The sequence below is a fragment of the Acomys russatus genome, chromosome 21 (assembly GCF_903995435.1).
Source record: "Acomys russatus chromosome 21, mAcoRus1.1, whole genome shotgun sequence".
In the NCBI taxonomy this organism is placed as follows: domain Eukaryota; kingdom Metazoa; phylum Chordata; class Mammalia; order Rodentia; family Muridae; genus Acomys; species Acomys russatus.
In genome coordinates this window covers 33,687,310-33,759,398 of record NC_067157.1, presented here as the reverse complement: position 1 = coordinate 33,759,398, position 72,089 = coordinate 33,687,310, and the positions used below count along the sequence as shown (strand labels likewise).

The 72,089-nt window shown below is 42.9% G+C and overlaps 1 protein-coding gene and 1 pseudogene across 1 annotated transcript; both read left to right on the top strand.

Moving 5' to 3' along the window:
• The first annotated feature begins 15,695 nt into the window (after positions 1 to 15,695).
• On the top strand, positions 15,696 to 19,993 carry LOC127204973 (ribosome production factor 2 homolog; annotated as a pseudogene).
• A 10,706-nt stretch (positions 19,994 to 30,699) lies between these two features.
• Positions 30,700 to 71,354, top strand: Il20ra (interleukin 20 receptor subunit alpha). The gene is made up of 7 exons (XM_051164086.1): positions 30,700 to 30,793; positions 54,020 to 54,155; positions 59,532 to 59,710; positions 61,671 to 61,846; positions 62,507 to 62,651; positions 67,722 to 67,861; positions 70,207 to 71,354. The coding sequence occupies exons 1-7, from the start codon at positions 30,700 to 30,702 to the stop codon at positions 70,969 to 70,971; spliced, it is 1,635 nt and encodes a 544-aa protein (XP_051020043.1). The 3' UTR covers positions 70,972 to 71,354.
• Positions 71,355 to 72,089: the final 735 nt, after the last annotated feature.

Genomic DNA, 72,089 nt, shown 5'->3' with positions numbered 1-72,089 from the left:
GATCCTGCACATCATGGGTTTACATTATAATTCATAACAGTAGCAGATTTATAGTTATTAAGTAGCAGCAAAATAATTTTATGGTTGGGGTCACCACAACATGAGGAACTGTATTAAAGGGTCACAGTGTTAGGAAGGTTGAGAACCACTGACCTAGAGCATCTCATCTTTAAAGGCTGATGGTGGAATTATGGACACAGAAGCTGCCACCGACAGTGGTGGAACACATAGTTTTACTTCCTGGAACTCCATCAAAGTGCCCACACCAAACCTAGATTGTGGCCTTTCCTCAATCTACAACACCATGTGCAATATATAGAAATACATAACTATGTCATTATTTTAACGTTTCTTTTTATTTTTATTTTATGAGTATGGGTGTATTCTCTGTGTCTGTGTCTATCTCTATGCATCACTTGCATGCAGGCCTGTGGAGGCCAGAAAGGGGTGCTGGATCCCTTGGGGCCTGAGTTTCAAGTTGGTTATGAGTCACAATGTAGATGGTGGGAATTGAGCCTGGGTTCTGTGCAACAGCAGCCAGTGCTGTTAATCACTGAGCTATCTCTCCAGCATGATTTTCACTTTTTAAAAAGTACTCGGAAATAAAAGAAAATAAATATTTCTAAGAGACTGAAAACAATTAATAAATCACTTCTTTAAAAGTGGAGAGGCTCGGTGTATAGCTAAGAGGTAGAGAACTTGCCGTGTGTGTGTGTGTGTGTGTGTGTGTGTGTGTGTGTGTGTGTGTGTGTGTGTGTGTTTTAGAGGTAGTAAATGGTGAGGCAGTTCTATCACTAATGATAAAAGGAGCCCAGCCCAGGCTCTTCTGGATGTGTACCGCCTGTGAAACACTGAACTCTAAGCCAGCTCCAGCCCTACCACAATAGGAAAAAAAAAAAAACTGAATAAAAGTTCATTTTACAAATTCCTTAACAAACTTTGGCAATAGCAATAAAATGATGTCAACACATGGCCAGTTTTCAAGTACACAGCACAATTAACATTTAAAGAGGCTAAGGGAACAGCATCTTTATAAATATCCATTTTCTACAACAATGGATGACCTATCTGAACATCCTGTTTGTTTTCTGCATGAGTGGTCCTGCAGCAGTGTCCAGGACCATGGCTGCTGGTCAGTGCTTGTGTTTCTCTGTAGCGCACATGGCCACCACTGGGCATCATCATGACAGCCATGCGTTCATCGCTGGCCACTGAGTCATCACTTTTGACAAAGCATTGAGAGGTGGAGGAAGATGTGACTCATTTATTTCTTCTTTTCAGCCAAGCATCACCCCAAGTCTTCCCGCACACATTTCGAGATGCTGCTAGCTGATGTCTTCAATTCATGTGGCACATTCATGTGGCATAGTACCATTAGTGAAGTTCCTGCCCTTTATTAGCTTGTCTCACCATCCACCAGCTGGTAAGGTGACATTACGCTTTCCTTACTGATGAATAGGGACTGATACCCTGAGATTGACTTGCCTTAGTCTCCTTAGCTGAGGACACACGGTCTAAGACCTTCAATGGGTCCTAAAATCACAAATAGTACCAAACTCCCTGTATAAATCATACCCTTCCCCTAAACCATATATACCATAAAAAATTTAAGTTGGACATACAAAGAAATGAAAGATAATTATCAATAAAATAGAAAAAAAAATTTTTTTTTTGGTTTTTCAAGACAGGGTTTCTCTGTGTAGCCTTGGCCATCCTGGACTCACTTTGTAGACCAGGCTGGCCTCGGACTCACAGCGATCCACCTGCCTCTGCCTCCCGAGTGCTGGGATTAAAGGCGTGCGCCACCACGCCCGGCAAAATAGAAAAATTATAACAAGGTAGTATAAGTCACATAAATCTCTCTCCCTCTCTCTCTCACTCTCCGCCCCCTCCCCCCTCTTTCCTCCTCCGTCCCCTCTATTATCTTGTCTCATTCTGTTTTCAACTTGTAACTCCAAGGAAGCATTTTCTAGCATCTCTTTAGAATATTCCAGCTGCCAGCATCACTACTCTTGCTTCGGGTGCATCCTTAGCTAAAATAAAGGCCCTGAGACGCTACGACGGTCAACCCAGAACCAAAGTGACTATCAGTTGGTAGTATATATTATACAGACACATTTAACAAAGAGGTGGCCTTGAACTCAGAGATACTCTCCTGCCTCTGCCTCCCAAGTGGTATTAAAGGCGTAATACATGTGCTGCCATGCCCAGCCCGTATTCCAAAAGTAAGGAGATATTCAACCCACATAGGAAGCTAGTTTTCCTGGCTCAGTGGGCAGAGTACAAATGAAAAGACTGCTCCTCGTATGCAGTATCTATCAGTACATACAGTTAAATGGATATCTGGCTTCCTTTACATCTTAAATTTAAATAAATTATACATCGATTATAGGTCTAGGAGAGAGGAATAAAGCAGAAAAGGGAGGGAGGGTGGGAATAGGAAGATAAGAGCAAGGGGATTACAATTGGGAAATAATGTGAAATAATAACAATAATAATAATAATAATAATAATAATAATAATAATAATAATAAAATTTTAAAAATCAATACTCTGCTATACTTGCAGATAGAGCCCTAGCATAGCTGTCCTTTGAGAGACTCTACTCAGTAGTGGATTTAAGCAATGCAGAGACTCACAGCCAAACATTGGACAGAGCAGAGGAGCCTTGTAGATAAGTGGGGGAAGGATAGAAGGACCCACAGAGGACAAGAACTGCACAAAAAGACCAACAGAGTCAACTAACCTGGCCTGGCTGGAGTCAGATGGGCATATGGTGACTGAAGTACCAACCAAGGACCATGAATGGACTGGACCTACGTCCCCTACACATATGTAGCCTCTAGGCAGCTCAGTCCTCATATGGGTCCCCTCATAAGGGGAAAGGGGACTATCTTGGACATGGACTCTGTTGCTTGATGTTCAGTCACTTCCCTCTGGTGGGAGGCAACCTTGCCGGGCCTCAGTGGAGGAGGATGTGCTCAGTCCTGATATAACTTGATGTGCTTAGGTTGGGTTGGTGGTGCAGTGCTCCCCTTTTCTGAGAAATATGGGAGGGGGCACATGGAAAAGAGGGAGGGAGGGTGGGGCCAGGAGGAGAGGAGGGAGGGGGCTACCATGAAAATGTAAAGTGAATAAAAGGCAAGAGTTATGAATTGTAAAAATATGTATTTTATATCTTATGTGCATGAGTGTTTTGCTTGCATCTACGTATGTGCACTATGTGCATGTCTGGTCCCTTCAGAGGTCAGAAAAATGTGTTGTATAATCTGGAATTATAGTTACAGCCTTAGATGGATAGTTGAGAGCCACCATGCAGGTCCTGGAAACAGAGGCAGGTCCTCTACAAAAGCAACAAGTGCTCTTAGCTAATGAGCCAACTCTCCTGTATTGATAGATATATTTTTAAAGAAAGAAAAGGAAAAAAAAAATCTCTTTTAAGAAATCAGGAAATCTAACCTGGGAATTAAAGGAATGATCTGATATGGTCTATGCCCACTTCTCTTGGCCTAGCTGTTTACCAGTGCTCTATAATAACTTATTAACCTGCTGTGCTTCGTGGCCAATGATTTTAGAGCATTCACAAAGATTAATTACACTGGAGCTTAGCAACAGGTAGAGACCCAACACATGACTCATTAAACTCATCAGTGTGAAAGGATTTGTCTGTTGTGGGGGAGGCACTCTAGAGAGGTCACTCAAGAGCCAGGAAAAGAATTGAACTTAGAGTAAATAGATTTACATTTCTTTATAAAAAACATAATTGCAGATTCTCTTTTGGTAGCATTTAAAAATGGTTTTATGGTGCTGGAGATATGCCTCAGTGGCCAAGTGTGCTTGGGTGCTCTTCCAGTGGACTCAAGTTTGATTCTCAGCACCTAAGTAAAGCAGATCACAACTGACTGCAACTGCAGCTCCATGGCATCCAACACACACACACACACAAAGAGAAAGAGAGAGAGAGAGAGAGAGAGAGAGAGAGAGAGAATCCTAAAGCCTATCCCTCATAACTCTACAGTCTCAGAAATCCTTCCCTTTACAGCATGGACTTGGAACCCCTTTTAAACTGAAGTTCTATCAATGTGAAATACACCTCCAGCTCCTAAAGATATTTTGTTGTTGTTATTGTTGTTGCTTATTGTTTAGTTAACAAGTAAAGGGTGACTTTGAAAGTAGATTTGTGAACCTAGTTTCGGAAAGAAAAGTAATAAATTTAAAAATCTTTAGATATGGGGCTGGAGAGAAGGCTCAGAGGTTAAGAGCACTGACTGCTCTTCCAGAGGTCCTAAGTTCAGTTCCCAGCAGCCACATGGTGGCTCACAATCATCTAAAATGTGCTCCAATGCCCTCTTCTGGCTTGCAGGTGTACATGCAGGCAGAATACTGTATATATAATAATACATAAATAAATCTTTTAAAACTTTAGATATAAGTATAAGAATAATGCTACATATGTCCTTAACATCTATCACAAATTATGATAACAAAATAGACATGGAATCCCAAAGTATGTGAAACAACATTATGAAATCCTCTTCCAAAGGTCCTGAGTTCAGCTCCCAGCAGCCACATGGTGGCTCACAACCATCTATAATAAGATCTGGTGCCCTCTTCTGGCGTGCAGGTGTACATGCGGGTAGAACACAACAAATAGAACATAATAAATAAATTATGGGTAGAACATAATAAATAAATAAATCTTTTTTTTCTTAAAGTCCCACTGAACAAAGCAGCCAGGGCCATCAGGAAATTGGTGTTAAAATGGACAGAAAAGAACCTCTGTAGGCCATTTCAGACTGGCCCATGTGTTTTTACAAAGTTATGAAATCACACAGCATTCTGTCACATTCTACTTCTGTTCATCTCTAGTGAATCTACATCTTTCCCAGGACGTTCATTCCCTGCAAAAGAAGACTAGGAATACTGCAAGCTCAAGTCAAAGCAAACTAGAAATAAAGGAATTTTCCACAGAACCTGGAGGACTGAAAGAACAGCATTTGAATAGTTCTATTGTTACATAATTGATCCCAAAAGAACCAGTAATTCCTCTTTATTGGGGAGTGGAGGCAAATGGACCAGGGTCTAAGGTTGTTCTCGGCTGTATAGTGAATTTGAAGCCAGCTTGGCTTAGAGACAGTCAGAAGAGGCCATCTTCACCATGCGGCTGTAAAATCATAGTGATCGACGACTCTCAACGACTTTGCCTTTGTGAATTCACCCATGTGTGGCCTATGGTAACACCTCAGTCCCCAGTCACTATTTTCTCTGCCAGTCTACATTTTAAAAAGTGGTTTTGCTGTCCTCCATTGAAAATAGCAAGTGGTCTACGTTTCCCAAAACTTCTTTCCAAGAAATAATAGTCCCATGAAATGCTATTTTTTAAAAAAAAAGGAGATTCATAGATTCATTCTCAAATAAATTTGAGTAAACTGCTTAGCATTCTTGCCTTGAGGATTCACAGTGGACTGAGTTTTAAATTTTCTGAGCCGTCTGGTGGTAGAGAAATTCATTTAATTGTGGGTTGTGGGGAGGTTTTTGTGTGTTGTTTTTAGGTAACATTTGCTAACATCTGATGAATTAGGGCTTATAGAGACCGTCTACAAATAAACTTACAGGAAGAGAAATCAGTTGAAAGTTCATGGCTAACCATGGGAGCATGAAAAGATTTAGTATAGGGTAAAATGTCAACTATTTCAGTATTTTCAATATTTCGTGTTGATTGCTATCCTAGGTTTATTTCATCTTTGAGGTGATCCTCCATCATCAAGGGAAACCAAGGTAGGATCATGGAGGCAAGAGCTGAAGCAGAGATCATGAAAGAACGCTGGTTCCATACTCGCTCCTCTGATTTGCTCAGCCTTCTTTCTTATAGAGCTCAGGACCGGAAGTGGCACCCCCCAAGTAGGCGGGCCCCTCTCACATCCATCATTAATCAAGGAAGTGCTCTCAGACACACCCACTGGCCAATCGGATGGGGACAAACTCCCAGCTGAGGCTCCTGAATGAACCGAGCAAAAGACCCATCCAAGTGTTAATTCCAATGATGTGAGGAGAAAGACCACCAAGCCAAATCACCCTGGCCAGATAAATTAAAACAAGCAATTAACTAATGCAAGCTTTTCTTTGTGTACACCGTCTACCTTCCCCTAAGGCGGGGTTCAAGAGGTCAGTATTGGACATGAGGAAGAAAAGGATTTTTTTTATAGCTTACAGATAGAGGGTTTCCAAATGGGGCATTCGGCAGGCAAAATGGGAGTGGGGGTGGTTTACCGGAGCAAACCATAAACATAACAAGTTAGTCATAGTTACCTCCTGAAATAAAGGCATGTTTACAAGGTGGCCATAATAACCTTTGAAACAGTGGCATGGTGGCCATCCCTGCAACAGGCAATACACAACCATTTGTAGTTAAGGTTACAGTGGAAGCATAGCCCAATCCTCAAGAAACAGAGGTTTAATCATCAACAGGAATGGACCTAGTTTGTCTTTACTGTAAGATGGAAGCAGGGTGGTTTATTACAAGCTATGGTTGAGGAGATGATTTTATTATAGATATGAGGAAGAATACAACCAGAGGCATCTGGAAGAGTCCAGAGTAGAGAAAGTAGCAGACGGAACATGGCCAGTAGCCTGAGCTGGGCCATGGGGAGGGGGGTGAGAGAGCAATAGCAAGAGAGGAAGAGAAGATAGAAGGGGCCAAGAGAAACCCCCACAACCAAGAGTGGGGGGCCAAGAAAGTGCATGACCAAAATAGCAGGGTTGGATAGAAATCAGAAGCTAGGAGAAGGGAAGTCCATGAGGCAGAGGAGATTGGGAAACGGGGCAGCATGAGAAGAGCTAAGAAGAGCCCAGCTGCCAGCACAGGGCTCCGAGAAAGCCTAGAGCCAGCAAGAGCTTTGTATCCTAAACAGGCATCACAGTTGACCATTTGTCCTGAGTTTGTTTTGAACCTGATAGTTCCTTCTTCACACCTGACTAATTTGTGTCAATTTTACAAAAACAAAACAAAACAAAAATCATTCTCCTTTAATTTTCTTTTGTCACCTCAGCATGGAAATAAGCGAGAGTGGTTCTAGGGGGAAAAAATAGACTAAAAACATAAAAGGTGATTTTTCAAAAAAAATATTGGCTTGGGAGGTATATAATGATTTGAGAACTAAATAACAGTGTCCTAACTATAACTAGTTCCCCCATGGCATCATGTTTATTCCAACACCACAGGCACTTGTTGGAAATGGCCAGCAATGGATAGAAGAGAAGAGGAGAGAGGATGGGGAGGGTGAGGACCCAAGGGAAGAGGTGATGAAGGGAGGGAGAGAATGGGTGGGAGAAAGTTGATTGGTATATGTTTTTTTTCTGACAATAGTAAAACTGTGAAAAATATTTCAATTAAGAAAATCCTGATGCAAACTGGCCTTTCTCCATTTCCCTTTCTTATTCTCCCGGCATCTAGGAGTCAGGAGTCATGGGCTTGCCACCACTGCAGTCTCGAGCTCTGTGTAAAACAAAGCGCCTTCCTGAGTTTCATTAGAGAACATCCTGTGTCTGTTTGCTCACTCTTGTGTCTCAGAGACGAGCACATGGCCAGTGAGTAACAGATGCCAAGAAAACTTTGACAAAGAAGAGAGGAATGAAATTTTAGCTCTGGGATCTTGTCTTTCAGGGACCCATGGTTTAAAGTTATAATCTGTGACCGCAAGAAACAGGAACTGCCGAAAAGGCATTAAATCACAATGGTATTTTCATTTTCTCTGTATTCTAATCTCTCTTGGAAATAGAATAGATTTTTCTTTTTTTTTAGAAATGTGCAACTCCATCTAAATTTTATACTTGGATGAAGTCATGTGCTCATATGGGACCATTTGGGGAAAAGAATGAGGTGAGAGAAGTCAAAATGTATTCTTTACATGCAACTGAAAGGGTCATATTTGAGCATGAGGGAGGATGGCCCAGTATGGGAATTGGGTTCTCTTGCCTTCCACTGTCCCCTTTTTCCTACCAATAAAACCATAGGCCAATAGCAGGTGATCTGATATACATACATATATATGTATATATGTACATATATGCACATATATGTATATGTGTACATATATTTATATGTGTATGTATATGTGTATATATATCTAATATACATACATATAGAGAGACATATACGGAGACATATATAAATGTATGTGCACACACACATATCCAACAATGATTTTTGCAAAATCTGGAACTGAAATGAAGCAGAGGCCATGACAAGATACAAGGTTGCCAGCACCCCAGTGTTGTTAACTCACTGGCATGCACTGAGACCACTGGTACTGTTCACAGGGCAAGACGGTGAAGGACACATCTGAGCAAACATCTTCTAACTCTGATCAGTAGGAAGCCAACAAAGTCATGCAAATTTTTTTCATTATTATGCTGGGAGGGCGTTAAAAAAAAATTGTGCTGCTTCAACAAAATGGAAGAGGATTCAGGTACTCTCATAATTCTTTCCTGAGCCTAGATTTGAGCAGAGCCATTATATTTGATTGTAATTCCTGCCCATAAGCAGATGGGCAGGCAGTATACCAGGAATGATAATAATCTATAGAGTGTTCCTAAGACATGAGTTAGTGCTTTCAGACCCATAAAGCTCGGGGTTTTTATGGAGATGAACCATATTATAGGCCCACGTGCAAGCACACGCTCATCAAATCACCTCAGCCGAATCAGCAGCTCAGATCGTTTGTACCTCTCAACCTTCTGGAATGGACCTGGGAGATGCATCCTGAAGCCGTTTCTCCTGTCTAAGGATTCAAGTCAGATATATAAAAATGTAGTCCTTGCTGGAAAGTAAACTCTAGACACGGAGAATACTGCACTACCATTAGCAAGCGATTGTAGACTGGAATGGTTGTCCCTGGCTACAGTTTCGGGGACTCTACTGGGGGGGATTCTCAATGAGAAGGGAGGGATAGATAAAGAAGTTCACCATAGAAAACTTCTGATTAACCACCACTAACTGAGATGGAAAGAAGGCGGGGCTTAGTATCAAAAGAGCTGGGTGTGAATTGTGGCTCAGACACCGCTACTTATGTTAGTCATATAATCCTGGCACTCTATGAAAATAACAGACACAGGTATTATGAAGTAAAGAGAGATCAAGTGCAGCATCTAGTAGTCCCATTAGTTTGGGCCTCTGGTGAGTAACACACCATCGTAAGAGAAACAGCACATGGAGCTAGCGCTCGCATCTCAAATCAGGATACTTACAGAGACTGAGAAGCCCTCATCCCATGGCCCCAGTTCAAGAGCATGCCTCTAGGGACCTAAAGACCTCCCACTGAGCCCAACATCCCAAAGATTCTTAGTAACACCCAATGCTGCCTGTACAAATAGATGCTTCAGGGACACTCATCCAAAACTCTAGCAACAGGTAATAGCATCAAGAAGTTGTTCAGCCTTTCACCCTCAGATCTTTACCCTTAAAATGTAGGAAAAGCTACCTAGCATGGCTACAGAACAGGCCCCAGGAAGCACCTGGAATCATATAGCCAAAAAACACCATTTACTTTTCTTAATTAATTAATTAATTAATTAAACCACAGCCAATGTTGACTGCTTATAATTAATCATGATGATGATGATGATGATAACAACAACATGAGAGGAACATGTCCTACTTTCAAAGCTGGCTAACATGGAGATTCTTAACTGATCTGACAACAACACATGACATGAACATAAATAATCTTTGACTCATTAGAAAACTGGGGCTCAAAAAAAAAAAAAAGAAAAGAAAAGAAAACTGGGCCTCATTTTAGACCCCAGGCTCTTTTACCAATAGTCCTGTGCTGACTCCAGTAATCTGAATTGTGAGGAAGCTGGAATCAGAAGGAATAAAGTCAAAGCCCTGAGCAGATTCTAAGTCAAAATATAATACTCTGAATTTCTCAAGGTACCACTGATTATAGTGATCAGGTGACCTTATTCCATGGTGTACTACAGAACTGAGACCATAGGAAACTACAAATATATACCTCATTAAAAATTATAGGCTACATAATATAAGGGCTGATGAATTTAAGATGCCCAAGACATTATTGTTTAATTTTTATTTTGTTTTAAATTGTGAATGTGTGTGTGTGTGTGTGTGTGTGTGTGTGTGTGTGTGTGTGTGTGTGTGTGTGTGTGTGTGAATGCTGATGCCCCCAGAGGCCAGAAGAGGAAGTAGAGTTCCTTCGACTCTATAGCGTAGGTGGTTGTGACCTGTTGACATGGGTGTGGGAATCAAACTCAGTTCCTCTGGAAGAGCAGCAAGCTCTCCTAACCTTCAAACCATCTGGTCAGTCCCTTAAAAAAACAAAAAAGCAAACAAACAAACAAAACAAAACAAAACAAAACCCACCTCATCCTTGTAATTCTCAATAATTGTGCTTGCTTGTCCTTCTGAACTAAATTAAAAAAAAAACTTTTTGAAATAAAAAAAATGAGTCTTGTTATCAATTATTGCTGGCAGAAACCTATTGCTGACACATAGATACCTAAGATTTTTATTTACGGTTCTTTCTATTGAAAAGCTATTGTTGAGCAGGAAATGTATACCAGTTAGAAATGTCACCTAAAGCATAGCAAAATAATTCACAGTGTGGTGAAGTCATACTAGAAAAGCAGTTTTTCATTCTTTTTTTTTTTTTTAATATAGTTTTATTTTCACCCAAAAGTGCATACTCATGGTCACTTCTGGGAGTCTTCGTCTAAAAAGAAACCTTTAGAACATTTTTATTAAGTTATAAATAAAAAGGTGGGGCAAAGAGATAAAATTAAGGATCTCAACAAATTTCAGAAGAGATCAAGAAGCAAGGGCATGTTTGGGAAGAGGGTGAGCTTTCTTCAGACTGCCTGGTGCTCTTGTTTTCCCACAGCCAATGTCTTGACTGCTTCTGGGTGTGTCCTTCTCACTGACTAGGGGGTGCAGGTCAGCCACTCAGTACCCTCTGGCATAACTGGGACAGCTCTGAGAGACCAACTCTGCCCAGATCTCCCAGCACCTAAGTAGGATCAGCCCCAACTTCTGCAAGAAATCCCCATTCAGCCTCTGTGCTGCAGTGACCCGCCTCAGCCCATTGCTGATGTTCGGGAAATCACCGCCCATAAGTGCATCAGAATTGTTTGGGGGAATGCAACCAAAGACACTTGGCTTCAGACATGGTCTTGGTGGGTCCTTTTTATTGGCATCTTAAAGATAGATTATTTGCTGGCCAGTCTCGAAGATGGCATGTGAGAACTGAAAGCACAGTGTGACAGGGGGAACAAAAAGTGTCAAGCTCTTTTTAGCCGTGGGACTGCAACAAAAACAAATGTGCTGTTCGGGGCATCAGAGAAGTGTCATGGGGCACAAGAGTCCTAAGAACTGTACAAGGGAAACCTGATTCATGCAGGGCTCTGTCTTCACTGCAGAAGTGACTAGAGTTCAAACTGGCTTGTGTACGAAAGGGGAGAGGAAGTGAGAGTTGTTACAGAAGAGCCTTCCAGTCAGAGGAAGCATCGCTTACCAAAGCCCTGATGCAGAAAACTTCCAGGCAGTTAGAGGAAGTGCAGTCTGGGTAGTGACTCTCCTGGGAGTAGAAACAAAATAAGTGGTGCCTAATGATGCTGCAGGAGCAGAGCGGCAGCGTCCAAGTGTGACAGGATTGCGGGAGGGGGTGGGGTGTACCTTAAGAGCAATGACAAAACCGCTGAAGCCGAGAAGCTCCTGTGTGAGATTTGTCTTTAAAGCAAACCTCTCTTTGGCACTGTTTGCAAGCAGCCTTCAGGCAGCTTCCTCGCGGCAGTTATAGGACTTGATTCAAAGGTGTGAAAATGTCAGGAAGCGGTCTCTGTGGAGAGAGTTATGACGTAAGCCACTCTCTCGGCGTGGGAAAGTCAGGTCCACCTCCATATACCGATACCTACAAAGCAACCTGTGCCCTTTGGCTTAAGATCTCAACACAGAAATACTTCAGTCCTTCAGTAACGGGTACTTTTTGTATTACGTCCCTGCACAACCCCAGCCCCTACCAGCGCCTGGGACTTAGAAAACAGCATCTGACAAATGCTTGTTGTCATGGTGAATAACAGAGTAAATGCATTCTCAAGGAGGCGCTGCACAGGGGCTGCGGCAAACTGCTACCCACTTGTTCACACCTTGATGCAAATGATGATTAAGCACATAGGCTCAAAGAAGCGATCCAGAGCATTCAGGCCTATTTGGCTGTAGACCATAGGCTCAAAGACTGTGGAATAGGCATAGGCGGTGGAGGAAGAGGCCAAAGCAACTTGTATCACTATGGTAGATAGGAAGGAGCACTCTTAGGACACGCATGTAGGTGGAAAGCCTCCAAGAACTGGTGCCAGGGCTGTTTCTGGTTCAAGCTCTGCTGTCGAAAACTTTGTGCCCATTTCACACTGGTCACTGACCCTCGTTTTGCACTTCCTGTTCTGTTTTTGCAAGGAAAGGATCTGGGTGTTTTATTTGCATGCAAGCCAGGCCAGCTGAGAAACTAAAATGAGTTGCAGTCCTCGATTCTAGCCATAAATCTGTAGGTGAGCCTGCCACCTCTTGACTGACCAGTGTCCTAGCAGCTGTAACCCATCTAAGTGCCATGACTGTGCTGAGCTTGAATCTGAAAGCCCCACCATCTCTTCTCAACCACTCTAAGCTGCCGAGAATCAAAAGTCAGTTTGATGTAGGGACTGCAAGCGATCCCACAGTGAGAGGGCCCGCACAGGTGAGCTGCCCTCTGTCCTGGCTTCATATGAGGAGACTGCACGTTCATGAGCAAAATCCTGGATGGACAACCAGACTTGAGAGCATGAGAGATGACTGATGTCCGGTGGCCAGTGGGTCACATTTCTGTGGTGCTGGGCTTTGCCCCAGAAACTGGCTTCTGCCTTTGTCCTTGTGAGCAGGGAAAAGGATGTTCCAGGAAGATTATGATTTCAGATCAGATTCAGCTGATGATGCCTCCCTGCCCATATTCCCCAGCAGCTCACACTTTTAGTATAAGCTCTCTCTTCTCTCTAGAGTTATCATGCTTTTAAATGCATCACAGAGTGTAACAAATGGAAGCTAGAGAGATGGCTCAGTGATTGAGAGCACTTGCTGTTTTGAAGAGGATCTGAGCACCTCATAGAGGCACACGACCTGTAACTGCCATTCCAGGGCATTCAAAGTCCTTTTCTGATCCCTTCGGGCACCAGGCACACACTCGGTGCACATATGTACATGCAACAATTGTATACATAAAGTAATTTTTATGAGGCTGATCTTCTGGAGAACCCACGTGGGATGAACCACAGTTTATAACTCCAGTTCCAGGGTGTCTGGCTCCCTCTCCTGGCCTTTTTGGACACTATAGACACATGGTGAATGGACATAAATGCAGGAGAAATATCCATACACATCAAATTAAAACAAATGAACATTCTGAAATAAATGTTTTAAAGACTTCCAAAAATGTAATGAAGGTTGATATTCAACAGTTTAGAAATGTAAAACCCCAAATTACATTTCTTTATAATTTTCTTTTTTTACTGTTTGTTTTTGTTTTTTCTTTTTAAAAATTTTATTGTATTAATTTATTCATATTACATCTCAATGGTTATCCCCTCCCTTGTATCCTCCCATTCCTCCCTCCCTCCCATTTTCCCCTTACTCCCCTCCCCTATGACTGTGACTGAGGGGGACTTTCTCCCCCTTTATATGCTCATAGGGTATCAAGTCTCTTCTTGGTAGCCTGCTATCTTTCCTGAGTGCCACCAGGTCTCCCCATTCAGGGGACGTGGTCAAATATGAGGCACCAGAGTATGTGTGAAAGTCAGACCCCACTCTCCACTCAACTGTGGAGAATGTCCTGTCCATTGGCTAGATCTGGGTAGAATGGCAAAGTTGAAGGATCCAGAGGATCCTAGAAACCTACAAGAAGAAAATTATGATAGGCAGATTTGGGCCCAGGGGTCCCCCCCAACTATGGCACCAGCCAAGGACAATACAAGCCGTAAACTTCTTTATAATTTTCAAAGCAAGGTCTATCATTCAACCAATGTTTACTGCACAGCTACAAAAAAAGTAGGAATATTTACAGTATTATAGGTTGCATTCTTATTAGGAAAGAAAGGATGTAATGTACACAAACAGGTACGCATGCATGCAAACACAAACATATTGACAAGTTGTGGCAAAAAGCTAAAAAGAAAAATGGAATATGTCAAGGTCACAGAGTCTGACCAGCGTCTAGAGCTGTTTTGAGTATATGACTAGTCAAAAGACCCTTTAGGAATACTTGAACAGAAACTAGAGTCAGGTGAGGCTCAGATGGCAGAAGAGCATCCAGAGACCAAAGTAAAGATGACTGTGGCGCAGAATGGAGATCCCAGAGAAAACTGAAAATAATTATTCCTGACAACAATTTTAATTCTGCCTTCGGTTAAGGACAAAAGGTGCTACAGGAAGTGGGGTCATTAATGATGGCCAGTGTCTGGATTAGGAATTCAGCTCAAGAGTAAAACAACAGTATGGCCCAATAACCGAACAGCTTGCTACAGTGACCAAAGAGACTTAATCCGAAGTGCAGACTGCGACTCTGCTGAGCGCCCCACTCCAAGCACATTTTACAGAAGCAAGGCAGGCACCTGATTCTTCTTCCTTTGTCAGGCACGGGCATTCTACACACACGCACGTGCGCACGCACGCACGCACGCGCACACACACACACACACACATGCTCACATGTGCACACATATGATTCACAGTCACTGTACATTAATATTTAGTTATAGAAAAGGGGTGAAATGTTCCTGTTTTCCTTTTTTTTTCTCCTCACAACTTACAGACAGTAAATTCCACATACCTTACGGGTACACTGTGTCCAGATTTTGCAATGATATGACCAACTATCACCCCAAAGATATACAACACCCCATCTTGTCAGGAGTCTCTTTCAGGCTCCCTTTCCTTTTCCCCCTAAGGTGACCAGTATTCTAACTTCTGTCACTGTATACCTATATAGCCTGTACTCTGAACTCCTTATACATTCTCTCATACCATATATAATATATATATATTTATATATGTACACACATATCTGGTGTATGACTTGGGTTTTTTCTTAATATTCCATCTGTGAAATGTTATATGTGTCAATAATTTACTTTTCTTTACTATTTAGTACTCCACAATATGAATATGCCACAGTTTACTTTGTTCATGGGCTTTGGATTGTTTCTCATTTGGTCGTTTTCTGTGTCAGGCAGCAGAGCCTGGACTCTCTTGGGGCATAGCTGTCTTACTGTGTTTCCCATCGTGGGACTGGTCCAAGCACTGTTTGCTTCCAGAGAAGAACAGAGGACCCCTGGGACCAAAGGTTCCACTCCTCTCTCAGGAGCAGCTTAGAGTGACCAAGGCCCGTGCATTAGGCTAGGCTCCCAGGCTCCACTCAGTGAGATGAAAATGAGTTTTTCACTGGGTGTTACAGTTAGCTCTTTTAAAATGAGATTTCTGGTACCAGACAGCAGTGGAAACTTAGGAGTTCCATAAGCCTATGACGATACCACAGCGTTACAGCCCTTTGGTTAAACCGCCTTATTAATGGTAGGGATGTGGGCGAAAGCCCGAACCCACTGAAGGCAGTTTCAACAGGATGCAGGTCAAGGGCTGCCCAGGCACTTCCCCATGCCAGTGAATGGAGCAGCAGAAGCTTGAGCAGGCCAGCAGCACATGGCAGACTGATGGGCAGCCAAGCCCGGGTAGTCCAGAAGCTGGAGAGCTGAAGGCATGGGGAGAGGGGCGGGGTTCGGTGTTGAATTCTTCAGGGAGCCCTTTCTTCCCCAGAATAAATGGCGAATCTCACATGGTCATGGTGGAGGAATGGAGTGAGAAGGTAAGCCTATATTATAAACCCTGGGCAGTGGAAGGGGTCTTGAGGGTGAATGTGTTTGGTTCTCTGGGGCTAGAGATGCCAGATACCTGATTTACATGCAACAAAACAGCTCTATCATAGGAGGGGGAAAGCAGTACTTAATTATCCTATGGGTGGGGGAAGAGCTCTAGGTATGGTCAAAGGTTATTGGTTGAGAGCCAAGACACCAAGACATCTCATTAGCATAGGGTGGGTATCTCCTGGATACCCAGGTGCTTGCTGAACCATTTCTTATCAAGAAAGTCATCAGAGAAATGCAAATCAAAACGACTCTGAGATTCCATCTTACACTCATCAGAATGACTAAGATAAAAAATTCAAGTGCACATGTTGTCAAGGATGTGGAGAACGAGGAACACTCCTTCATTGCTGGTGGGAATGCAAACTAATACAACCACTTTGGAAATCTATCTGGTGCTATCTCAGAAAAATGGGAATATGGCTTCCTCAAGACCCAGCTATTCTACTCTTTGGAATATACCCAGAAGATGCTCCAGCACACAACAGGGACATATGCTCTACTATGTTCATAGCAGCCTTATTCATAATAGCCAGAACATGGAAACAGCCTAAGTGTCCCCCAGTAGAAGATTGGATAAAGAAACTGTAGGACATTTACACTATGGAATACTACTCAGCTATTAAACACAAGAAATTTCTGAAATTTGTGGACAAATGGATTGAACTAGAAATGATCATAATGAGTGAGTTAACCCAGAAGCAGAAAGACTCAAATGGTATGTACTCACTTATATCTGGACACTAGCCCAAGGGACATGTCCCATGAAAATCTTTACTTATCAGGAGGAGTGAGATAGAGGAGAGGACATCCTATTGGGACTCTAGGTGAGAGAAGTATGGGAGAATGGGGAAATAAAAGGATCCAGAGGGTCCTAGAAACCTACAAGAAAAACATTATGAAGGGCGGATCTGGGCCCAGGGGTTTTGCTCAAACTATGGCACCAGCCAAGGACAATACGTGCAGTAAATTTCAAACCCCAACCCAGATCTAGCCAATGGACAGGACATTCTCCACAGTTGAGTAGAGAGTGGAGACTGACTTCCACACGAACTCTGGTGCCCCATATTTGACCACATCCCCTGGATGGGGAGGCCTGGTGGCACTCAGAAAAAAGATAGCAAGCTACCAAGAAGAGACTTGGTACCTCATGAGCATATACGGGGGAGAAGGTCCCCCACAGTCACAGTCATAGGGGAGGGGAGTAGGGGGAAAGTGGGAGGGAGGGAGGGAGGGAGGGAGGGAGGGAGGAGGAATGGGAGGATAGAAGGGATGGGATAACAATTTAGATGTAAGCCCCAAATCAAACACTTTCTTTCATAACTTTTCTTTGCCATGCTGTTTTGTCACAGCAAAAGAAAAGTTACTAAGTGGAGTGGTTCTCTCTTTCTGGGTTACCTATAGGAGACTAACATTCCTTACTTGTTGGGCGTGCACGTTGCAAATACCTTCTCCTGGCCTCTACTTGTTCCTTGACTTCCTTCTGAGTCTTTTTCTACAACTGTGTCAGGTTTTAATTCTAATGACATCTATTTTTGCCAGCCTGCAGCTTTACAGTAAGCCATGGTACCCTGATGCTGGTTACCCAGTTTTGTTCTTCTTCAATGTTATTTTGGTGACTGTAGGCTGCTTTTGAAATCAAAAGCTCGCAAATGATTTACTAATCCCAAATGGTTTGCTAACCAACCATTTCAAGACTCTTTAAATAGTAACCCCTTACATTTCTTAGATGATGGATGGTGGCACATCTGAGAGAAAGCCCGGCTATGCCTGGATTTGAACCAAAGCAGATAACTAATGTTGTGTTCTGTTTTGCCAAACCAGAATAAAAGAATCTTCAGGGTTTCCCCACACACACTGGCTCACTAGCTAATTAGCACGCCTGGCAAATACAAGCACCAGCTGAATTAATTTGCCAACAGTTGTTATTCTGAAAGATTCTCTCTCTCCCTCTCTCCCCCCCCTCTCTCTCACTCTTTCCTTCCTTTCTTCTTTTCTTCCTTCCTTTCTTTTTTCTTCTCTTACTCCTTCCTTCCTTTCTTCCATCATTTCTTCCTATTTTTCTTCCTTCCCTCCATCCTTCCTTCCTTTTTGCACTGTGATTGGTGGTGACTCAAGTGCCTCTCCTTGCCATTTATAAACCCTTCCAGAGCTGTCTTTGTTGATAGAAAAGCTGTTTCCCTTATGCACAACAGTTCTCAACCTCAGCAAGTAAAAGAAATGACAAAAACAGCATTAAAAAACAAAAACAAAAACAAAAAACAAAAAACCTTTGTTGAAAATATCTGTGTAGTTAAGTAAGTAACATTTCCCAGTGCCTGGGATATGTAGAATATGCATGTGTGTATCCAGAATATATATAGCATGCAGCATACATTTACATAATACAAGTCAAATATGATGTGCATATATTCTTATCTTTTAAACTCTTTCAGAGTCTTTTCATGAGCAGAAATTCTTACTTTTAACACTGTCAAACTTGCTCATCTTTTTGTTTCTATGGAGTCGTTATGTTTAAGACACAGTGTCTGATCCCAAGGTCTGAGGCATTCTACCATATGGTCTCCTCAAATTGTCCTGGCCCTCACCTTCACACTTGGCCCTTGGAGTGCTTTGTTGGGGCTGCTATAATGGCCTACAGAGTCTGTCCCATGTCCCCCTCTTACTTTCTTATGGTTTAGTTGCAATCTTCAGCAGTCCTTAGCTTGAAGACAGACCCAGTCGTACCCCAATGTCCATGTGGCATTCTCTCTGTGTCTGTCTCTGTCCCAGTGTCTCCTCCATAAGGCCACAGTCACACTGGGTTAGGGCCCCACACACCCCAGCATGGTCTCATTCTAAGACAACTGACCCTGTCTATAACACCCCACTTCCAAACCACATCCCATTTTGGGCCACTGGCAGTTAAGGCTTCAAAACAAGAATTAGAGGAAGGGTGGTGCAGTAGTACACGCCTGTAATCCCAGCACTCAGGGAGGCAGAGGCAAGTGGATAGCTCTAAGTTTGAGGCCAGTCTGGTCTACAAAGTGAATCCAGGCTGGCCAAGGCTACACAGAGAAACTCTGTTTTGAAAAACCAAAAAATAGGGCTTTGCAGAAGTGAACGGCACATGTGCATTTGCTAGTGGTCCTAGAGCCACGGATGCTTTGGATACAGTTATAAGGCCTAAAACAGAAAGGGCCAAGTGATTCCTTGAGAAGAAAGAACCAAAAATCAATGAAAACAGTAGGAATCCCTTGCTGATTAAAGTGGAAAATGCAAGTGCAACCATGACACAAGTACTCAGGGATGTGTGTGCACTGAAGGAACCATATGGAGTCTATATAAAAAGAAAAATAGTACAAGGCCATTTGAGGATTGGACATCATTGGAGTTCTTTTCAAAGAAGTCAGACTGTTCTTAACTCATGTGTGGCTCCGATAGCAAGAAGAAGCCAAATAATCTAGTAATAGGTCATATGTAAGACTTACCATGTGCTGGATATGATTGCACTAAGGATTGAGAAATTTGTGTCTTTAAAAGATATTAAGGCTAGTAAGTTCCCTGAGGAAACAAAACCAATGTTGCTATTTGCTGGTGATGATTTTGATGTTACAGAAGACCACAAAAGATTTTTTTTTTTTTTAATCTTATTGATTTCTTCAGAGGCCCCATAGTACCAAATGTCCGACTGGCTGGATTAGAACATGTTCTTCACTTCACTGCACCAAATAAGAAAGTTTACTTTGGAAGCTATGAGATGCTGTTGAAGAAACACCATGAATCGAACTGGGAGAGATGGGCCCATTGCTGTACACTTAGTATCAAACGGCCTTTACAAATTGTCTATGAGAATGCCTGAAGTTCTCAAGCCAAGGAAGAGAAAGAATATCTCTTGAGACATTTTTGGTACAATGTTTGGAAAGATTCATACACAGAAGCCAGACCTAAGCAAACTACAAACCAGGAAGATGGAGGGGCTGAAGAAGAGACCTGTGGAGAACAGAACAGAACAGAAGATCAGGTGGGAAAATAAAAATCAAAGAGAATTAAGAAAAATTAGTGGAACCTAACTGACAAGCGCTCTCTTGTGGTTGTTTACTAAAGAGGATAGTTCTAAAAATGAAAACAAAAAATAATAATTGATGATGATGATGATATAAAATTTAAAATCCAATCCATAATGACTCATTAATCTTTACAAATTAATTTTTGTTTGAGGAGGGAAATAAAGTAATGACTCAATATTCCCAGAGCCATTCATTGCAGACTCTTTCCCCACTCACTGAAACACCCTCTGACTACTTATCAAGTGCTGTTAATGTGAAACTGTATGTCCTGTTTTACTGGTCTTGTTTGTATGTGTCAAGAAAAGGGGGGGAAAAAAGAAGGGGGAAAATCTTCAAACTTTTAAAAAATGTCTTATTATTGGGCCTTTGCACTGACATTCCAGTTTTAGAATCACCGCCAGATTTTTGCCAAAACACCTGTCACATTTTTAGAAATTGCATGTATGGCTTAATTGTGAGAGACTTGGAACCCTCAATCCATAGCCATGGGCCGTTCATGGTGGAATTGCCTGATACAGGCAGCTTTTATACTCTTTGGAAAGGTGCTTTACAGTTTCTAATGCTTATTACTGAGGACGAGTGTGCAACTGCTCCCTGAACATTGAACTCAAACCTAGAAGCTGCAGGTGCTCGCGCTTGTATTTGGAGCATGCAGACATATCGGTGTATTCTCACCATCTTTACATGACAGTCATGGCTCCTATGAGTGAGGACATGTCTCTAATTCTTGGCGGTGGATGTAAGAACAATGCACTTCACTGTGATAGTTTCATGTATATATGCACATATCACAATATATGTTGTGTTTTGTTCCTTCTTTTCCCTGGTTATCCTCCCTCCAGTCATCTCTACCTTATTGTTTCTAGTTCTTTTACCTTAATTTCTTTTTCTTGCCTTACTACAATGGCCAGAGCATCTAGCACCCTACTGAATTCAGAAGGAATGAGAGGCAACACATCTGCTCGGGTCCTGGCTTTACCGAAGTGTTTCGGTATCTTACCATTGACTGTACACTGATTATGGTATGCTTGTTGGTAAGAACCTCGGTATCAGGCCAGGGAACTCCTTCCGTCCTTGAGTCATGGCTGTTCCTGCTCTTCTGACGTATCGAGACAGTCATCTGTGGAGAGTGTCCTGTCCATTGGGTAGATCTGGGTAGGGGTTCGAAGTTTACTGCATGTATTGTCCTTGGCTGGTGCCATAGTTTGAGCAGGAGGTGCCCCTCAGTCACAGTCATAGGGGAGGGGAGTAAGGGGAAAATGGGAGGGAGGGAGGAATGGGAGGATACAAGGGATGGGATAACAATTGAGATGTAATATGAATAAATTAATAAAATATATTCTAAAAAAAAGACAGTCATCTGAAGGTTCACCTTCATGTTTGTACTGAATTACAATGATTGGTTTTTCCTAACATTAAAACAAATTTGATTTTAGGGAAATAAAACTTGGTTATTTGTAATAGGTGATAAATTGTTTTCCTCGCTATGATGTTTTTGGTGGTGATTTTATATAACTCGCATGCTATGAGACTCATCCATGCATGACTGAGTTTCAGCATTCTTTCTAGGTTGAGCAACCACCACAATCAATCTGGGAACATTGTCCTCACTCCAGAAAGAAATTCTGGACCCATTAGTCAGGGCCAAATCCTCAATTTCCCTCCACTGACTCCAGATCCTACAAGTAGTCTATTTTCTGACCCTATAAATCGTCCGATTGTGGGCAATTTATATGAATGGACATACATACTATGGGTGCCCGTTTGTGGCTGCCTCTTTCACTTAGCGGGTTTCTAAGGTTCATTCATTCACATGTCCATGTAGAGTTCTTTTTTCCCAAGGGATGGTATGTTGCAAGGGTATGCCATATTTTATTTATCTGTTCATCAGTTGATGGTAATGCAGGTTATCTCCAAACTTTGGCTATTATGTATAATTCTACTACAAACATTTTGGTACAGTACTTATATAGACATTTGCTTTTATTTCTCCTTATTATATTCCTAGTGTTGGGACTTTTTGGATCATATCATGGTTAAACATTTGGAGAACTAACTGTTTGCTAAAGAGGTCATACCATTGTATATATTCCACAGAAATGTGTAAGAGATTTGATTTCTCTAAGTCTTTATCACTGCTTATTAATGTGTGTCTTTTCCACTACATTTTGAGCAGTATCTCACATATTTGAACATTCTCCTGAGGACTAGAGATATTAAGAATCTTTTCATGTCCTTATTCCTCAACTATATATGTTCCTTGTTTGTAAACTATCCTTAGACCTTTGCCATCTTTATTGATTTGTTTAATTATTATTGAGTTATAAGAGTTTGCTATATTTTAGATACAAGTTCCTTATTAGACACACAGTTTCTAAGTATTTTCTCCCATTCTCTTAGAGTCTCCTTGATGTGTTAATGTGCTCTGAAGAAGAAAAAAAAAAGGCTCTTAATTTGATAATGTTTATCTTATTCATCCTTTTCTCTGTTGTTTATGTTTGATGTCATATTAAGAAACTATTCTCAAATCAAAAATTGTATTAGCATGTTTTCTTATCAAAGTTTTATCTCAGAGCTCAGATTAAGCCTCTGACTCATTCTGATTGAATGTTTATTTGTGTACTAAGGTAGAGTACAGTTTCATCTCATGACTGCTAGGTTTACAGTGGTCCCACACCATTTGTTGAAAATACTCTTATTTTCCAACATTGAATTGCCATCAGTGTTGAAAGCAGTGGACCATTAATTGTTTTTAGTAGACTCTCATGTACGTGTCAATCAATCCAACACTATCTTGTATACTATCCCTTTTTAGTAAGTTTTGAAATCAGGAAATATAAATTCTCTTTGATTTTCATTTTTAAGATATTTTGGCTATTCTGAGTTACTTAAATTTTTACATGAAATGACAAGATTAACTTGTCAACTTCTACAAATATGCAAGTTGGTATTGTGTTAGTGATTATAACGAGCCTGCAGTTTGAATAGTGGTTTCCTTAGGGTGGAAGGGGAAAGGACCCAGAAAGAGACTCCTGAGAGGCTTGACTGGTCTCTGTCTTGCAGTGGGGCAATAGCTAATCCTGTAATTGCAAAAATTAAAGGCACTGTATCTTTAAGATATGAGGACTTTACTGTATGTAAGCTGTGCATCAATAAGGAGAAAAGAAAAAAGAAATCAGGCACCTCTCACCCTTCTTCATGACTAAGTAGTAATAGTCTAGACAAGAGAGACGGCTCAGAAGTTAAGAGCTCACTCTGCTCTTTTACACACCCTAGATTCAGTTTGCAGCACCTACATGGTTGCTTACAACTGTGTGTAACCCCAGTTCTAGGGAGTCTGATGGCTTTTTCTGACTTTCAAGAGCACTGCTTGTACATGATGCACAGACATACATGCAGGTAAAACACTCATACGCATAAAATTAAAAAATAAAGTGCTAAAGTAAAGTAGATGCCAATACACAGTGAATGTGAAGTGTGTGTGTGTGTGTGTGTGTGTGTGTGTGTGTGTGTGTGTGTGTGTGTGTGTGCATGATATTTTAAAATGTCCTTACCTGTCACAGGGAGAAAGGTGGGATGTCTGCCTTGCTCTATTAAATGTGCTCAAGAAGAAGCACTGAGTTGCACTCTGCACTTCTGACTTCCATTGGCTCACTGTAGTAAATTGCTGTGAGTAGTGTTCCTTAGTTTTTAGCCTGCACCATGTTACTTTGGGTCTGAATTCCCAGTAAAATGACTGCCATCATTCACTTTCCTGCTCTCTGCCACAGCTCCCTCCCACCCCACATTTAACTAAAAAATAGAATTAAAATTGTAAAGCAGGCAAGAAACATTGTGCTGCCTTCCCACCTTTTCTATCTACACAGTACAAAAACCAAAACGGCAACAAAGAAGGCCAGAGTACAGCTCGGTAGCAGAGTCCCTAAGTTTGAATCCCAGCATCACAGACAAGGAAAGGGTTTTATCACTACAAAAGTGGTATAAAAACACAGAGATAGACCAATAAGAATGATACAAATCCAGAACTGTTGGTTTCATGTGTCTTTAGTAGATACATACCATATGTATCCATTTTCATGAATCATTGTAGCCATGTGTCATCTGTGTCAGTTTTCATATATCATTAGTAGCCATGTATCTCATGTATCAGTAGACATGTGTAAATGTATCAGTTTTCATAGATCGTCATTAGTAAACATGTGTAAATGCATCAGTTTTCATGGATCGTCATTAGTAAACATGTATAAATGTATCAGTTTTCATGGATCGTCATTAGTAAACATGTATAAATGTGTCAGTTTTCATGGATCACTAGTAGCCATGTATCATATGTGTCAGTTTTCATATATCATTAGTAGACATGTGTAAATGTATCAGTTTTCATAGATCGTCATTAGTAAACATGTATAAATGTATCAGTTTTCATGGATCGTCATTAGTAAACATGTATAAATGTATCAGTTTTCATGGATCTTCTATACATGATGTATCATCTGTAGAAGCCCCAAACGATGAGCAAACTTGAGGGGAATTCTAGAAGCTACACGCTGCTTAGGTGTTACTCTCCTTCTATGAGAAGGAAAGAAACCTTCTTTGATATAAACAAATTTTTGACAAATTCAATTAATCCCTCCAGGTAGGAAAAGGGAGAGCACCTCAATGTACTGAAAAGATGTACTAAAACATCAAAACAATTTAATATGGAAAGTCTTTTTAACAATGGAATAGAAATATGTTCAATTTTTTTAATCTTTCTTTACCTATGCTTACAAGAACTCGCCAAATATTATAAATCAAATTTGTAAAAAGCTAAAAATAATCCAGGAAAAACTATCTTTAATCTTGAGATATGCAAGATTTTTCAGCTGGAATATACTGTCCCGTCCTGCAGAACATATTAAACCAGGGCTCCACCAGAAAGAGAGGGGGTGAATGGAGAGAAACAGGACGGAGACACACAGGGAGGTGAGGCCAAGACAATGACCAATCAAGGCCCCCCTTTAATCTCAGGGAGTACAGGCTTATATGCAAGTTACAGCAGGTCTCTTGTTACAGGTCCCCTCCCCTAATCTCTCAGGCAGGCTGAAAAGAAATCATTCCCTGGAAAAGCTCTCCTTTGTCTCTCAGCGGGAGGTAATCCAAACGTCCAGGTTCAGCAAAGCTCCCCTAGCAACACAAAGGATTCTCCCAGCAGGTTCTGCGACTCAGTGCGCAGGGGAAGGTGACTCAGTGAGTCACAGTGCTGGAATAGCCCAGCAGCTTGGTTGTGCACACCTTTAATCCCAGGACTCAGGAGACAGAGACAGGTGGCTCACTGTGAGTTTGAGGCCAGCCTAGTCTACAAAGCCAGTCCAGGACAGCCAAAATAACTTAGAGGAAACCCTGTCTCGAAAAACAAAAACAAAAAGAAAAAGAAAAACAGAAATATGGCTCCCGATATAACACAATGATAACGTAACACAAATTGAACGTTTTGAAAATTAAAAACTTTTGCTCTTAACAGTAATTAAAACAGCATGGTACTGGCACAGCAATAGGCTGGTGGATCAATGGAATCGAATTGAAGGCCCAGAGATGAATCCACACACATTTGCTCACTTGATTTTTGACAAAGAAGCCAAATCTATTCAATGGAAAAACGATAGCATCTTCAACAAATTGTGCTGGTCTAGCTGGATGTCTACATGTAGAAAAATGCAACTAGACCCCTATTTGTCACCATGCACAAAACTCAAGTACAAATGGATTAAAGACCTCAACATAAAATCAGAGACATTAAATTGGTTAGAGGAAAAAGTGGGGAAGAGCCTGGAACACATTGGTACAGGAGACAACTTCCTGAACAGAACACCAACAGCCCAGGCCTTAAGGTCAACAATTAATAAATGGAACCTCATGAGGCTGAGAAGCTTTTGTAGGGCAGGAAACACTGTCAACAGAACAAAGAGACAGCCTACAGGCTGGGAAAAGATCTTCACCAACCCTTCATCTGACAAAGGTCTAATATCCAAAATATATAAAGAACTCAAGAAATTAAACACCACCAAACCAAATAACCCAATTGAGAAGTGGGGCTTGGAACTAAACAGAGAATTCTCAACAGAGGAATATCAAATGGCTGAGAAACACTTAAAAGAAATGCTCGGCCTCCTTAGTCATCAGAGAAATGCAAATCAAAACGACACTGAGATTCCATCTTACACACATCAGAATGGCTAAGATCAAAAACTCAAGTGACACCACATGTTGGCGAGGATGTGGAGAGAGAGGAACACTCCTTCATTGCTTGTGGGAATGCAAACTAGTACAGCCACTTTGGAAATCTATCTGGAGCTTTCTCAGAAAACTGGGAATAGGGCTTCCTCAAGACCCAGCTATTCCACTCCTTGGAATATACCCAGAAAATGCTCTACCAAACAACAGGGACATATGTTCAACCATGTTCATAGCTGCCTTATTCATAATAGCCAGAACATGGAAACAGCCTAAGTGTCCCTCAGTAGAAGAATGAATAAAGAAACTGTGGTACATTCACACTATGGAATACTACTCAGCTATTAAAAACAAGGAATTCCTGAAATTTGTGGACAAATGAATTCAACTAGAAATGATCATAATGAGTGAGTTCACCCAGAAGCAAAAAGAGACAAATGGTATATACTCACTTATATCGAGACACTAGCCCAAGTGGTATGTCCCATGAAAGACTTTACTTACCAGGAAAGTGGGTCAGAGGGGAGGACATCCATTGGGACTTTAGGTGAGAGACGCATGGGAGAATGGGGAAATAGAAGGATCCAGAGGGTCCGGGAAACTTGCAAGAAAAATGTTATGACGAGTGGATCTGGGTCCTGGGGTCCTTCCTGCTCAAACTATGGCACCAGCCAAGGAAAATATAGCCAGTAAACTTTGAACCCCTACCCAGACCTACCCGATGGACAGGACATTCTCTACCGTTGAGTGGTGAGTGAGGTCTGACTTTCATACAAACTCTGGGGCCCATTTCTGACCACGTCCCCTTGATAGGGAGGCCTGGTGGCACTCAGAGGAAGGAGAACAGGTCACCAAGAAGAGACTCGATACCCTATGAGCATATACAGGGGGAGGAGGTCCCCCTCAGTCACAGACATAGGGGAGGGGAGTAGGGGGGAAGCAGGAGGGAGGGAGGAATGGGAGGATACAAGGGAATGGGATAACAATTGAGATGTAATATGAATAAATTAATAAAAATAAAAAATTAAAAAACTTTTGCTCTTGCAGATATCGATGTAAAAATAAAGACAAATCATACACTGGGGAAACCACCGTGACATGCACCTGGCAAAGTATCTGAATGTGGAGTAGACACAGATCGATGGTTAGCAGGAAATGGATGCATTACGTTAGAGCATACTAAAATAGCATCAGGCAATCAATGCTCCATATTTTCATGATCCTAGACAGTTTGTCTTTCTAAACAAAGGAAATAAGCCTGCCATAGGTTATCTGCTTTTCAGCACACTCATTTCCATCTCATGCCCTAAGGTGTTAGACTTGGCACCAACTGTTTCCATTCTGAGGGTTAATAAAAATTATCTCCTCCATAGCCAAATGTTTACATTCCACAGAGACACTTTACCCTTCACCTTCTTAGGAGAATTAGTTCAATTTCTAAAGAATTTATTCACATTGAAGAAGGAGGTTTATTTCTTTCTCTGAGAAGGAAAGAGTAGCAGCTAAGCAGTGTGTAGCTTCTAGACTCGCCCCCCCCCATCACACTGCTCCAAGCTCGCTCATCATTTGGAGCTTCTCCCACCCTGTGTGATGTGATGGCCCCGTTTGTTTCATTATCTCAGAAGAGAAAGAAGAATAGGATGGGTGCGGGAATGGATGTTGCTATTGCTGTTCGCAGCAACTCACAGTTATCTTTAGGGTAAAAGGAAGAATAAACATAGGTATTACATTTTATAGAATGCTAGCCACGGTAGCACACACTTGTGATCCCAGCACTTGAAGCAGAGCACCCAGCATTTAAGAGCAGCTTAGTACACTATGAGTTCAAGGTTAGCATGAGCATACAGTGAGACCTTGTCTCAGAAAAGAAAAGAAAGTTATAGAAGCTGAAAAGAGCAACACATCTCAGCAGTCCAAATGATTGGGAAGCTGACACAGGAGGAACATAAATTGGAGACCAGCAAGACTCTTATAAATAGGGAAAAAAAAAAAAAAAAAAAACCTTACGAAACACTCTAACAATAAAAAGAAGATAAAATTGTGAATGAATAAAAAGGCATTCTAATTAATGAATAGGTTTGTCTATGGCCAATATTCTGTTCCATTAATCTATTTATCTATTATTGTGTTAATATACAATACTTTGTCTTTTTGTCAGCAGAACAATTCCTTTCACCTTGTTCTCATTTAAGTATGTTACTCTTCACATTTGCATATAAATTTGAGGATCATTTACCAGTTCCTACAAAGCGGAAATTAGTTTTTTATTTTAAACTAAAATATAAGATAGATAATATACATAAAACACACTGATTTCAATATTATCCCACACAGATGTGGTCACAAACCAACCCAATCTAGACAAATCCTGATTGAGACTCTCTTCCCAGTTTGTGTCAAATCAACAGAGATAGGCATCATGCCTGGGAAATGTTTAGAACTCAAAGTAAAATAGTAAAATGTGTATGGGGTGTGTGTGTGTATGTGTGTGTGTGTGTGTGTGTGTGTGAGAGAGAGAGAGAGAGAGAGAGAGAGGGAGAGAGAGAGAGAGAGAGTTGTTAGTGCTTGGAGGTGGGAGTTGTGGGGTTCTACTAACTAGTTCATGGTTTGTTTGGGTTTTGTTTTGTTTTTTTTTTTTTTTAGCAGAAACTCTTAGTCCATTAGGCTCTATAATCTAACATTTTAATGTGATAAATGCTGACAAAGGTGTTGTATTGTGGGTAAGTCGAAGAAAACACCTTTGTGATTGTGTTCATCCACAGATCTTTGGAGGACACACTGGAGTTTATTTAGCCTGAGAAGGACAAGGACTGAGTTACCTGGAATTAGCAGATGGCGCTACAGCGCCAGCCCACAGATGCTAAGAAAGAGCCCTAAGGTGAACTTTGAGTGACAAGTTAAAACAAGATATGAAATTCTCTATTTCAGTGCACACGAAGCATCAGCCTTCCTGGGGAACTTGAGCAGTCTGCTGCTGGGAAAAGATAACTCCTTACAAGTGAACCTTGGATTAGCCACCCACAAGTACTCCTAACAGAGGACCACTGGACAGGGCAGGATCTGGTATCTCTCAACCTCTAGACTTGAAAGGTAGAGTGCAGATTATCTCCCAAGAAATAACAGAGTTTAAGTTAAGAGAGGGACAGGTATATGTCTGCTTGAGCCATCCCCTTTAAGGCTATGGATGAGTCATATTTAAACAGGAATTCATACAAGTCCTAACATTGCTACAAAATACTACTAGCATAGAGTCCTTCTTACAATTGTCAGGAATGGCATGACGTATGAATTAGTAAGATCCCAGTGTGTGGGGGAAAGGTGCGAAACACAACGGTTATCTTAACAGGTAGAGGTCAAAGAAGCGAAAGCTGAAAAAAGAAGACTGAGATGGAAACTGAGCTACTGACTGCAACTTCCACTCCTCGGGCTGTAAAAACAAAAGGACATAAGGGCTACGTAGTAGGTAAATAAAATTCACAAAGTGGAGACTCGTGTCCGTGAGAATTGGGTCTGGCCAAAGAGGCAGATTCGTCCAGTACACGAAGAAGCTGGAAGCTAGGACCGATGGCTTCTGTCCTACAAAGACATGGAGAGATTTACTAAGAGAACAGCAGTGCCCCCTACCGGTGGAAACTAGAGGCGCAACTGACAAATTGGACCAGCTTTAACCCTCCAGAAGCCATCAAGTGACTACCCAGCTTTAAGACACCCCAGAACTTGTTGCTTCTCTAACTACCTCCCTCACAAAAAGGGGGTTTGTGAGTTGGTTTTGTTTTGTTTTGTTTCGGTTATTGAGACTCCTTTCTTCTTAAAGGGTCCTTTTTAGGGTCATTTTTCTTTATTTGTGCATTTGCAACAGGAGTCAATGGAGGATAGAGAGAACATGCCTGAAGGAAATGGTTAACTTGTTTTCGCGCTGTGCTTAATATTTACAACTACCTAGAAAGGGCCGTCCGTGGGGGGGGGGGGGGAATCTGTTTGCAGATTTTTCTCATACGGTTTCCATGTTTTCCTTCCTCTCTCAGTTGGGGGACAGCCTCTTGGGCTTGGGAGACTTCGGGACATTTCTTGGGTTTTGAGGTTGCCCCCTCGCCTCCCCCCCCCCCCGCTCGTCCTCTCCCCGCTTTTCTGTAAAATGCAAAGACAACTGACTTCATGTGGGGGTTGGGGGAGCAGACGGTGAAAGGAAATCCCGAATAGGTAAGGCAGGATGTCCAAGAATATGCTGAGAAATATGTGTCCATTTCACTCTTCCAGCGTCTTCTTCCGGGATGAAATCTGACATTTCAAGAGATGGATAAGAGTGCTCTGTGCCGGGGTGAGCCTTTACCCGCGCTGACCTCCGTCGGACCTTGAAGTCTCTGGACTGAAACCCGGAAAGCCGCCCTCGGGGGACACCCTGCGAGGGTATCCGGGTGTGCGCGGCGGACTCTGGGCTCCATAGCCCCCAGGCCCGCAGTTGGAGAGGAAACCTGGCTGACTGCCCATGCGCGCTCCCGGGACCCCAGCCCCAGGCCGCCCGGCCCTGTCCTGGATGCTGCCCCTGCTGCTACTGCTGCTGGTCGTTTCGGGACGAGCAGGTAGGAGGGTCAGGCCGCTGGGGCGGGGGAGCTACGTGGCAGGAGTCTGAAAGGACATGCCCCAGGGTCCAAGCTGGGGCTGGGGGTACAGGGGTCGTGGTAGCCTTCCTCAGTGGTCCAAAGCTTGTACCTAGAGGCCAGTGACAGTGGCGTCGAGGGGGGCAGCTCGCACTAACACCGTTGCAGGTCCAAGACTCCTAGAATTGCTCCTGGGAGGTCAGGTCCGAGCTTGGAAAAGCAGAAGACCCGCTCCAAAGGAGTAACCACATCCCGTTTTCCTGGCAATCGTGACACCTATGTATATGTGCTCTGATTGTTAAAGAAATAACAAAACCGTGTTAAGACATAAAGCACTTAGAGTTTTCTCTGTTGTTTTTTTTTAAAGTTTAAACCTGGAATTCAGAAAGACAGACTGGTTCGCTAAAAAATAATCTCTCTCTCTCTCTCTCTCTCTCTCTCTCTCTCTCTCTCTCTCTCTCTCTCTTTCTCCCTCTCTCTCTCTCTCTCTCCCCCCTCCCCGATATAAAAACATACTCTTTAAAAAGCAAGATCTCTCATATGCTACCCCATAAGTTTTTTAAAAACAACAGCCACAGGCTTCTCAAAATATCGATTATAATTACATAAAATTGATTCAGGCACCTGTGCTCTTTAGCCTGGAACTGAACAGCGAGTGGGGAAAGTTGCCCAGGAGACTGCAATCAGAGAAAACACAGAGCTCGGTACGTTTTCCGTGGCAGGAAGTAATGTGTGCTGGCCTTAGAGCGATTGCTGATACAAATTGTCTTTTCTAATTTCTAAATTTATGAAAATGTATGATTGTATCTTGATAATCCCAGATAAGCCAAATGTGAACATCACCAATACGAATTTGTTTTTCGTTTTTAAAGCACGGTTTAAGTTTATTTCAAAAGGTTTTGGCAGAGATTTAAGTCAGGCATCAATGAAATCACACACACACACACGAAATATTAAGGGAAGATTCCACATACAGTGCGTGCAATAGAGCCAGCACACTTAATTTATTTGGTTTTATTCAGAGCAATATTCAGAGATATTAGAAGGCAGGAATATTCCTAACAAAAGCAAAATTTTCAAACAAACACACACACACACACACACGCGCGCGCGCTTTTGATCCATGAGACCCCACACTTCACGTGGGACCATCCTCCACAGATACTGTGTCAGGGCTAGCAGGAAAACCAGTTAGAAGGGGCTGGAGAGATGGCTCAGTGGTTAAGAGTGCCGCCTGTTCTTCCAAAGGTCCTGAGTTCAATTCCCAGAAACCACATGGTGGTTCACAACCATCTATAATGTGATCTAATGCCCTCTTCTGGTGTGCAAGTGTATATGAAGGCAGAGCACTGTATACATAATAATAAATAAATAAATCTTTAAAAAAGAAAAGAAGGTTGTGTTAGTTGCTTAGATACCATCCCTACACTTAATCATTTAACCGACAGATAATCTTCATGTCTGCAGAAATGTGGACTTTTAAGAGTTATATGGACATTGCCACACGGGGGTAAATAGTACTTTTAACTTTTTGGAACTTTTTTTTTTTGTACAAAAATTTAGAGTTACACAAGACAGTGTTGGCAGGATCCGGCTATATGCCAGAGCACCCAAGGGAAACACATAGCACATGTAGCACCAACACTGTCATTGACTCCTACTGTTCTCTGAGCAGAGGTTTTAGCAGGTAGTTTATCCCAGTGGCCTGTAAACCTGGGCCCTATAGATCATTCCTGCATCTTCATTGCTCTGTAACATTTTTCTATCTATATCCATAAAGACAAGGAACTACGATCAACATTACATAAACAGATAATTTAGGCCCATAAGAAAGTGAAAAACAATGAATTCCTAGGACAATATGCCTCTGTTCAATATCCCTCAAAAGCTCCCATTGCTTTTGGAATTTTCTAAATCCTGTACTGTTCTGTGCAACCTGCTCCCACCTCTCTCTCCCTCTCTCTCTCTCTCTCTCTCCCTCTCTCTCTCTCTCTCTCTCTCTCTCTCTCTCTCTCTCTCTCTCTCCCCAGCCTTACTTTAATTACTCCCCTTCTGGTCTTTTCCTAATTCCTTGGAACAAGCCAAATGTCTAAAATCCATATGTGCAGTTTCGTCCCCCTCCCCGCCCCTGTCCTTTATATGCCCTGACTAATTCCTGCTCAGAGTCAGAATTCCACCTCAATGTGTCTCTCACAAGGAGGTCTTCTCTTAATCTCCAAAGTGGAAAGCCCAGATTTCACAGGGCTTATTGGTCATCCTATCCAGTTGTGCCCTGTTTGAGCAATTCTCACTCCAGGAAAGTCATTACCCAGACAGGCAAGATGCCTCCCGCCACCTCCACACCTACTAAAAAGTCCTTCCATGGATCAGCACAACACTTCCTCCTTGTTATTGTCATCCATTCTTTGTATTTATTTTGAGCTGAGAAGGTCCCATGGGATAAGGGAAGTATGTTCAGACCCATGATGCAGCTATTACATTTCAGCCTCTCCAACATGATGCTGCACCATATCACCTCTCTGTGTTACCTTCATCGTGTCGTCCGATGCGTCTGTGGCTTCTTGGGCTGACTCTCTACAGAGCTTGATGGGATGGCAACCTCACTAAACATGAAGCCTAGACAACTTGTCCTTACATTGGCCATCACTTCTAAGGTCTACATGGGCCCTCTCATCTCTCTGTCTTCTGTGAAACCAACTCTGGCCAGATTCGGAATTTCATACTAGTGCAATTTCTCTTGTCTCACAGAGGTGACTTCCTGCTTCCCTCTTGAGGTGTAGAGAGAGAGAGAGAAAAAAATCTATGGTTTAGTGTTTTCTCTAGAATTCTGGTTGAATTCTGGATTTCTGTGATGGTGGAATGGCAGTACAACCAAGGCCCTCTTCTGAGAAGAAAACTTTACTAATTTTCAATATTATCTGTACAGAATTCATCCTGCTTTCTGAGAACAGTGATCACCTTCCAGCTTGGGCCACCAAGATAGTGACTCTCACCTCTCTGTCCACTAATCTGATGCCAATTCTACTTGTAGCACAAGAGTATGGAAATCAATATTCCATCTTGCCCAGCCTTGTCTCAGCCACCCTTCGCAAATGTCCTCCTTACATCGGCTTCATCCTTTCTATCTTCAGGTAACCTAACAGACCTTACAGAATTCTCTTAAATAAACAAGGCATTCTTTCTGAGAAAACAGATAACTACATTAATTTTTTAGGGCTATCGTAACAAAGCACCACAAGCCGCATGGCTTAAAAACACATAGCTTTATTGTTCATGGTTGTGGATACCGGAGGTCCAGTGCTGGCAAGGTCACTCATCCTGAGTACCAAGGGGAGAAGGGGGAGTGGGGGGAGGGGAGATGGGGGAAGAGGGAGGGGGAGGGGGAAGGGGAAGGGGAGCTCTATTACTGGCTCTCTTCCTGCTCTCAGTCACTGGCAGTATAGACCTGTGAGCCACCGTACTGTCCCAATCACTGCCTTATCTGATCTCGTCTCCAAGTGGCCACCTCTCTGTGTCTCTTTACATGGTCTTCTTGAAAACTCTGTGTGTCTGCCTTTGTGTTCGGAGTTTTCCCTTTTTGTAAGGATTTCTACCCAGCTTATTGCCTGGAAAGGGCCTGCTTCCAGTTAAGAGCAGGTTGTGAAGAACTGGGCCAGATGGCAGGGAGTGTCAGATTTTCAGTTATTTTTGCAGAAATGTGAGACTGGGAACGCTGCACTGAGAAGGTTATGAGTAGATATGAAGTCTTATGATTTGCTTCTCGTACCATAAACACCACGGAGCCTCAGTGGGCTCCCTCTGAAGACTGATGGGGTTCACCTTCCCACAGCAGAGATGCTCTCTCCTCAGACTCTGCCTCCCGTCTTTGCACTCACAATGCCCCAAAACTGTGTGAAGTAAAACTATCCATTTTATTCCAACCCAGCACTCCCTCCATTTTGTATCAAAATATATATGTTGCTGGGGTTTGTTTGTTTGTTGGTTGTTGGTTGTTGGTTTGGTTTGGTTTAGTTTGGGTTTTTTTGAGACAGGGTTTCTCTGTGTAGCCTTAGCTGTCCTGGACTCGCTTTGTAGACCAGGCTGGCCTCGAACTCATGCAAAATGTCTACTAAATTACTTCCTAAATGCTCAATGTGTTGTTGTTGCTGGTTTTTTAATTAGTTGATAGACTTTAAGTACAGAATAGAATTTCATGTATAGAGAAATGAGGGGTCTGAAGTAGTCAGATTATGCAAAATGAGATTAGTGTAATGTCCTATGCATCCATTTCCTGTTCTCAATTTATTTAAATATATCCTCAGTCAATGGGACTTTAAAGTAATCTTTCTTTAGGGGTTTTCCATTCATTCATACTCACTCATTCATTTAGTGGCATTCATTTACACACATAGGGACTGTGTTAAGCTCCTAACTGAACAAGCAAGAGAACCCTTTTTCCTGTAGTCTCCAGAGAAAGGCAGAAAAACTGGAATGCAAATAGCAGAACTGAAGGGGAAAGATTCATAGAAAAACAGAACAAGACGTAGGATCCAGTCAGAGGACAAGGCTGAGCCTCCTATAGGAAAGGTCTTCAGGATCCTCCCCCCCCCCCCCCCACTGTAGGCCTGCTCTAAAGGTGGTAGGCTTAGGGGGCGGGCTCGACTCGCAGAAGTAGGTCCCTAGGCCTTTACTGTCCGGTTGTGCTTTCTGGTTCATGGCAGGTGGACCCCTTTTTATGCCACTGCAGGCAGAGCTGTTCCCACCTTCAACCTTCCTCATTACCATACATGGAAAGCTCTCCGAAATCTTGATCTAAAATAATGCTTTCCTCTCCTAAATTCTTATGCCAGGCATCCCTGTCACCATGGTGCAAAGAAAACGAAGACAATGCACTGCATCACATTGGTCCTACTTCAGAAGGAAAGATGCAACAACAGACAAGCCCATCTTAATAGGGAAAGAAACATTAAATGCTTTTAGGAAAATGCATACAAATTCAACAAATGAAGCAGTTTCCTGTTTTATTTTTATATATCACATCAAATATTTACATATGACATATTATAAATATATAATATATTTGTAAACATAAATACCTATAAACATAAATGTTTATAATATTTATAAATATTAATTATATAGTGCATCAGATATTCATAATTAAATATACATCTATTCTTTTTTAAATTTAAATATTTGCACAAAACCGAAACCCACACTGAGTGAATTCTATCTGAATTTCCAGATCCTACTGTTCGTTTTCAAATATATTTCTTACTTAGGAAACACGCCTGAACAAAGAAATAGCAACATCGCAGAAAGGATGCTCTTTCTGAAAGTGGTGGTTACTGAACAGGTAGGAGTTAGGAGTAGGAGTTTGTGGTTATAGACTGACCTCAAGGCCATTGGCAGACTCCCCAAGTCGTTGTGGTTGGCCGCCTTCTGCAGCATTGAAACATTGAATCAAACCACAAAAGCTAGGTAAAGACATGCCGTTTAAACTGTGGTTTTTGATAAAGGTGCCATTTCCCACTTTCTGAGTCAACACAGTTCTTGAAAAGGCCCTGCTAATTCTAAGGAGTAAAGTGTAAAGTGGGCGGCTCATCGATCCAGTGTTTACCCTGTTTCTGGAAAAGTTCTAGGGCTGTCAGTGCAGCCATGGATTGGTTGATGCTCACGTCTCTGAAAACTCAGGTTACAGCCCAGAAACCCCATGAGCACCAGAAACTGGAAGAGATGAGAGGGCAGGATTTCCTAAAGAACAACCTTTGAAGACAGCATGGCCAGAAAACACCTTGATTTGAGATATCTAGCCTCCAGAATTGTGAAAGATGCCTCTCGGAGCCATCATCCTTGTTGTACATTACCATGACAACCCTAGGAAGCTACCACTGGCCTTGGCTTCTTCTCTGTGAAGCATCATCTCGCGGCTGCTTCTATGCTGACAATCTCTCTCTCTCTTTTTTTTTTTTAATATTGCAAAATAATGTAAGTACCTCAACAAGCCAGCCTTGCTCAAGGCATGTGCAGCAAATAGGACCCTCGTTCATTTTATTGCATGTAGCTTTCTCAATTCCAAAAAGGTCTGCCCCTCTGGCTGCTTACTGTCAGAGACACCAAGGCACCAGTTTGCCACTACAAAGGAGAGTTAGTCTATAGCAGCAGTTCTCACCTGTGGGCTGTGAACTCCTTGGGATCACCACAGATCATCAGAGAACACAGATATTTACACTATGATTCATAACAGTAGAAAAATTACAGGTATGAAGAAGCAACAAAAATAATTCTATGGTTGGGGTCACCACAGCATTAGGAACTGTATTAAAGGGTCGCAGTATTGGGAAGACTGAGAACCACTGGTCTACAGAAAAGCCATCCCCCTCTCTAACAGCACTTGGAAAGGTGACGGCACACTCACCTCCATGGTGTTCAGTTGGGCAGTCTGAAATGTATCTGTCAGCCTCATTGATAACTTTCTTGAGACTTAAGACAAAATGGAACAAGGCTTGGACTGTGCTGCATCTCGGTTGTCAAAGGCCTTTTCTGCATTTACTGAGATGGTTGTGTGACTGTTCGTCTTTGAGTACATTTATGTGGCTCATGATATTTATGTACTTGTATATGTTGGGCCACGCCTCAATCATCAGATTTTCAAATTAAGGACACTCAGTGTGTGTGTGTGTGTGTGTGTGTGTGTGTGTGTGTGTGTGTGTGTCTGTATGTGTCTGTGTGTGTCTATGTATGTGTGTGTCTATGTATGTGTGTGTGTCTATGTATGTGTGTATGTGTGTATGTCTGTGTGTGTCTGTGTGTGTCTATGTATGTGTGTATGTCTGTGTGTGTGTCTGTGTGTGTCTATGTATGTGTGTCTATGCATGTATGTGTATGTCTGTGTGTGTCTTTGTATGTGTGTGTGCCTGTGTGTGTCGATGTATGTGTGTGTGCCTGTGTCTATGTATGTGTGTGTGCCTGTGTGTGTCTATGTAGGTGTGTGTGTCTGTGTGTGTCTACGTATGTGTTTATGTCTTTGTGTGTTTGTGCATGTATGTGTGTATGTGTGTTTATGTGTATATTAAGTTCACACAGGGCATTCCTCATTATAATTCATTGATACAAATGAGGGTCAGATGGAATCTGTTTTTTCCCCTCTCTCCCTCTGTTGCTCCTTTGTCCATCTTTTCCATTTTTTCAATCACTTCATGTTTTATTTCCAACTCTCAATATCTTACTGCTTTTTCTGTTAATTTTTTCACATTTTTATCTTGTTGGTTTTCTGAAATTTTAACTGTACTGCCTCAAGGATGGGACTAGAAAGGACAAGTTGTAAAAGAGAGGTGAAAAGTGAAACAGAAGACCCGTGCTGATGTTAAACTGCGTCTATTAATTGAACTTGGTGCTTTGACTTTGGTCATATTCTTTCTGTCAGAGCTTTCTGTCTGAGGCATATAATCAAAGATTAGAGACAACAGCCTACATTTAAATCTCCACAAACACTATGAAAATCATTATTCCTATTAACACCGTAAAATGTGGAGAAATCGGGTGTCTGTTCCTAAAAGGCTTCCTTTCTAAAGAAGAAGAGGAGGGAACAGGAAAAGGAGGGTAAGAAGATCCGAGAGACGCTGTGACCGTGGGTCTGGGCCTATAAAAGACAGCAGAGCCAGCTTGTTCAAATAAGCCACAGCCCTTCCCAAAGGAGGAGGGCCTTCACAGAGCCTCTCAAAAGTGAGTTTACTAAATTTCTTTTCTTCAGAGTTGCATGAATCTGGAAATCCCATTCTGTAACTAACCTGCATCTTTGGAGAACAAAGTGCAGTTTCTTTTCTTTTTTAAATGTATTCACATTACATCCCTATTGTTATCCCCTTGCTCTTCTCTGCCCTTTCCCACCCTCCCTCCCTCTTCCACCCTATTCCCTCCCCTAAACCTCTGGGGGGGCCTTCCTCCCCCACTATTTGGCCTCAGCATATGAGGTCTCATCTGGATAGACTGCATCCCCTTCTTCTGTGTTCCCACAGGACACCAAGGGGCAGTGATCAAATCACGGGCACCAAATCACGGGCACCAGAGTTCATGTCAGAGGCAGTCCTGTCCCCACCCCCACCCCCGCCTCACCCTGCTCCCATCCCCATGGAGAATGCACTGTCCATTGGCTACATCAGGGGGTCTGGATTCTCTGCTTGCAATGTCCTTGGTGCATCAGTTTGTGTAGGTCCCCCTGGGTCTAGATCCACCAAGCTTGATGGTCTCCTTGTGGAGCTCCTGACCCCTCTGGGTCCATCTATCCCCCCAACTCTTCATTACAACTCACAGCACTTCAGAGTCTGGCTGTGTGTCCCAGTATCTGTCCTGATCCCCTGCTGAGTGAAGACTCTGAGAGGACATTTATGTTGGGCTAATATCCACTTATAAGTGAGTATATAACATACATGTCTTTCTGGGTCTGGGTTACCTCACTCAGGATATTTTCTAGTTCCATCCATTTGCCTGCAAATTTCATGATGTCCTTGTTTTTAATAGCTGAGTAGTATTCCATGTATAAATGTACCACAGTTGAGGGACATCTAGGTTGTTTCCAGATTCTGGCTATTATGAATAAAGCTGCTATGAACACAGATAGCAAATGTCCTTGTGGATGGTAGAGCATCTTTTGGGTATATGCCCAGGAGTGGTATAGCTGGGTCTTGAGTTAGAACTGTTCCCAATTTTCTGAGAAAGTACCAGATTGATTTCAAAAATGGTTGTACAAGTTTGCACCCCAGCCAGCAATGGAGGAGTGTTCCCCTTTCTCTTCACATCCTTGTCAGAATGTGCTGTCACTTCAGGTTTTTTTAATTTTAGCCATTCTGACATGTGTAAGAGGGGATCTCAGAGAAGTTTCAGAAGCATTCATCACCACTTTTAAGAACTTTGAGCAATCCAGCTATGAAATGCTACGCTGAGCAAAAAACAAAACATGATGGGCGCAAAGTAAGGTTGGATTCTGTTGTTGTTGCTGCTGCGTGTTCAGCAGCTACCTGTGAAAACACTGTTGCAGAAAGGAAGTATGTCCCAAGTGCCGCAAGCTAAGAAGCACCATGGAGACAGTCATAAACCTCTTAAACTGTTTTGAAGACACCTGTCTTTGATGGGTAGATTCCAATATACTCACTGAAAAACAGAAAAACAAGTCTCTATTTGAAATTCTACTTGCTTCAAGCATGGACAGCAAAATGCATAAAAACATGTTTAAGCACATAGATTTACATATTGAGGTGTGACTAAAAAAAAAATAACACTGAGGGTTGGGTTGGTTTTTTTTTTGTTGTTGTTGTTCTTGTTCTTTCATTCTGTTTTTCTGCATGACTTACCCTTCAATCACTCATGTAAATGTAGACATTCCGGGCAGGAGTCGTGTATGTTGCGTTTCGTGGCGGGAAAACAGGAACAGTCATCCAAGATTCAGAACCACTCACTTAACTGTAGGAACTGTTCAATTAGGTGAGCCAGTGTCTTGGGTATTTTTTTTTTTACTGAAGAATAGGTGACCAGAAAACAAGAGTATCCCTGAACAGTCCCATCCTGCATCAGTGGTCCTTTACAGCACCTCCCACCTCTTATACACTCATCTCTTCTAACCATTCCGAGACCAGGTGCACCAGGAAGGCAGGAGGGTGGACCTCCAGGTGGACGTCCTATTGCCCTCCCCTTTCTTTCAACTGAGGGATGCTCATAGCTCATTATTACCATCATAGACAGAGCTGCCACTGCATTGTTTTCCTTTTTGTCACTATTTGGGGCTCACTCATTCTCTGGGTCACTACAGCAATCTCTGCTCCCTGATGGCTGATGGTCACATTAGACCCAGAGAAAACAGTCATTCTCCAATGGGTAGTGCCCCAGACCCAGAATCTCTTCTGTGAGAAGGGAGCCTTGTGTGTGTTTCTATTACCATCACACATCGGTGCCTGACGTAATTTTTATTTTTAGCCCATCATAGCCACCCACTGATGCCTCACTAAGTGAATTATATGGTTGTGTTTTTCCACCACAAAAACTTCAAAGAAGTAGTAGTTTACCCGTTGACTTTCTTTCTGTCCTTAGGAGCTAGCATCTACAACATACAAAATAGGAATGACCACATGAATTTTAATTCCACACTAATCTTTGGAGCATTTCCTGAAGGCAGTGGATGGGTATCCTAGCAGAGAGAGCTCTGCCAAGGACACTTGGGCTTATGCATCGGCCAAATAACTGAATTGCTCTGAGCAAGTCACCCAACCTCCCCAGCCTTCCATCTAGGCAGCTATACAACGAGCACCGTTACTATGGAGGATAATGCCAAGCTAACAAGTATTTTATTCAGCTCTTTCTTCACCATACTCTGCCAAGAGCTTTGCATTAAGAATACTGTTCAATTATGGCAACAAGCCTATCAGGAGGGCTGACTGTTCCATGGTTGCAAGTGAAGAAATTAAGACAAAAAGTTAAACAACTTACTTAGATGTACAGCTAAGTGGTAAAATAGGCAGGCATAGGCTCCAAAGTGTATCCAGAACCTCTCTGACCTGCTCACATAAACAGTTAATGGCAGCCAATGGGATATAATAAGTGGCAGTGCCCTTATTATTCAGAGAAACTGAGGTACTCACAAGTAAAACAGAGAGGACTCAGAGAAATAACAGCAGGGATGACTAGAAGAAAATCAAGCTCAAAGGAACTGGTGTTAGCACCAAACCACTCAGCAGGTAGTGTGAGTCTTCCCAGGTAAGTACCGAGTCATAAAGTACTGTGTAGAGGACTTACTTTTCAAGGGTACTTAGTATGCAACTACGTGGGAGAGGAAGAGAAAGCAGCTAATTTATTTCAAGCTAAATGATTTACAACTTAAGACAGAAAAAAAGCCTGTTTCCAGCACTCTGAAGTCAGGCCAGCGTTTCAGATAACCCACTGGAAAGCAATAGTACCTGTTTTGTTCTTTGGAGATTAAGATGGGGCATTTATGTCTGTTACTTCCTGAAATGGGCTAATCACCCTCTGGTGCTTTTTGTACTCAGCTCCTTTAACCTTGCTTCCTACGGAAGCAAACTCACTCAGGGCTGAGAGGTTTGTTTTGTGTTGGATTTTCCTTTACAAGCCTATTAAGGTGAGAAATGAGTTTATGGATTTATGATATGGACCAGCTGCTGTTCTTTCTTAATAATAATAATAATAATAACAACAACAACAACAACAACAGCTGCTGGGCCTCTGCAGGCCATGCTGCTCCCATGTAAGCACACCCAGGTGATTTCAAGCTATAAATCAAACAATAAAGATTTGGTATCTCGAGCTGTTGCACCACAACTGAGATCATCATGTGAGTCTAGGGTCCGCACCAATGCCATGATTCTGTCAGCGTGGCAGGCCCTTGCTCAGTTTGGCTCCCAACAAGGCATATATTTGTCACATGGTATAGTTAAAGACCTTAAGATATGGTGTCCCCATCTGTTAAACAACTCAGAGCCCTGTGGTTCTTTATTGTTCCACTTCAGAAAGACAGAGTGGGTTTGGACAACTGGGAACATTTTTTTTTTTTCTAAGCAAGGCTGGGCAGGATTTCTTCCACGTTGAGATTTTTCTAGGTAGACACAGGCTGTATTTGGCCCCTCCTTGTCTCATTCTGTTTCCTCTTGTTTGTTGAATATAATATCCTTAATACAGAAGTCAGAAGACTGCAACTTCAAAAGAGGGAAGTATGAGGAATCCCAGAGTCTCCTCACCCTAGCTCTTTGTGTATTCTCTTGGAGAAACGTATTTTTTTAAAAACGGGAAGCAAGCCTTCTCACTTCTACAGCATAGCAAAATGAAAATAACTTATTCTCAAGTAAAAAAAGATTTGTTTTCCAGGTGTGATGGCACACGCCTATAATCCCAGCACTCAGGGAGGCAGAGGCAGATAGATCTCTGAGTTCTAGGCCAGCCTGTTCTCTAAAGTGAGTCCAGGACATCCAAGGCTACACAGAGAAACCGTGTGTGTATGTGTGTGTGTGTGTGTGTTGTGCATTTCTCTGTCTCTGTGTTTCTGTCTCTCTCTCTGTCTCTGTCTGTCTCTCTCTGTCTGTCTCTCTGTCTCTGTCTCTCTCTCTCTCTCTCTCTCACACACACACACACACACACACACATGGGTCTAGGTTAGGTGCCCCTTCTGAGCTGCCCCCATGTAGGTGGTACGAACTGAACTCTAGTCCTCTTCAAAAACCCCTGGTACGAACTGAACTCTAGTCTTCTTCAAAAACCCCAAATGCTCTCATCTGCTAAGCCATCTCCCCAGCCATTAAGTAATGGTTTGAGTATTAGCTTTGAGATCAAGAGGAAAATGTCATATGTCATTCTTCTATACCTAGACAACAGCACCCCAGATAACTCTTAGAAACAATGTAACAGCCACATTAAAAAAAAAAAAAAAAAAAAAAAAAAAAAAAAAAACCTACATAACAAACCCAGGCATAGTTGTGAATGCCTGTAGCCCACCTGTTCTGAAGGGTGACCCCCAGGGTTGCTATGACAATCCTTTGGTTTTGTTTGCCACCAAGCAAGACAACTTAGAAACACTGTTTCAATTTTGAAAAATATATTTAAGAGGATTGAAGGTGTATCTCCCAGCACTTGCGTAACCACACTGTCAGCCAGCCAATCGGCTTCCACTAATGAGATTGCATTAGACTGGGGGGCGGGGGGTGTTCCCATTCTCCCCTCAGAGGACTCAAGTGCAGGCATAGGATAGGACTCCTTTTTTCAGATCTGTTTTGTAAACTGAGTTGAGCCCGGTGTCGCCTTCAAAAGGACAAGTGTCCTCACCTGCTCTGGATGCTATAAAAGACACCACAGACAGGGGGCTTCTAAAAAGCAGAAATTAATTTCTCATAGCTCTTGAGAAATTTCTAGCTCTGGGGCTAGAAATGCCAAGATCAAGATGCTAGCAGATCTGGTGACAGCTCACTTTCCAATGCACAGTCCATTTTCTTAGCATCAAAGGGATCTCTTCGGGGTCTTTAAAAAGAAAGGACATCAATAAAATCCACATGACCATAGCCTGCATAACCGCTTCTCCCAAGCTCCATTTTCATATATAGCTTTGAGCATTCAAGTTTCGCAGATGAATGAGGACACATTTGGCACCAATGCGTAAGATGAGGGAAATAAGCACTGAGAGGGACACACATACCAATGAGTTAGCTCACAAGTATAGGCAACCAGCTTTTATTTTGAAGTTCATTAAGTTGACAGAACCTTCCTTACGGATCCCTTACAGCTTTGTTGAGATGGGTATCTTTTTAATCTCTAAAACTCAAAGAGAGCTAGTCCTACATTAGTTAAGAAAATCAAAAGGGAGCCCAGAGTTCCAGCACGTTCCGTGGGTGTTAAGAGTTCCACATTCTTTCTAAAGACCAGTTTCCACCCAGATGCCTATAACTGTGAATGTCCAATGGCATGAAGACCACATGTGAGCTATAGAACGCCACACCATAATAATATTGCATATATATATATATATATATATATATATATATATATATATATATATATATATATATAACAAATTGATAGTAAGTGATGCACAGACAACATAATGGGAATGTTTTAATTCCAAAAGAAATAGCAGACGGAGAGCACTAATAGCTAAGGACACAAAAGAACAGACTGATTTCTGGCACAGAAGGTGATTAGATATGGCTGGTGAAATTGGCGCATTTGAGAAAACAGAGAGACCAGGACTAGCCATGAAGGATCTATATACCAGGGTCAGTAGTGATGGTCCAGTACCCCCTGGACCTGTAACCCTGTGTTCTGATTCAGCAGGGTTAGAATTAAGGGTGTGGTATCTGTAATTTATTAAAGAATCAGAGCTGTGTTGTCCAGGCCATAGTCTATGGGGAAAGTGCTGTTTTTCTTACCCTTAAGTTGGTGAGTGGCTCCTGTTAACAACATAGGTGAGACTTATTTTTACTTTAATATTGATTAGGTCATCTTAGAAGTAGGAGGTTAGAAAAGTAACTCATTCCAACTGGGGTGTTTATTTGGGGGAGGGGGACTCTTTCTAGTTTCCAAACTTGAAACTTTCGCCTAAAATTTTATACTTGTTTTAATCACAAGAGAATTACTAATTATCACATTACCTTTCATTTTGGGGGGATGTATATAGGTGTGAGTTTGTGGGGTTCATGCACATGTGTGTGTGCACACATGGAGACTGTCTACCTTGTTGATGGAGATAGGATGTCTCATTGGCACCTGGCCTCACCAGTTAAGGCAGGCTGGCTAGCCAACAAGCCTGATAGAAAGAACTTGTCTTTTACATAGCTGTTGGGGATTGAACTTGGTGTCTTGTGCTTGTATGGCTAAGCCCTTTACTGAGTGAGCTATCTCCTACTTCATGTTTTTCTTGTTCAAATAATTTTCTTTTTTAAGTGTTATTCCTGGTTTTTTTAAATAATAATAATAATTATTATTATTCCATTGAAACAAGCAAAGGGACAGTGGTTCCTTGATACATCTTCATTTGTTCATCACACAGTGCTCTCCTAGGGAAACTGGCACAGCTCTATTTGAGGTGTTGGTCCACTGCCACCCCAAGCCTGCATTATGGTGTAAGCCCTGCCTGCTTCCTGGCCTGATGCTATGATAATCTCACTGGTCTCCACTTCTATTCAACGCAGCCCCTTCAAGCCTTTAGTCAAACCTCACTCCAGAGTGAAGTCATCCACTTGGATATATACAGAGACTTATGACATCTCCTGCTGAAGATTGGACCACTTTCTGTGAGCTTCCGATGTCATCCAGGTGCCTCCCCAGGGTCTAGAGACTGGGAGGATTTAACGCCTTCCAATGTCATCTTGGCCAGGTCCCTTTCATCATATTTCCAGCAACATCTATGACAGCTGCAAGAGCCCTGCCTTCTTGGATGGCTTTTTTTAATCCCAGAGTCTCTGCTGGGAATGCTGCTCTTCCAAGCCTTCTACCCAAATCCCTTTCCAAGTGTGTTCTGTGATTCACAGTAGTAACATACACCCTTCCGTAGTCTGGTTGCCATTGTGTAATTATGTACCTGTTTAATTAATTAATAATTAATTAACTTTTTGGTGCTTTCCTTATTTTCACTGGCCAGAGACTAAGAGGCAGACATCCTGCTGATTAGGCACCATTAGATATCCACAGAGAAAGATCCTGGCATTAACTTCGGAACAGGGCTAGCTTGCAATGGCAGAATTTATTCCTTGGTAATATGGAGGCTAGAAGTAAAAATCAAGGTGTTCCAGTTGGGATCACATTCAGAGATATTGAGGGTTAGGGAATCAATGTACCTGGAGAGAGGAAGCACACAATCCAACACGTGGTGCCAAAAACTGAGTTAAATAAAATTAGGAACAAGAATTTCTCATTCACACAATGGAAGTGGCCATAGTGTGTTCTATATGAAAGTCAAGGAGCTAAAGTTCAAAGCTAAGGTGAGATTTATAGATACATAAAGTTTTACTATAGTTTCAAATTCATAGAAATTTTATACTCATCAACTTAAAAGAAATTAGAATAGACTCAGACATAATATTCTAGGAACTCTTGCCTTTGCTTTCACCTCACTGAGGAGTATGCGTCCTGAGTACAGCTCCTACTTGCATTCTTTAGGGTCAGAATTGGAAGGAAATAAAAGACAGTTTGTGTCAAGAAAAGGAAAGATCCTCTATATACATACATGTGTGTGTGTGTGTGTGTGTGTGTGTGTGTGTGTGTGTATGTATGTATGTATGTATGTATAGGGTGCTGTAGGGTTCTTTTTTATTAATGTGTTGACTAGGTCAGTATCAAATCACTGAAACACTTAAATTATCTTATATATGAACTCCAGAGACTATACATGATATCTCATATGCTCTGCCTTCTCTTTGCATAACTGCTTTGGAAGTGTGGTGGATAAGTCAGGCCACAAGAGTATTCTCAAGTTCATTTCTCTTCATATTAGCGGCACAGACTTGTGCAATTAACTTCCCTGCATCAGCTGACTTGCCTGTACAATTAGTAACATCCTACGGGGGGGGGGGGGGGGGGGGAGCGGCTTCTGTGGAGATTGACTGAGATGATTATGTAAAACATATAGAATTACGCTGGCACAGTAAGGATTCTAAACCTTAGCAACTATTTCTATTACATGCTTGCCTGCCTTGAGCTAAATACTGTAAGATACAAAGGTTTGTACAATTTGTATGTTAGAGTCTTGTGCAAGTTGAGTTCAGTGTACATAACAGAGTCTCTTAGCTTATCATTTTCAGCTGCCTCTAAAAAACCCTTATCTACTGAAATGAGGCCTGGACCAAGAGAGCAGCTGTGCAAATACTCATAACCCTTTGCAGATTGCCCAGACTCCACTGTTGTTAGAACCATGTATTGTCATTGACCAAAGACAAATCGTTAAAATTATAATTAGCAAAAGGTATAACTGATACTTATAGACAAATCGTTACCAGCCCACAGCAACTGATCAACACGCATTGCTGGAAACAAGCAGTCTGTGAGCAGAGAAACAAATCGTTCTGTGCTTGAGTGAGGATCAACATGGCTTAATGTGCCCTGGTAAAAATGGTTTGGAAACCAGCAGGCCATGTCCTAACAAGGAATAGATTCTGTATCCTGGAGAGATGAAGACATAAGATGTGACCTGCTTTGCTCATAATGGGCCTCCCTCCCCGGATGATACTTAGGTTCATTGGCAAAGAAATGATCCAAAACTTATATATTTTCTGCCTAAGTAATAGAGCAAATAGTGTCGGTCCCAGTGACAGATCTGCAGGACTGGAGGTTGCAGCGTTCTCTTGAGAAATACTGAGACAATGACATCTACTTGAAAATGTCTCTACTAATGTTCTGTATACTCTGAAACCTCGTCAGAATAATCAGTTTTTAATTAAGCAACCATCTTAATTTTTAATCTGTCTATGGTTCTCATTGGTTATGAAAACGGTGCCAAGTTTCTAGTCTCTTCATTTGTGGGTGGTTTTTGTTTTTTTGGCTTGGTTTTTCAAGATTTCTCTGTGTAGCCCTGACTGTCCTGGAACTCTTGTGGTAGACCAGGCTGGCCTCAAACTCAGAAATCCACCTGCCTCTGCCTCCAGAGAGCTAGGATTAAAGGCCTGCACCACCACCTCTCAGCTTCAATTTGGTTCTTATTTTTCCTCATAAAGATAAATAGAACTAATAATAAAAATATTTCAAGGTTAGTGAAGCTTTACAAATGTAGTCACTTGTAACATTATCTCAGTCTCTGAGGACCAGGAGGCAGTCGAGGCATCTTCAAGTAGTTGTAGCTGAGAGAATCACATAAGTGTCTATTCAAGAAATCGGCCTGGCTGTCCTCATCAGAAAACCAGCCCAGGGCCTTGAGATCTGTTCCTGTGCTCACTAATGTGTTCTTGGCAAGAGACATTTAGTTGAACCAGTTACTCCCTTGACCTCTCCTCAGGACTGCTACTAAGTTTGCCCAGTTTGCCCAGAACAAATAACCCAAGAAAGAAAACAAGATAAAGTCACAGAGCATCGTATGCCCTAATCTTGGAAGTTGTAGTTTCTGTCGTGTGGTGTTGGTTACACAGACCATCCCAGGTCTGTGATGAGGAAATCAGTGTTTAAGAGTCCTCGGGGACTGGTTACCATAATCTCGGTGATACATATGATTTACTGTCATTTCCATGTGCAGGGCAGGTATATGCAAGATGGACAGCATTTATAATGTGCATTTCCTCATCAACAAGTGAAATGAATGACATGATAAGAGTATGTAGCGCCAGGGAGGTGGTTCAGTGGGTACAGCCCTTGCCACACGAGCCTGACAACTTGGGTTTGAACCCTAACACCTACACGGGTGGAAGAGAAGAACCAATTCCTGCACTGACCCTCTGATCTCCACACATGTACCACAGTACATGCATGTCCACATTTATGTGCACACAAGAAATACACACAATAATAATAAATGTAATTTAACATGTTTTACTGTATACTATGAATTATATTATGTGAACTTCGTACATATATACAATGTATTTTATTTTACTTTTATTTAAATAATTTATTCAGATTACATCTTGATTGTTATCCCCTCACTTGTATCTTCCCACTCCCCCTCGCTCCCTCATATAATGTATTTCAATCACATCCACTGCCCACCCCTTCAACTCTCCCCAGCCCCTCTCCCAATTCTGCTGCCTTCTTTCCCCTTATGTGACATATTCAGTTCAATTAGTGATGCCTGAATGCACATGATTGTGGGCTATCCACTGGAACAACATACCAGTGGGCCACACTCCCAGAGAAAGAGCACTGTCTCTCTCCCAGCAGCCAGCAGCTGTCAGGGGTGTGACCTGGTGAGCCCTCCATACACGTTGGCCTTTTGGCTAATTGGTCTAGTGCATCCTGTACAGCCACCACAGCTGCGGTGAGTTCGTGAGCTCAGCAGTTACTTTGGGTCTGGAAGACAGCATCTCTCAGCTCTCAGCCCCAATCTCCTGCTCTTGTATTCATCCTCCTCCCCCTTACCCCCCTCCCCCCACGTTTTGCAATGCTCCCTGAGCTTTGGGGTGAAGGTGGGGGTGGGGGGGTTCACATAGATATCCTACTCAGGGCCAAGTACTCACAGCCACTTATTCTAGCTCTTGGGCCAGGGATGAGTCTCTGCATTAACTGCTGCCCACAGCAAAAAGCAGCTTCTCTGGCCAGGTTGAAATCAGCACTACAGATATAAATATTCAGAAGGAATTTTGACAACTTGACCATTTACCAAAGCAGCAAACATGGGCCCCCTCCTAGGGTCTCTTTAGCGTGTGCTCCTGATACTTTTGCAGACAGGACACAAATCCTCTCCCATGGAACAGACCACAGATTCAATCGGAAAGTAGGATTGTTTTTGTAACTCCCTTAACAGTCATGCTACACACACACTTGCTACACACACGCTACACACATACTACACACATGCCACACACATGCTACACACACGCTACAGACACACAGACACGCACACATAGGTGCACGCAGGCATGCACAAACACACACATGCACGCACCCATCTTATCTGTCAGGTTGGTATTGTAGCATGCAAGGTCCAGCACTGGGTGAGACCACGGACGTCTTTTTTGTGCCACGCAGTAGCGTCTTCTGACACTGTAAATGCTAGCCAGCAGAGAGGCCATTTCCCGGTTAGTTGTAGATTGATTTCTTTACATTGTGCAACCAAAACATGTAGTGTCTTCAACTGACTCTGGAAAAGCTGTTCACTGACTTCTACATGCATGCTATGGCACATGTACTTAGTCTCTCTCTCTCTCTCTTCCTCTCTCTCTCTCTCAAATAAAAGGGAATAATTTGTTTTGATGTTATTGTCACCATAGTATTCATTCTCTTTATTTAACCTATCATCACCAGAGTTTGATAACCTTTTGATAATTAGCCCAGCATCTGTAAAAGTCCATTTAAACAATGACAAGATATTAATCATGATGTCTGTTGAGGGGCTGAGGAGATAGATGCCTTGGTAGATAAAGCGCCTGCTGAAAAACATGAATACTCAAGTTCAGACAGATTTCCAACAGCCACGTAAAATTCCAAGCACGGCAGCACACATCTGTTAGCTGCAGCACAAAGGAGGCACAGGCAGAGAGAGACAGGTGGATCCCAGGGGCTCGATGGCCACAGTCTAGCCCAAATAATGAGCTCCAGGTTCAGAGTAGGACCCTTTCTGAGAAATAATAACAAGAAAAAGGAGGAGGAGGAAGAGAGTGGCAAAGAAAACACCTATATGGACTTCTGCCTGCCATACATCAATACAGGATTGAGTGTACCCATATGCATATACCACATGCACATGGGAAAACACACACACACACACACACACACACACACACACACACACCTATTAACCAAGCCGTGAACACAATGACTGACAGCGTAATTCATTTGAGAAGAGTAAAACTACTTTGTTCTCTTGTACCAGCCACCAACTTCAATTTAAATGAACAATTCATTCTTTTTAATCCAAAGTGTTTCTTAAATCTTCCACCACCACCGCCACATTTTAGGGATCTCTAGAGTTTGTTGATTCTTTGCTTATTTTACAAGACAAGTAGAAACTAGTTGTTACAGAAGACTATACTTACATAAATAAACGATGAGGTAAAATCTAAGATTACTTGGGATCTCTATCTCCAAATCACATTGCTACAAATCACAACATTTCATTTCCTTATCAGTTACATCTATAAAGCTATGGTTTGGCAATTTATTTCATTGTTGATATATCATGCAGTCTGTTTTAGTTTTATTTCTCATAAGATACACCCCACTCTACACATGCTAGGAGCAATTAAAAATGGTACCACAGCAGTTTAAACTTAAGAGGATATTTATTATTATTAGAGGTTTCTTTTTGTTAAAAACAGTTCCTCTTTCTTGAAGGATTGGGACTCATTTCTGTCAACAGCACTGCCTCTCTTCGTTTCTTTTTTTTTTTTTTTTTTTAAAGATTTATTTATTATGATGTATACAGCGCTCTGCCTACATGTACATCTGCAGGCCAGAGGAGGGCACAGATCACATTAGAGATGGTTGTGGGCCACCATATGGTTGCTGGGAATTGAACTCATGATCTCTGGAAGAGCAGTCAGTGCTCTTAACCACTGAGCCATCTCTCCAGCCCCCGTCTCTTTGTTTCTTGTTCCCTCTTCAAATATCAGATTAAATTTTAGTACCTCCTAATCCATGGAATGGTATTAAATCACATTAACTGCTCGGTGTATATTATCTACAGAAACTGGCAGCATCCGTCCTCACAAAGAGAAGCGTGAAAAGCCAAGGTGTGAGGGCAAGCTGGCCCTTCTGAGACTCTCCCACCACACACATCACCACACAAGCACTATGCGCAGAGATCAGTTCAGCTGACGGCACTTCTCTTGGTGTGTTTAACTTTCTCCTTAAAAATAATACTGAGGCATTTAAAAAAAAGTGATCAAGGAGCAAAACAGGAGCCTCTACAAACACTGCACATGCGCACATATAAACACACACACTTAGCCACCTAGCTCTTATAGAGCTTATTTGCTTAGACTCAAAGTCGTATTGCGAAGTTTAATTCTAGAACAAATATTTTCTTCTTTTTCTCGTTTGCCTTGTGGCATTGTAATTCATCGTACGATGCTACTCTAAGCCAAGGATTGCCCCCACACAGTAAGCAGATTCCTTTTCCTGCCATCAGCCCCAGATAATTCACACAAAGTATCATGGGACTTGACAGAGCATGGACCGCATGTCAGTGACTGAGCTAAATTTTATTTCCTAATCTTCATTTGCAAATATCAAAAGCACATTCTCAGGCTCACAGACGAGAATATGCGTGTTTACAGAAGGATAAGTTCCTCACATCCTCTAGTGGACTGACGACTGCCCTACACGTTGTGATCCCTCCAGTTTTAGGTTAACGCTTTGATTCCTATATGTGAACACTAAACTTCTTGAGTTATTTTAACCCATGGCTCAGCCCTGATCTCAGAGATGCAGGACACACTCAGCAGAGTCAAAGCCCAGGATTCCATCCTCAATCCTGCCACACACTCAAAAAAAGATCAGCCTATTTCATTTTTTTTAATGTATTTTATTTATTTTCGGGGGCAAAGGCACATGCCAAGGCACACAAGTCCAGAGGACAATCTTCGGGAACTGGTTCTCTCCCTCCACCCTGTGGGTCCCAAGAATTGAACCCAGGTCCTCAGACTTGGCTACAAAAGCCTTTACCATGAGCCATCTGACTGGCACCGGTTGTCCTATTTCTTTTCCATTGTTTTCAGTACCTTCTCAATCCTTGATTGTTTCTTTCAGAGGATTTCTATAAATAGATCTCCTAAAACAGAGTTTTACTTAGAAAACAATTATGTGAACATGCTAGTGTTTAAAAGTAAAATCTTGGGGCTGGGGAGATGGTTAAGTAGTTAAGGGTCCTTGCCGTTCTTGCAGAGGACCAGAGTTTGGTTTCCCAGAACCACATGGCGCCACTCCCATCTGCCTATAACTGTAACTCCAGGGGACCCAGTGCCTGCAAACATGCATACACACACAATAAAGAAAGGAGGAGGAGGAGGAGAAGAAGAAAAAGAAGAAGAAGCCTCATACCTTGCACTGGCTGGTTTTCTGTCTGTAGCTTTATTATATATTTTAGTAAATCCAATCTAAGGCTCCAAAACTCTAGCCTTTCAATAATGTCTATCAGAATTTTTATTTCTTGTCTTTAGTACCATAATTGTCTATTAAAATAATCCATGATTAGATAAAACTTCAGGTATACAACCATAAAGAAAAACTCTCCAGGCCTCTCAATTAACTTTAAAGGCCGAATAGTACAAGCAGGAAACTCACAAAATTTTAAGACCTGTTTTTGTTTGGATCTTAAAAACAGGCTTGCGGCCTAAACACTGGGAAGGTAGGCCGTTGTCACCCTCCCTTCAGAGAAGCCCGGCAGGTTGGCAGGGTAGGGCCAGACACCGCTTTCACACTCTCAGGGCCTTTAGTGCACAGAGCGCGTACTGAGTCATGGTGGGCAGTGGGCAGTGGTCGGCTGTGTAGTGGGTACAACCTCCATTGCAGGAAGGCTCCATAGCTAACTCTAAAAGATGGGTTGTCCAGCCTTCTGCTGGTGCATAACAAACTGCCCCTAAGCCAACAGCTCGTGACCACCGTGCCGTTACCTCTCTCGACTCTCAGGGTTGCCTACTGCTCAGCTGCACGGCTTGCCTGGTTGCATTTGAGGTTGCTCGTGCAGCTTTAGTCTGTGGCAGGGGAGGCGGAGCATTCACAGTTACTGCACTAAAACGTCTAGACTCAGCTGGGAGCTTGGCACAACCGCGCCTCTCCTTCACGTGTCTTTTCAGTGTGGTTTCACCACCGGTCTGGCTGTTGTTTTACATGCCACTCTGAGGTTTAAAAGCACACACACACACACACACACACACACACAAATGGAAGCTTCGGTGCCACCTTCTGCCTTAATTCCCCAGAGTCACATGTGCTGTACGCTCTTGCGTGAACGGAGTCCCAGCGTCTGCTCAGGACCAGTCCGAGAATAGGCGCACAGAGTCTGAGGCATTGGGACCATCTTTAGAGTCTAGCCAACTTACTTTAAAGGACTTTTTTTCTTCCTTCCATTAAAACACCAAATCCTCTCCACTCCTTTTCTAGTTCCTTGTGGTTTTGGTGATTTGCCGAAACCTACAAATCTCACCTTCGTATCTGTCAACATGAAGAACGTCGTGCACTGGAATCCGCCAGAAGGTCTACATGGAGTTGAAGTCACATACACTGTGCAGTATTTCATGTAAGTTACTCCTTTCCCTTGCAGCTAGTTTACAAGTAGACTCAGGCTCCTGTTAATTCTACAAAGGTAGGCTTTCTGTGACATTACATAACCTTTGAAAAGGAAAGATTTGGGCATTTCCTGTCTCCTTAATGATGTAATAAGTTATGCAGTGGTTATTCTGTGGAGCCAGAAGCATTGAACCTTCATGCAAGACTGTGAGGGCGTACTTATGAGAACTTAGAAAGGGGGGCAGCAGAATGGTTGAGTAGGTTAAGGTGTTTACCACCAAGCCGGAAGACCCGAGTCCCTTTGCTGGGACCCACAATGTTGGAAGGAAAGAACTGAGTCCAGCAAGTTGTCTTCTTACATCTGCATGTGCACTGCAATATGTGAATGTGTGCACATCCGAGTGCACACGCACATGCACAAGTAAGTAAGAAGTGAGGTTAATGGAGAAATACCGAAGCGGTATTCTCTGGGTAAGCAATCGTGGCAATCCATCAACCCTGAGAGCTCTAGCTTATGGGGATTGTTTTTAGCTCAAACAGTGCAATGGTCTGCTCCCACTAAGCACAGCACCAAATAGACACTTCCACATGTTCTTCAAGACCATTCACAGGCAAGAAAGAATGCAAAATGGATAGACAGTGTCCATCTCCAGAGACCAAAAGAAAAGGACACAGCTGGGCGTGGTGGCACACACCTGTACCAGCACTCTGGGAGGCAGAGGCCGGTGGATCTCTGTTCCAGGCCAGCTTGGGCTACAGAGTGAGTCCAGGACAGCAAAGGCTGCACAGAGAAACAAAGAAAAACCAAACCAAAAATAAATAAATAATAAAATAAAAATGGAGGGGTCAGGTAGTGTTTTCACCACCAAACACCAATGAAGGATTCCCAAGGAACCACAGTTTGGTGCCACAGGAGATCACAGGAAGGGGAGCTGAAGTGACAAACTCATCATGTACTGTGCAGTGAGAACTCTAGAGTGAGAGAAATGCAGGGAGAAAGAAGAATCAGAGGATGGATGGCAACCTAGGAAGATCATGACCTTGCAGGAGTGCTGTGAACCACATCAGCCCCCGGGAGTCCACAAGCTAAAGGCAGGCAGGTGCTCCAGCAGAGAGAATGACAGATTTCATAAAAAGAGTATTTAACAGAAGCAAAGGTTTAAAATTCTGCACAGACAAAGCTCATCACTTGACTTCCACTCCTACAACTCAGATTTTCAAATATTTAATTCTTTCTCACAGTTCTTGGGGTTTCTTGGGCTCTGGAATGGAATCTGGTCTCACCTGGGATCTTCCATGCAGCTTTTAGTCTATTGCTGATGAGACTTGCCTCATATTCAGCCAACAGGTGGCCACAGTCACAGCACTAGTAAGAAACAAGGACAGCAACTACCTGTAATTATTGAGAGTGATAGAGAGAGGTGGATGTGAATAAAAGGTTTCCCCCAAGAACTTTCCCATGGAAGTGAGAGAAGTCATAAAGTAATGAATGGTCTGCATTGTTTTATTAAAGTAGATAAACAACAATCTTATCTGTTAGTTTGTTCTTGTTTTTGAGATGGGGCCTCGTCTAGCCTAAGCTAGCCTCTGACCTTGAACTCCTAATTAATTCATGTGTCTACTTTCTAAGAGCTAGGACTATAGGTATGTACTAAAACCCAGGGATGTATATAGACTTTTTTTTTAGTCTGAATAGTGACAGCAAGCATGACTGTAGAATGTCCTTGTTTTCTTGGCATCTGTGAAAAATTGGTTCTGGACCCTGCACAGATGCACAAAGACCTTGATATAAGATGACTTGGCATTCACCTATAATCTGCATATGGCCTCCTCTACTCTGTATGTCATCCCTAGGTTACTAGAGTACATGTTACCAATGTAAATACTATGGAAGTACTGTCATACTATGGATGTTCAGTAAAGATGCAGTTCTTTCCCCCCAAGGTTTTTAATCCACGGTTGGTTGAATCCACAGAGCAGAACCCATGGATACAAAGGGTCAACTGTGCATCATTATTTTAATAATTAACTTCTCTGTGGTTTTCAAAACTGTGTTCTTCACCTAAAACTTCATAAGGAACTAATATGCCTCACGGTGAACACTTGAACTTCATCAGTTCATTTAAATTTACATTATTTACTTTTATTAGGATTCAAACCAAGTAAAAAACCTCTGCTTTATTGAAAGCATGTACATCAGGTCTAACCTGGTTTCTATCAGTGGAATAAAACGCCCAGCATCAATTACACTGAAAGCTTCTAGTTAATGAGTTGTAGGGTATTTATTTCTCCCTTGGGTATAGGTCCAAGTTATATTGCAAGATGGAATGACCATTTTTGTCCTTGGAAAATGAATTCTGACCATTATAGGCAGGTCAACCCTTCAGGGATGCTCCTGGTAGCCGCTGTCTAGAACCCCACTCTCATTTCCAAGGATGGTCTCAGGAGCTGGTGCTTAGAGAAAGACTTCAGCTTTGTAGAGAGAAACAGCCGCCAACATGTCCTCACTCCTCCTTCCATTAGGTGGGGGCAAAAAGAGCTTTCTCTGTCCTCTAGACCTCCCAGCACTTCAGAAATAACTTTAAAAAAATAATCAGGATCATCATTCATGTGTGAGAACAAATAAGTTATATCATGCAACTTTTTAAAATGAATGCTTAAAGAGACACCTGGCGCATGGGAGTTCTGACATGCCTGGGTCTACACAAAGTAGACAGGAACACAAGGCATAGTGCTAAAGTCAAGCGGCCCTGGTTTTGTGGGCCTGGTTGTGAACCTGGCTGGGTGACCTTGAGTAGGTTACACACGTTGATAGGTTTTATGGAGGTTTGTTTCCAGAGCGAGATTTTTTAAAGTTTTAACTATACCCACCAAATGATTTAATGTATATAATGTCACAGCATGTATATAATTCCCCAGCTTTGGCACTGGGGAACTCAATTCCAGCTCCAGATAAACCTTCTACTGCTTCTGCAAACTTGACTAGATCCCTTAATCTTACTGAATTTCAATTTCCTGTTCCATAAAAATGGGACAAAAACTGGTTGGTACACAGTTGAGTGAGGTGAAGAGTCTAAGCCTGGAGTGCCAGCCTCAGCTCATCACAGACATTCTAGTAAGCATCTGTCACGCTTACTAGAAATAGCTGGAGACCAGCGAGGCCCCAAGGCTTGTCCCTGGGGAGATTAACTTTACTGGAAGAGCTGTCAGATCTCCTGTTCAGATATCAGTGACACAACTTTTCTCCTTGGTCAGCATCTGCATGGTAAAAAGGTGCCCTGCCCTAGGTCGAGGGAGGCAGTTTAAGAAGGGAAAGAAAGATGAGTATTTTTCCAGTTTCAAGTCGAGACCTGTTGATAGGTCAAGAAATCATCCTTGAAGCCAAAGCCGAAAAATGAGGTGTGTACGGTCATTGTCAGCTACATAGTGAGTTCAAGGCTAGCCTGGACCATATGAGACCCGCCCCCCCCTCTCAAAAGACCAAAAACAAAATAATAAAATAAAGTCAAAAAGTAAATCAGTTTTCAGTAACATAAATAGTATCTTTTATGGAAAGAAATGGGAAGTGGATGGACTGGTAAATAAACAAGTGCACGGTGCACGGAGAATTTTGGGTGTTATTGGTAAAGCCTGTTTCTGCATGCTAGATAAGTATGTTTTGTGAAATGAATCAAAATGTAACTATGCAAATACAGATCTATTTTTCTTTTGATCATTGGTCTGAAAGTCCCCGGGCAGTGTTGATAACCTGCATGGAGGAGCTGATAAGATCTGGCTGTATTTCTAGCATGCTTGGCAGATGTGGCACTTATGAAACGCGAGAGAGCTGCTCCAGAACCGTTGCCACATCCTTCAACAACCTTGGCAATATTTACCAAGGCGCCACGTCCTCCTTGTCAAGGCGTACTCTTCCCCTGACTTCAGTGATGCATGTTTCTCCAGCCCCCCACCCCTTTTGCTTATTCCCACGTCCATTTTGGGCTCACTTTGACGCTCCTGAAGTTTTCATCCAGACTTGCCTCTGAAGATTCATGCTAAGCCTTCCATGAATAAACCTCTGCATCCCACTCCTCTCTCTCTCTCTCTCTCTCTCTCTCTCTCTCTCTCTCTCTCTCTCTCTCCTCGCTCTCCTCTCCTCTCTCTCTTCCTCCCCTCTCTCTCATTCTCCCTCCCTCCCCTCTCTCTCTCTCTCTCTCTCCCTCCCTCCGTCCCTCCCTCCCTCTCTCTCTCTCTCTCCCTCCCTCCCTCTCTCCCTCCCTCTCTCTCTCTCACCCCAAGCTCCTGCATTTGGAGAACAACTCTTATATACTTCAAACTCAGCCTGACATTGTTGAGTTAATTAGTTTCCCTCCTTTTCATCCGTTCTCTCTCCAAATTTCCCAAATCCGCTCTTCTCTGGTGATCTTTATTTGGTAAATGTCGTCATGCTCCACACCCTTGCCCTAAAGGAGGTATTTCATCATCTTTCCCTCTGTGACCTCTTGCCTGCACTCAATCACCTGCTCCTGACCACTGTAGCTCTTGTTTTTTTGTTATGTCCTCATTCATTCCACTCCCATCATCCTTGTCCACAGCGCTCTTCCACCTGGACCACAGCAGTGTCCTCTAAGCTGCTTTCTGGATTGCTGCTGCTGACACACTACCTTCTTTGCAGACTACTGGTCAGCATGCTAAGCCACGCCCTTCACCTTGTCCCCCAACAGCCCTGCTTTAATCTCTTCAGTAGCCTCCAATACAGCCATGCCTCCCCCCAAATGACTTAGCATTTGACTGAACAGTTTATGTCACAGTCTCTCTCACCTGAGAAGTGCTGAAAAATGTGTCTCCTCCCCGTTTCTTTTGGATGTTGTATTTTAGCAACAACAAAACAATACAAATAATGTAGGCAATTCAATAGCAATGATTAGGGCACACTCTACACTCTGCATCCTATTAAAAATCGCCCCCCAGACTCTGCTTAGTAAAGTTTTGAATTTTATGAGAATGTCCCAACTTTTCTTCCAATGAAAAAGCGACTAACTTTCCTTTAGTGCATCCAGCAAACTAGCATAAATATAGATAACTAAAATCTTAATTGCTAGATATTGATCCCACAGTGTGCGTGCATTTTACCATCGCTGAAATAGAAGTCTGCAACATGCTTTTAGAATGCACCCCACACATTGTAATTCACATAAGAGCCAAGTGTTTGTAGAAACACTGACTTGTGCTCCCAACAGTTAATGGAAAATGTCTCCACCGGCAAGAGTGGAGGTGATGATGTCAGAATGAACAGGCATCTGTGTGGTGCTGAAGGGGGTTTTCCGTTCATTTCTATATAATGACTTTTCTCATTGTAAAGCACGTAAGGAGCCTCATTACTTATTCATAGTTTCTTTCTTAGCAGATATGGGCAGACGAGATGGCTGAGTGCCTCTGAGTGCAGAAACATCAGCAGAACCTGCTGTGATCTGTCTGCGGAGACTGCAGACTATCAGCACCAGTACTATGCCAAGGTGAAGGCCCTCTGGGAAACCACGTGTTCTGGCTGGGCTGAAACGGAACGGTTCTATCCTTTCTTAGAAAGTGAGTAAAGCCGCCGTCCACCAAATGCATGCTGTTTGCCCAGAGGAAAGGGTCTGCTTGTCTCTGGTCAGTTCAGCAGACTGAGTAATCAGCCCTGGTGATTCCTGGCTGAACCCCAAATCCCATCTGTAGAAGCATAGGTTTAGCCAAGGGACCTTAAAGTCCTCTCTCAGATTCAGAATTAAAGACAGGTGCCAATAATACCAAATTTTGATTTCATCTTATCGTGCAGTGGAGACTGTGCATTAAAAAAAATATTTTAGGTTGCTTAGTGAACCGTTGATATTTGCCCAGAAGATTATAACATGTCTTGATCGCACATTAAGTCTCTTTTTTCATTAAACTTGGTATTGTGTTGCTGTTTCTAGATACAACTCAGAATTAAGGCAAGGATCTTCCTGCCATTTGCTTTTATAACTTTCCTTCCCTTGATGTGTGATTGACCCAACTGTGAAGGATACAGGCAAGGCCGCCATAATGAAATAGCCAAGGGCTGCAGAGGCCCCAGGGAGCGGTCCCTTTTCCAGCACTCTGTTAGGTCCATGCCTGGCAGCCTGTGCCCTCAGGTCACATCCAGCTCCTCTGTTTTTTCTACAGGCCATGAGCTAAGAACGGTATTTATATTTTTAAAATAGTATTTTTAATCAAAACAATGTTTTTGGCATGTGAACTTTAAACTTCAATGTCAGGGGCTAGAGCGATGGATGGCAGAGGGCTTAGGTTTGGTCGCCAGCATCCATGTGGCTCACAACCACCTCTAACCCCAGTTCCACGGGATCAAACACCCTCTTTGGGCCTCCACTGGCAATACATGCAATGTGGTGCTCAGACATAGAAGCAGGCAAAGTATCCATACACATAAAACAAAGATATAAATTTAATAAATAAATTGTACTTTATATTATCTAGAAACTATTTTGTAATTTCGGTGTCTATGTATTAAGTTTTCCAGAACATCAACTTTGCTCACTTACTTACACACTGCTGTGTAGAGGGATGTTAATCAGAACATGGCTGCTCTGGCAAGAGATCACATGCAAAGACCTTCTCGGTCTGTGTGATCCGGCTGGAATACAAGCACACCTTTAATCCAGGAGACAGAGGCAAGCAGACCTGAGTTCAAAACCAGCCTTGCGTAGAGCGAGTTTCAAGAAAGTAAAGAAAAAGCTTAGGTCCAGGCCTTTAATTCCAAACAATAAAAATAAAGTTAGTTTGTAGAAGGAAGCATCCATGTTTGAAAGTGATGTTTGAGGGGTAGAAACGGTCATGAGTCAGAGATTTGACAGAATAAGATGTGTCCAACTCTCAGGAGAAGAGAGAAGGAAGGGAAGCTACTTAAGGGGCAATAGAAGGAGACAGCTATAGAGAGAGGTTGAAAGAGAGACCAACCGAGACACAGGTGAAATCAGCCAGGAGATTAGAGCAGATTTTGCTGCGGTTAGTTTGAAACCGAGCTGAGCAATTCAGGGGCCGAGAGAGAAGCCAGATTAAATAAGTCGGCTGGGGGAGGTGTTTGAGCCAGAAGAGCTGAGTTGAACCAGCTAGCCCAGAGCTCAGAAAGAACAAGAAATGGTGAGCTGATTAAGCAGTTAAGTCTCAGAGGCTGAAAACATTCTAGGCCTAGGTTAGATTGTTTGGAGGCTAGAAGCTTCCAGTTCTAGGCCTAGCTTAGCAGACAGAGGCAGTAAGCCTCCTAGACAACAACTGAAGCAGGAAAATAAAAGTTCCTTTTACACTGCTGCCAATGACAGCTTTCGCACCACAAACTGAGTGGAGTCCTTGCAACAGAGATGCTGTGACCTGCAAAGCCTCTAGGCTTTTATGATGAAAGGATTCCCCCATAAGAGGGTGTTTTAGGTCTTTGATCCAAGTAGGACTGTACTGTTGCTTTATCTCCGGGCTGGGGGTGGGGTGAGGGGGTGTCACACCTGAAGATGCTAACACTCTCTTCTCCACTAAGCACAAGTCGGCCCACCAGAGGTCGCCCTGACAACTGGTGAGAAGTCCATCTCTGTGGTCCTGACAGCACCGGAGAGGTGGAAAAGAAGTCCAAAGGACGACACTGTTTCTATGCGACAAATATACCCCAACCTGAAGTACAACATGTCTGTGTATAACACTAAGTCGAGAAGAACGGTGAGCCTGGCCTGGGACGGGGTCTGTCCTCGGAGTGTCACTCTCTGTGCCGCCGCTGGCCCAGGCGATCCTGGTACTTCAGTTCTCCTTGTGAGAACGTGGCAGCTGATACTACTCAAAAGAGATACCACATAGAATAAAGGTGAAAGCTGGAGACAGGCTTTTTCCCTGCAGGAGAGCGCTCTGTTGACTATGCATGACGTCACTATTGGAGTGTAGAGCCATCAGGCATTTTGCTTAGTAAAGTTTCTTTACTTACATATCCACTGTCAGTCACTTTCCAGGGATTTATAAGTGTGTGTGTGTGTGTGTGTGTGTGTGTGTGTGTGTGTGTGTGTGTGTGTGTGGTTTTAGTGTGTATATATATATATTTAATATTTTTAAAATATTTATATAGATTTGAGCAAGAGCACAGGATAAAGTTAAGCAACAAGTCTACCCTGGGTTATTATGTAGAAGTGTTCCTAAAACTGGTCCATTTCTGTGTTCTGCTCAGCTAAATCAAAATGTATTTTGAAACTACGCTGAACTTAAAGGAATAAAAGCTTAGAGTGACGTGGAGGATCCAGTAGTATCTTAGCCTTTCAGTTTTTTCTGGAGATGTCCTGCGGATGTGCTGGGATCTTCGGCTCTAACTTCTGTCTGTACTTTTTGCCTCAGTGGTCCCAGTGTATCACCAACAGCACACTGGTGCTCAGCTGGCTGGAACCAAGCACCCTGTATTGTGTCCGTGTGCAGTCCCTTGTCCCCGGGCTCCCTCGTGTCACTCTGCCTTCTCGGAAGCAATGCATTAGTACTTTGGAAGGTAAGCTGCAAGAGACTCCAGCTAGCCTGACGGAAGAAAGCTGATAAAACATGGGGAAAAAAATTAACAGTTTAGAGAGAGTCTTAACAAATCCATGTCTATGGAAATTAGGTTGCAACACAAATAAAAACATTTAAGGCATTGAACTATCTGGGACTCTGCCTTGGAGCTTGGTCCACATTAAGAAGGGGTGTCACACCACCTGGAAACTGTTAGCAAGAGCCAGGAGTCCACTGGCAAAAATCCTCCCTCCTTTCCTACCTTGGGAAATACAGTTAAGAACTTTCCTGGCGTGGTGGTGCATGCCTTTAATCCCAGCACTCAGGAAGCAGAGGCAGGCAGATTGATGTGAGTTCAACGCCATCCTGGTCTACAAAGTGACTCCAGGACAGCCAAGGCTACACAGAGAAACCCTGTCTTGAAAAACCAAAACCAAAACCAAACAAAGAAAAAGAACTTTCATACAGTTTTCTTCCTTCCAACCATGGCCACTCCAAGCAGCAGCAGGCTTCAAGAACACCCAAGAGCTACAGCAGGGGGTGACCGTTGTCTGGGAACACTTTCAAGCACTGCTGCTAAGATACCAATTACAGGGCCCCCAAGTTGCCTTCAGACATCACTTGCCAGCCACAGGCAGGTCTGGGATCATCAGAATCTCTCCCTGAGGGTTTGTGTCTGTCCTTCTGCTTGTGTTTTCTGAATGCTCCCAGGGTACTGCAGTTTTGGATGCTTCTTTTAATAGACCTGGAATCATGAGTGTTATGTTTGTTTAATATGTCTGCTCTACGGTAAGAATTTCAATTCAGACCCTGAAAATGGAAGAAAGAGAGAGCCTGGCATCCTCCTGTATCAGTGAACGGCTTCCAGTATATTCTAACCCTCCCTTCTGACAAATGTTCACACTTTTGCCTCAGGTTCTGCTTCTTTCTTCATCCACAGATACAACCCAAGCCCCAGCCCTGCCCCAGCCCTGCCCCAGCCCTGCCCCAGCCCTGCCTCACACCCGTACCCCTCCTACTTTCCTCTTTTCGTTCCTAGGAAGAGGAAAGGAGTGTTAGAAACACATACAAATAGTCAAAAGCCTTACTTCCAAGTCTCACTTTATCATGTCATCTCTGCCATAATGCAAGTAACACTCAAATGTCAAGCAAGCAGGAAAGGGCCACAAAGCCGACTGCGGGGATCGGCTTTGTGTCTAGAGTGAGTGCTGTGTGTCCCAAGCAGTCTGATCAGTGCCAGATGGTAGGAGTGAATTTCAAGTGGAGCTTTTCACCTGGCAGAGCTAAGTACAGATCACACACAGCTTCTTCCTGGGAAGAGGCTAGAGTGCACTTCCTCACCAGTGCAGCAAGGAAGGACAGCTAAAGGGCCACCGTTCCTAATCATGGAGTTTCCTATAATATCCCACCATGGTGCTCACCATGGAAACTGTCTAAGACACTTTTCTTTCTTTCTTTCTTTCTTTCTTTCTTTCTTTCTTTCTTTCTTTCTTTTAATGTATCTCTTTAGGGACTATGCCTTAAAAAATATCTCTGCTTCCTTCCAGTTTCTCAACTCAACCTCCAAAATGAAAATGAAACATATTAGGTTTATTGCAATTGCACAATAAATACCAGCCACTGTTGCCGTCATCTCCTTAGTCAGGATAAGCCTGTCTACTGGCAAGATCAGAAGCTACCCCTGAGGCCTGAGCTAGTCAGCCATCTAAAGCAGGACAGGTACCCAGCAATCACAGCATTCGCATCACAGTCTCGGTGCAGTACCATGTAGGCGGACAAGCACTCTTCCTGAGAAGTGTTGAGGGGACAAAAGAGTCTTCAGGGGATGCTCACATTGGATTTTCCCACTGGTGTGGTTGAACACTCCCGCTATCACCATAATAAGACATCTGTTCCCCATCTACAGCTGGTGGTTAGTGGGATAAATGCTACCGTTTTCTCTCTGTCAGACAGCGAGAGCATCCAACATCGCATGGATTGGAATGTTCCTGTGGCACACTGGCTGATTTTATTGGTGTATAAGGAATGGGGATGGGGGAATTGTGGTTTGTGCTAAGTTTGCATGTTCCTTTTTTTTTTTTCTTTCAGCCATTAGACTTCTCTGGAAAAACAGAACCAGCAGGATAGATAGATGATAGATAGATAGATAGATAGATAGATAGACAGATAGATAGGTGATGGATGGATGATAGGTAGATGATAGATAGATAATAGATGGATGATAGATAGATAGATAGATAGATAGATAATAGATAGACACATACATAGATAGAAGAGAGACTGTTAAAGAGTCAGCTCTTCTCATTGTGTAAGCCAGAAGCACAAAATCTTTAGGGCAGGCATCAGGCTGGGCACCTTAGGGACAACAGACTTTCTAGTTCATTCCCAAAGGCCATGTGGTAGCAGAACTCAGTTATTGTTTTTTAAAGTATCTGTATTATCAGTCTGGCAATCAATTGAGACACAGACAGTTCTTATATTTTAAAATAGCCTTAGTTAACCTGGGGTAGGGCAGATGTCAGTCCTCTAAACTACCTCTCATAATGGGGCAGGCGTGCGATACCTGCCTCAGTACCATGCCATCTGCTCCTAATAACTTTTATCAAGCTACCTCCCATCCATAATCCCAAATACTTGCTAATGTTCTTCATCTGGCCCAGATTCTCCATCCATGCCTGCCATGTGCTTCTCCTCCATCTAACCCGCAGCCTCCTCTCCTCAGGTTTTTCACTTTCCTCCTCATGGCAGTCTTTCTTCTTCTTCCCAGAATTCCTCTCTCTCTCTCTCTCTCTCTCTCTCTCTCTCTCTCTCTCTCTCTCTCTCTCTCTCTCTCTCTCTCTCTCTCTAAGCCCCACCTATCTCCTTTGCCTTGTCCAGGTGGGATGGCTTTTTATTAATCAAAAGGTGGGTCACAGAGACAGTAAATAGTAATCAGTATCCAAATACATTAGACCATCCCCAATGCTCACTCTTACAGGTTCATTGGTCTCTTTCTCTTAAGAGCATCAACCGAGTAGATGAAACTCACCCATATTGTAGAAAGCAATTTTCTTTGCTCATAATCTAGTCATTAAGATGTTAATCATGTGTAAAAACTGTACATCTGAAGAAACGTCTACACAACTTGACACATAAAATTAACCAGCCCAACGTCCACGTAGTTCACACAAGCTCCACAAGCATGTCAGACAGTGGGGCCTGTGTCAGCTCTGTGGTCTGCTCAGTGGTGGGCCAGGATATTCCTCTTAAAACTCTTCACTAAACCTTTTTACTATTGGACAGACTTTTCCTTCATCATAGGCCTACAGACCAGCAGGACCAGGAGGGAGGTATAACCTTCCCACAGTTAGTCCTATGCTTTAGCCTTGCCCAGAAGGACTGACCCACCAGTACAAAATGAAAGCTAGCCACCATATGAAGATGCCACATGTTCATGTCATTTACTGAATATATACAGAGGACCTTGAGACCCACACGTGGCATGGAAGAGTATGTGATCTTTTGTTTTAACTTAAAATTTTTAAACTTTTTTGAAACTTTCATCTGTGTGTGTGTGTGTGTGTGTGTGTGTGTGTGTGTGTATGCATTTTATTTACAAAATTTAACCTCTCCTTCTTCACCTCCAACACTCCTTCTGAGTCCTATCCTACTCCTCAAATTCATGAACACACACACACTCTCTCTCTCTTTCTCTCTCTCTCTCTCACACACACACACACACACACAGGTACAACCTGCTGAGTCAGTTCAGTGCTGTTTCAGTGTGTACATGTTTAGGACCAACCATTTGGAAATAGAGAAGCCACCAAGCTCCTTGTCCCTGGAGAAGACTAAATGCCCCTCGCTCAGCAGCCATTGGTTGCCCATAACTCTTTATAGGTGGAGCCTTGTGACATTACCCCATCCACACTGCCGTGTCAACTGCTCATGTTTAGGTGACCACATTGCTGAGATTTCACGGATGTAGCTTCTCTGTCATCTATAGAAGACACTCTTTCAAGAACACACCCTGGCCTTCTGGCTTTTACAATTCTCCCACCTGGCTTCTAAAATGTCCTCTGAGCCTTAGATAAAATGACCGGTTAGGTATACGGATTTGTTGTTGGGTTTGGGTAGTCCACTAGTCCACAGTCCATTGTTCTCTGCATTTTGTCCAGTTGTAGATTTCTGCAATGGTCTCTGCTGCAAACACAAGCTTATGTGATGAGTGAGTGATAGGAGCTACGCTTATCTTTAGGTGGAGGGATACAGGTTCGTATTTGGAATACAATTAGAGAGTGGCAGTAGTAAGCTCTCCTCTAGGGTCCATGACCTAGCCAGCTGTGGGCAATTGGCTAGATTTATAATACCAGGGTTAAATTCCCCTATCCAGCCAATGTTAGGTCCAATTACACGGTCATTGGTTACCCCAGGATGGGAGTGCCACTATTGCTCATCATTGTTATGGTCTGCGGGCTTTTATAGTAGGGTGGGACTGTTGACTGGTTTTCTCTCTTGGCAGCTTGCATTGTACCTTTAAATACTGAGAGCTGGTTCTCAGGAAGGACATCAGCTTGGCTGTTTTTCAATTTCTATCTTCAGCAATTGGATCTTACCTTCAAGCTATGGGAAGCAACAAAGGCCATGGCAGCCTATAATATTTGAGGAGTTTCTTGGACTCTTCTGACTAATACCTCAGTGGGAGGGTTCTCACGCCTGGAGCTAGGGATTTTGTTAAACAGAGTACTGCTGTTTGGCCTGAAGAGATGTGAATTGCTAGAGTGACAGACCTTTTGTGTCCACATACATGAGCCAGGATGAGTTTCAAAGACCGACATACACTTTTGGAATAACCGATGACTTATTAATGTGCTTTTACTGTAAAGATGGGGGAGGGTGAGTTTAGACAATGCCCTAAGAACTTCATTGTCAGAGAGATGACAAGTTCTGAGACCCCTCATGACACTGGCTCAAGTGAATGGCTCTCTGAATGCAAGGGACCTGCCCATACCCTCCTGGCATTGCCCACATTTCTTCATACCAAATTAAATTGGAACTTTCCAATCCTAACCCCCGGTTTTTTCTTTAACAGCACAAACGTCAGCATTGAAGGTTAAAGTCATCTTCTGGTATGTCTTGCCCACATCTGTTCTCGTGTTCCTTTTTTCTGTGATTGGCTACTCAGTCTACCGTTACATCCGTGTGGGCAAAGAAAAACACCCATCAAATTTGGTGAGTGCTTGGCACGGTGGAGGCTTGTTATGACAACAGGAAGAGGGAAGACGAGAGGTAGATCGGAGGCAGACTGTATAGTATCAGAACGGGCTTAAGCTGTCGATGAATACTAAAGCACGCTCTGACCTGAGAGTAGCTCAGTAGGAGAGTGCTTACATAGCATGTGTGTGGTCCTGGGTGTGACCCCCTGTACCCCAAAACCAAACAAAAGCAGCTCCCGTACTGCACTCACTTACAAACATACCAACACTAAAAGTCCCCAAGATTTGAAACAGTTTTATAGTAGACAAGGTTGTGGCATTAAACAGATATGTTAAGTTCATGACCACTCTCTCTCTCAAAATCCAAGCCTAGTTAGAGCTAATGTGTGAAATCTACAAATAAAAACAAGTACTGAGGATCCTTAGGGTACAAGGAAGCCCTGAAACCTTCTGTGGGGTGAATCAGTCCCCATGTGCAAGCTTGAATATGAAAGTAAGAGCAATGATTCTTACTACAAGCAGAAAAATCAGCAGAGCAGGGGATGGCAGATGTGGGGGTGGAAAAGCAGACCACACAGCCAGCCAGCCTACCATGTCTTCCATGAGGGGCTACACTGGAGAGTAGGCATCGGGCTGTGTGTTGGGAGAATGTGACCCTGTTCTCAGAGCTTGGGCCTGAGTCCACAGAGACATTTCAGCAAGGTTCTGAGTTGTGACGTTGTCACGATCATCATTATGTTTTAGACCCAACTGGACACTTGTTCTAGAAAAACTAAGGCTGCAAAGATGCCATCTGGGGGAGAAAGGATGACAGTCTCCAAGAGGAATGAGGGGCGTGGCCATAGGGATTTGGAACAGGAAATCTAAACGAAGTCCTAACCGTGTCTGGGACTTGAGCATAGGTGGCAAGAAGAAGCAAGTTGAAGGAGCAAATGAGATGGTACTGGACCATCCAGTGAAAGGGCCCAATGGGCTCAGCAGGGTATGCTTAATAGTAAAACTCTCTTTGAGAATTATCAAAAGATGCATTCGCATGTAAATGCACGCAACGCATATGTCGGTTCCCGTTGGTCCCGGTCACACAGGGTCTTTGCTATCCTGCTCCATTTAAGGGCTGGAGTTGGCTTCTTCGTGGCCAGGGAGACCTTTCCTGGGAGGAAAATTGGCAGAGATTTGGCTGCATTGGATTTTTTTTTTTTTAAGCTATAACTCTGTAAAACAATGGGGGTAAAAGGTCCTGTTGTGAAGTGTTAAACAAAATCATGTCACTGGGTGACAGGGAGACTGTATGTCATCCTGACACTTCCCTCAGTAACAGGCACCTCCCAGGTACCCCAAAGCAGAACAAAAATTAGGTCTGTGGTGTTCAAGATGAGGCCTGCAGCCTTGGACACGTACCTACGTTTTACTCCTTAGCTAGATCCCCAGACATTTTCTTAATCTTTTCTTTTGAGACAAGGTCTGGCTAAATTGTCTCAGCTGGCCTTTCCTCTCTTAGTCCCCAGAGCAGCTGGGGCTATGTGAGTCTTAGCAATTTTCTTTATTCTTGAGCAGCCCTGACATGATTTAGACTTCTTAAAATCTCCCATAAGCTGTCAGATAAATTGCCTTTTTTTTTTTTTTTTTTTTTTTTTTTTTGTCTTTTTCTAGGACAATTTGAATATTATATCCTTGTATCCATTTCCTTTTCTGGTGCTTCACAGAGTAACTAAACTAAATCCTTTTGTGGGACAAGGGGCTTATTTCCGCTCAGGGTTCCAGATTACAGCCCACCATAGCAGGGTGAGGGGTGGGGGTTGGGGTGGTTGGAGCTTGAGGCAGAGAATCAGAGACCAATGAATTAGTGCCTTGGATGCTGCTGCCCAAGCTCAGGGCATATCCCCTTCCCTCTCTTAGTTTAAGTAAAAGACCAGCCTCTGGTGACTCTATAATGTGTCATCAAAGTGACACCAGAAACTAACTGCCATACTCTCTCTATATATATCCTATTTTTAGGCCTGTGGACATTTTGTGTCCACAGTATATCCAGAAAAGGGCTAGTAGTAGTAGAGTTCCCCATCTTAAAGAATAGAGAAGATTCCAGAACTTAATTGGCTCACTGGGAGTCCCTCTCTCAGTCATAGCCCTGAACCTCCTACAGACACTCACCAGGGACACAGTCCACTTCCAGTTGCATTTGTGGGTCTCGGGCCCCTTGCCTCTTCAAGTAGAGTTTTCTCTATGTGCCAAGCATAACTGCCCCTCATGAGTTGGTCAGAGAAGGTCTCACACTCCCTGGTGACACTAGAAGTTCTAGTTGCTGGCTATTTGTAAGGTCTCTGTACAGTGAAAACGAGAAACCCCATTCTCTTCTCTCTGCAGATTTTGATTTACGGAAATGAAATCGGCAGAAGAGTCTTTGAGCCCGCTGAAACAATCAAGCTTAATTTTATCACCCTCGATGCGTTGGATGATTCTAAGATTTCTCAAAAGGATATGAGTTTGCTGGGAAAAAGCAGCAATGACTCCCGCAGTAACGACCCTGAGCTCAGCGGAAGCTGCAAGCCACGTCTAGAGGAGGTGGAGGAGCAACGCTTAAGACCTTCTTCTCACTTGATGGACGTTGCCTGTGGTGCCGAGCAAACTGACCGAGATTCCTCCCGAACCCAGTACAAATGGCTTGGCAGCACCATGCTCACAGGGGAGGCAGACACTCAGCCTGAGTACAAAATCCTAACTGACTGCTACAGGATGGGAGAAGACCAGCAGTTCTGTGGGCAAGGAGCTGCAGCCAGAGCAGGGAAATTATCTGAGCCACAAGTGGCTTTAGCAAACTCAGACCGGCAGCAAGAACATCTACATCACCCAGGGCGGGGGCATCCTACCTCAGATTGGCCAGAGGAAGAGCCGTCTACAACACTAGTGGATTGGGACCCTCAGAGCGGCAGGCTGTGCGTCCCTTCCTTACCCAGCCCTGTCCAGGATCCTGAGGGCTACGGACATTGTGAGAGAGACCAGCTCTCGGAGGATGGCCTCTTGTCTACATTCTACAAGAACCACGTGCCTGACAAGTCAGAGGAAGAAAAGGAAAGGTATCTCATGCAGTTTATGGAGGAATGGGAATTACACATAGAAATGGAAAGCTAGCCCCAGGCTTTCTGTTGAAGACTTCTGTGACAGGACACGTGCCTGTCAACAAGCGAACAAACCCGTTCCAGTGTAGGTCGACCTGTGTGTCAGATTCCCTGGTGTTTGCGACGGCTCTTTCTTCTCTCAGTTTACACACTTGGTCGGCTCTGCCTCCTCCAGGGGGGTCAACTTACACAGGACTCCCTTCCCAATCCACAGCGAGTCCTGGAGGACAGGAACTTTCTGGAACACAAAGCCCTGAGCCTTGTGGTAGACAGAGTAAGCATTTGAAGGGTGAGTGGGGACTTTATACAGAAGAGTGGACCACGGTCACAATTTATTCTTTTCTGACAAATATGGCCTATGCATTCATTTCTGGGCCTTTACTGCATGCATGTAACACCATAAAAATATTTCATAAAAGTCTACTTTATAAACACCCCTTTTCTAGAATGTAGTTGGGGCGGGGCTTGCATATAAAGAGCTCATCTCTCTGTTCAGTTGTGTACAGAGTGAGCCAGTCAATCAGGCACAGCCCTTCATGGTATCAAGTCTAAGTCTACGCTCCTGACTAAGAGGCAGAATTAATCATTTTTTTGAGCAGTTTTGTCATGTGAGCTTAAGTGGCTATTCTTTTGTGATCAGGAAAGCGTCCTCTCAATAATTTAGTAGGGGCCCTTGTTGTCTAAAAGACACCCCACCTTTTATAGTAGCGTCCCATGCATATTTGGGGAGACTGACTAAGTAACTGTAAACTAGGGAATGTTCCACAGCCGAGGTGCTGCCTCACTAACCCTCCCACAGGCACAGGCAGAACTGCACAGTCTCTTAGGAAACGTATGAATGAATGCTGCCCCTCCACATAACAGAAAAATCAGTAGTAAGTAAACACAGGGCACAGGAAAGAAGCAAGCTAGATGACCATGTGAGGGAAGGCTTAGTAATGGCTGATACCATTTACTGTAGGAACTGGAGTACATCATAAAAGAACACCTTCCTAGAAATTCTGGTAACTACCCCCCCACCTTCTTCACCATTTAATTAAATTCTGTGTCACACTACATTAAACACGACAGGATCTATAAAGTTGAACTATGTAAAACAATTGAGGTTTCGGTGTTTCAGACCTACAGAAA

Excerpts from the sequence above, each read along its gene's own strand:
- Il20ra (XM_051164086.1), top strand. The coding sequence starts at position 30,700 with ATGCGCGCTCCCGGGACCCCAGCCCCAGGCCGCCCGGCCCTGTCCTGG. Across the intron at positions 54,156-59,531 it reads TACACTGTGCAGTATTTCAT|ATATGGGCAGACGAGATGGC; the intron begins GTAAGTTACTCC and ends CTTTCTTAGCAG. Across the intron at positions 61,847-62,506 it reads ACACTAAGTCGAGAAGAACG|TGGTCCCAGTGTATCACCAA; the intron begins GTGAGCCTGGCC and ends TTTTTGCCTCAG.